A 59,464-nucleotide genomic window follows, 5' to 3' on the forward strand; every position below is an offset into this window, starting at 1 on the left:
AGTAACCAGTTTCCAGTGCGCATCCTCTACTCCGCATGATATGACTGCCACCTCTCACCAAACACTTCTCTACCTCCGTTTTTTACATCCATTCACACACACAAAGACAAATAAAGAATTTTTGTTTTGCATATATCTTATATTAAATATCTAAATAAACCATAATAAATTATATATTACTTTATATTTTTGATGGAGAAAAAGATAAGTTAATTAAGTATATGGCAACTGAGATATCTTAATTTGAGGGGGGCAGGAATCCAGGACGGTCATGGAATCAGTAGAATCACTAGTGCATACGTCGTCGTGGAGGGAAGATATACGTATCTACGTCTCCGCGTTTCCACCATTGTAAAAACACAAAAGTAATCCTTAAAACAATAATACAACTTCAAATCTGACTTAAGTGTCGAACAAAAGCTTCTGAAGGTGTGAAATTTCATGTGACGTGATAACTGTTGGTGAACATTATACTAACTACAAATGCTGTTATCGTTCGCAAATTAACACAGCATTATGCCTTTTAATATTAGACGAAACTCCACTGAACATTTTCTCGTCGGGCCTAATAACCTGTTAAGTGAGGTGGAATTTTGTCCCAACTTCTATGTATATAATACCTGTACTAATTATATATAATTATCTCTATATAATTACTCGAGAAATAATTAACTTCAAGACATATGTTAGTATACAGTATAAACACACACACACACTTATACACACGTATATATTTCCACATATATTCACCTTACAGAGACAGTATAAACACACACATGTGTAGGCTATATACATAGGCATGCACTTACACTTGTCCTCAGCACACATACACAATACTGTATACACATGTATACATACACAAGTATATGTACGGTACACACGCATACTCTCAACACGCAGACACAATATACAATATACATTATCAAATTGGACATTGATTAAACGTCTCATGTGTGTATTAAGATGAGTCACAACGAGGGTGTAGAAATTCCTCCATGTACACGTGTCATCGTTTGAAGCACCATGGTGTTATTTTGTGTACGTACATGTGTATGTAATAGTTTAGTATATTCACACACACACATGTAAATGATAACGATCAGTAATTGCTCATTAGTCTTGAATAATGAATAATGTGCTCGGATAACAGGTGATGTGCGTGACCAAGTGAAGCGTTGCTCTCTCTCTCTCTCTCTCTCTCTCTCTCTCTCTCTCTCTCTCTCTCTCTCGTCAGAATTCTTAACTTAGAGCATTTTTATCTATTTACAGTGCTTGTCGCTCTATCTAAACCTTCAAAAGAGAGTTTAATATCCTAAGACAACACTGAACAAACAGTATTTTTCTAAATTATTTTATATTTTTGACAAGAACATAGAAAAACGCATCTATAAATGAAGAAACATTATGGGAGGAAATAGTAGTAATGAATATAGAAAAAATGAAAACAACGGAGAAACAAAAGAGACAGTGAGTAAAGACAATTAAAGAAAATCTGGAAGAGGTATGGCTACAATTGATAGAAAACGAAAATGAGATTAGTGACAGAAAATAAAAAACAAAGAATGACAGACTAATGTATTATTAACTTGTTCCTGTGCGTAATGTCGATAGAGAGAGAGTCTGACAGATATAGGCACAGTGAAGGTTATCGTCGATGGAAATGGTAGAAGTCAGAGGGAACAAAACGAGTAATACAAAACCGCCATAACAGCAGCAGATAGAAAACAGCAGCTGTAGCAAATGCAGTAAACAAGCAGCAACAGAAACGAAGACACAGGAAACAAATAATAACGACAGACTAATGTATTATTAACTTGTTCCTGTGCGTAATGTCGATAGAGAGAGAGTCTGACAGATATAGGCACAGTGAAGGTTATCGTCGATGGAAATGGTAGAAGTCAGAGGGAACAAAACGAGTAATACAAAACCGCCATAACAGCAGCAGATAGAAAACAGCAGCTGTAGCAAATGCAGTAAACAAGCAGCAACAGAAACGAAGACACAGGAAACAAATAATAACGAAATCTTCACTAGCTAACAGCAGTAATCGGAACGCCAAACCTACACTACACATCAGCAGAAACAGCAGTAATCGGAACGCCAAACCTACACTACACATCAGCAGAAACAGCAGTAATAAAAACCAACAGCAACAAAACCTCACAGCCATTAACAGCAAAAAAGACACAAGAGAAAATTAGATGCTGCAACGGTACTGGCATTAACAGCAGTATTAAGCAGTAATTAGGAACCACAAGCAAGTGAGGCAGTAAAGCATCATTAGGGCCTCAAACAGCGTGGTGGAGGAGGAGGTGAGGTGAGGTGAGCATGGGGTGTGGGGTGAGCGTGCCTGAGTCCACCACCCCAGAAGTACCACAGGATGGGTACTTCAAGGAATCTCTCAATGGCGCTGGTCTTATGCCCCCAGTAAGTATAAATATTTGTATTGTAAACCGTAAATACTTTTAATATACCCCTAAAACACCTATATTATACGATCATTACCAGTAACACACTCTCAGCACCCCTGTTACTATGTCTAACACACACACACACACACACACACACACACACACACACACACATACATACACCTGTAATACACAAATATACAAGCTTTCTTCCTTCGGGGTATGGCTGGGTGCGGAGTCACCTTGTTATTGCACCAGATTCTATACTAATCAAAATGGCGACGAAAATACGCTTAGACTCCACCCTTTGTGTGTTTGTGTGTGTGTGTGTGTGTGTGTGTGCGTGTGCTAGAATAATTCCTAAGTTATATCAAGTATCGTTGAGTGTTGACATATACAGTCTACCTGACTATATCATCAACTCTCTACTTATTTCCTTTCCCTTCTTATCTTTGCATGCCATCACTGTTTACCATCTTCCTTGTTATCGCTCAAATATCATCCTTGTCTCCCTTGCTATTTTCTTACTTAATACCATAATTTAGCGCCATAACTACCATTGCTACCATGCCCCCTCTACCATGACCTGTCCGTGGGTGTTGCAGCAGGTATGTGACGGCCGCAGTACCATAATTCTTACTTCCGAGGATACCATTACCGTCGTCACCTCCCCAACAGTAGTCCGAGCAGCGCGGCTTGTGTATACCCAGGTACTGTGACGCCTTCCCTCCTACTCTCCCTTACTCCTTCCCTCCCTTATACCCACCCTTAAACGTTCCCTTTCTCCTCTTCATTCCCCCTTCTTCCCTCCCTACCTCCATCCCTTCTTTCCTCTCTCTCTCTCTCCATCCTTACTCACTTTTTTCTTCCCTCCTTCCTTCCCTCCCCTAATTCCTCCCTCTTTCCCACCCTTTCACGCACGTTTCGGCCACTTGGTAGGGGCCGAAATGTATTTGACTAAATCGTCCCGCAGAATGTGTGTCACTATGCCTCGCACACCCTTACCCCGCAAGTCGCGTAGCAACACCAAAACAACCGCACGATAGTATGCTCTGTTACGTCCGGATTCATGTACAGTACAAATCAAATCCGGATTTCATTTACAAGTAGACGAACGCTTGAAGACTAGTTGACGTCAAATGTTTATTGTATGTTGTTGTGAATATATTACGTATATCGTCATCAAATACCAACGTACACAATATTTGTAAACAGTAAGTTGAAAATACATCATTATTTACGTAGATAGAACTCAACACTTCACCTTATTGTAGATGTTGGAGTAGTAAATAAACACAAACATAAAGTCGTGTTCACTAGAGCTTAGAGTCATACGTACAGGTTTATGTACACGATAATACTATAGTCCTTAGAGTCAACTGTCCATTTGAAGGTCGACTGGTCTAGATGAATTGTTTAAGACAAGGCAGTGGACGCAGCACATACCAGGCCAGAACACAATGAGTACCTACACCTGTGTTACCTGTAAGACACCTGTGTTATCGTCTGGACGCCTGCTGTTATCTTCTGAACACCTGTTGTTAGTCCTCTCTCTCTCTCTCTCTCTCTCTCTCTCTCTCGTCTAAGGCAGACTCAGTTAACCTTTCTATCCGTGTTGCTGACGTCAATGTTCTGCTCTCTATGAGAGATAACTTTTGCACTGACATTTTACCTCTCTCTCTCTCCCTCTCTCTCTCTCTCTCTCTCTCTCTCTCTCTCTCATTTATCATGTTACCTTAAAATACGACATTCGCTATATTAGGATCACTGCTAAGGGTGTCGTAGATAGACTGGTAGACTGGCATGGTAAATAGACTGGTAGACTGGTATGGTATATAGACTGGTAGACTGGTATGGTTGATAGACTGGTAGACTGGTATGGTAGATAGGGTGGGAGACTGGTATGGTTGATAGACTGGTAGACTGGTATGGTATATAGACTGGTAGACTGGTATGGTAGATAGACTGGTAGACTGGTATGGTTGATAGACTGGTAGACTGGTATGGTTGAGACTAGAGTAGATTGGTAGGTAGATAGACTGGTAACTGGTAGAGATAAAGACTGGTACTGGTAGCCATAACTGACTCCTGTGATCTTGGGTTACTGGTAGACTGAGTAGACTGGTAGACTGGTATGGTATCTGGTAATATGGTGACTGGTAGACCTGGTAACTGACACACACACACACACACACCGGGAGGAAGAACGGAAGGAATAGAGAGAAGGAGGGAAGAAGGAGAGAGGAAGCGAGAGAGGGAGGGAGAAAAAGATGAAGGGAAGAAAGAATGAAAGGAAGGAGGGGATGAAGAAGAATGGCGCGGTTAAGGGAGTACTACTGTTTTGTTCTGTGTGTGTGTGTGTGCTGTGTATAATTACTGTATGTATGTATGTATACAGTATGAGGTCGATTTTGTGAGTATATGAGGTAAATATTGCGAGCAGATTCCACAGTGAACTTTGCCTTCAGAAGGTCTTATGAATAATTGACTTTAGACGTCACACTACCACGGTTGACTTGTGTGTGTGTGTGTGTGTGTGTGTGTGTGTGTGTGTGTGTGTGTGTGTGTGTGTGTGTGTGTGTGTGTTAAAGGAATCCAGAGGTAGACAAACACACAAACAAAAAGAGAAGCAAAAACTGACAAGGTGACAATTGAAGACGTAGATGTATAATGAATAAGAGAGAGAGAGAGAGAGAGAGAGAGAGAGAGAGTCACGACCACATCATCCAATTATCCTCACCTTTGTTGTCTGTGATTTAAAGTAGCAAATTATTTTCTTATATTCTTCCTGTGCTTCTTGCTTTATCTGTTATGCCGTGTTCTTCACCCTCAAAAGATCACCTCTAATATCAAAGTCATGTATAGAGACAATATAGTCAGTTGTATACTTGTGATAGGCAGATATATAGTTAATAAAGACAGGTATACTAGACAGGTGGAACAGCTTAGGGGGGGTTTCACTATTGCTTAATTAATAGGTATGCTATAATTATTTCTCCTTTAGTCTTAATTATTTTCTAAGTTGAGTATTTCTGTGTTTGTTGACATGTATATACTGTATATATATAAATAAATAAACACACACACACACACACACACACACACACACACACACACACACACACACACACACACACACACACACACACACACACACACACACACACACACACACACACACACACACACACACACACACACACACACACACACACACACACACACACACACACACACACACACACACACACACACACACACACACACCCATACTAATTTCCCATTGGTGTCCATCGGTGCCGGAGGAGGTGTTGGTGACGGTGACGGAAGAAGCGGTGGATAAACCCAAGACAGGGGAGGAGGGCGCCTTCGAGCTGCCGGAGTCTGAGTTCGAGGATGGTCGTCTGGGTGTCATTGTAAGTTTTGTAAGATCATTCGTTCCCTGCTGTGCCGCACACTTTACACACCCGCCACCAAGGTAAGGTAGGAAGGTATTGTACGTCTGGCACCTTCTTTAGGGCTCGTTGGAGAATTGTGTTTAATGTTTTTCCAATATATAAATAACTAGGTAAACAGAGACCGAAGGATTGAGGTAATGATTGAGATATAAAAAAGGTAAACTAAGAGAGAGAGAGAGAGAGAGAGAGAGAGGGAATTAATACCTTGACGTGACTGTCTCTCCAGAAGGAACCGTTCTGGTAGCATTAAACGAACGAATATCAGGTATGTATAGAATTTATTATTTATTTATCAAGAGTCATTCCTTCACGAGCTCGACCCACCAGCTGGCTTATCACCACGACTCCTCTAGCTATCCTTCATAACCTCCATGTTTATAAGGATATCTAGGTCTCCTATTAATTCCTCCAGGCCCAGGCAGATCCTCCAGGAGGGTGACTCACTACCCCTCGCCATCAATGGGTCGATATTAAAAAAAAAATTGCTCTTTGATTTGAGGGATGATATATGTGTGAAGGAACTATCACGATGTAAACAAACAATAGAGGGAGCTGGAGTATAATATACTAGCCTCGTGTATCGTTTATCATGCTCGCATAGTCCAGTAGACGCCTGGTGGGGTGAGTAATGAACATTCATCAGTATTACAACACTACGCTTCTCCATTATTTACTGAGAAACTCCGGCAGTGACCTGGAAATAGAATAAGTCATGGTAGTAATGGCGGAACTTTTATAGTCCTGCATCGATTACCGCCATAACATGTCGCGTATACTGCTGGTGGTAAATGACGATAAATAGAGTGTATATCTTTGCGTGTGTGTGTGTGTGTTCCTGTAGCAGACGATAACAAGGACGTGTATATTTCGCCACAGGAGGCAGAGGCGATAGAGAACCTGTCGGTACTTGACCGTCGAGGAACACTACTGTGATGACGAGTTCCCAGCACACTACTCCTCCCTCTTCTTCTCCTCCAGGATCGAGGTCGACGTACAGTGGAAAAGACCCTTTGTGAGTTTTATCTCTCTCTCTCTCTCTCTCTCTCTCTCTCTCTCTCTCTCTCTCTCTCTCTCTCTCTACATTGTCACCATCTTTCTGTTTACTTTAAGCTAAACCAAGCAGTGTCCATTTCTTCCTTATCTTCATCTTCTCACTTTCTATGACATAACTTTGTTTACCTTTTCTAATGCTCTCTCCACCATTTTCTATGTCATCATCACCATTTTCCCGTTTTCCTTGGACTACAATAAATCACCTAAGCTGTAAACGTTGTAAGTTAACATTCGTTTTTCTATAGGAGCTTCAGGAGGAGCCTCATCTGTTCGTGGACGGTGCGAGCAGGAGGGACGTGGTTCAGGGCGAGCTTAGTGACTGCTGGTTCCTCTCCTCCTGTGCCGCCGTCGCCAGGACCCCCAAGTTATTAGAGAGAGTTAGTGTTTATATATTACGTCATCATCCTTCAGGTGTGAAAAAAATATTCGAAACTAATTTGTCTTTTTTTCTGTTTATAAGATTATTGTCTTAACTTAACCCATGATTCAGGTGATCTCGTGGGCACTAACCTATAACCCATATCCATGACCCAAAACCTATCATAATCCATGCCCGCAGGTGGTACCCCCGGATCAGTCGCTGAAGGGGGAGGGATACACTGGGCTGGTGGTATGTAGGTTCTGGAGGTTTGGGGAGTGGGTGTTGGTCTGTGTGGACGACCGCCTCCCCACTAAGGACGGTCACCTCATCTTCGCTCGCAGCTCTGATCCCACCGAGTTCTGGGTGGCTCTGCTGGAGAAGGCATATGCTAAGTGAGTTATGACGAGACCTTTAGGATGGAGAGAGATAAAGTGAGAGAGTGAGAGAGAGACAGAGATGTGGAGATAGAGTGTATGAGCGAGTGTGTGTGTGTGTGTGTGTGTGTGTGTGTATGCGTGTGTGTGTGTGCGTGTGCCTGTGTGTGTGTGTGTGTGTAGAGTAAATGATGAAACGAATTGACACTCAGATCTGATTATCTGTCAATCATTTGCTTTTAATTTCTCCATCAAACTATCTATCAATTATTTATCTACCCATCTCTCCCGCCCTCCCTTCCTCTCTGACGATGACCTCTCCGACAGGCTCCACGGGTCGTACGAGGCCCTGGAGGGCGGACAGAGTATGGACGCTATGGTTGACTTGACGGGAGGCTTGGCTGAGAGGTTAGAAATAGCGGAAATGCCTGACAAGATGAAACTCTACAAACTCCTCAACAAAGCCTCCAAGAACGGCGCCTTCATCACCGCCTCCAGGAAGGTAATGGGTTCATGGGCAGGTGCTATGAGTTGAGCAGGTGTTATAGGGAGGGCAGGTGTAATGGGTTCATGGGCAGGTGTATGGGGAGGGTAGATGCTATGGGTAGGACAGGTGCTATGGGTAGGGTAGGTGTTGTGGGGAGGGGAAGTGTAGTGGGTTCATGGGCAGGTGTTATGGGTAGGTCAGGAATAATAAGCTTATGGGCAGACAATGTAAACAATAAACAACACATAGAAAAACATAATGCAAACAATAGATAAGAAGATATAATAAACAATAAACAATGTATAAAAAAACAAATAATAAATCCTGTACTTTTGTTTACTGTTTAAGTAACTTTATAAGAGGGAACAATATTTTATTAGGTTAGGTTAGGTTAGGTTAGGTTAGGTTAGGTTAGGTTAGGTTAGAGAGATCTCTGTACTTTTCTCTTTGTGTCTTTAGTTTTAATAAAGTTTTTTGTATCATTCAAGGTTGTTTTTACAGGAGTACTGCAGCAGTGTGAGAGACGAGAGTGTCCTACGAGCCTCTTGTTGTTAGTTGAGGTTTACTGTTGTGTTATGTTGAGCTTTTTACAGTATATATATGATCCATCTGTGTTGACATCTGATAAATGATCACGGTTTGTTTTGGTTCAGGTTAGAGTTATCTCTCTCTCTCTCTCTCTCTCTCTCTCTCTCTCTCTCTCTCTCTCTCTCTCTCTCTCTCTCTCTCTCTCTCTCATGCAGTAATCGCCAGCTTCGTGTCCCCCCTTTACAGAAAGATCAACCTCGACGTCTGCTGTTTCTTGAAGACGTAAGATTTACCATTAATGTGTCCCTCCACTCACCCCACGTCTCCTTCCACTCACCCATCTCCCTTTGCCACCCATCTCCTCCTCCACCTACCTTTCTTCCACGCACCCACCCATCCACCCCTCCTCCAACCACCCATCCCCTTCTAACCAGTTATTTCCCTTCCACCCACCCACTCACCAATCCCTCCTCCACCCATCCATCTCCTCCTTCTAACCACTTACTTCCTCTCCACCCACCTCCTCCACCCACTCGCCCTCACACTCACTAAGTAGATAACCTTGTACAACTGTTAATAAGCACAATAATCCTTCCTCATCTTTACGTCCCCGTCATTTATCATTCTTCGTGCTTCCTACATTCTTCCGTCCGGCCGTCCGTTTGACTCGTTTTGGAACTCAGTTTGACCCAGATGTATTGGCGGGAACGTAGATGATTTTCTGAGATTAATTGTTTATTTACTCTGTCCTCAATTCTTCGTCTTATTCCGTTATCTCTCTCTTCCTCTCTTTTGTCGGTAGCTGTGATGTTTATTCTCTCTCTCTCTCTCTCTCTCTCTCTCTCTCTCTCTCTCTCTTTCGGATAAACGATAAACAACTAATCAACCATTAATCTCACTTCTCCTTCATCATATTCTCTCTATTCATTGTTCAATTTGTTCATGTAAGTACTTCACGTTTTGTTCACATAGTTCCCCTTCTGTATTAATGTGTAGCTTAGTATCAATGTTCAATGTACAACTCTTTCCATTTTGTTCCAAGTAATAAATAGTTCATAGTTGTTGTTGATGTTCTTTCTAAATATTCTGTACCATTTTGTTCCATGTAGTTAGTGGGAGTTTAGCTGTACTTTAGTTCATTGTTGCTGTTCCGTTGAAATATTTGTTATCACTTTATTCCAATTTAGTTTTAGTTACTCGGTGTTTGATGTCAAGTAATGTGTTCCATGTGAATTGTTTCATTGTTGTGCCACTATTATAATCCTGATATTTCTTGTAATTCATTAGGGTAGTTCCACACACACACACACACACACACACACACACACACACACACACACACACACACACACACATTGTTCATTACTGCACCACGCTAAGTTTTGTTCCACGCCATCCCAGAACAAAACTTGAAGATATCCGCCAACGCTTTTAGTTCAAAGTCAACACTTGAAGACCTTTAGAAACACTTGGCGACCCATGACAGCACACTTGGAGACCTCTGCCAACAGTTAAATCTCTGACAACACTTGGATACCTCTGCTAACAATCTGCTCGAAGCAGAACCTTGTGATAACACTACCCTTGCTTGTAGTAAATGTCTCTGACCACCTTGGTGCTGGCCGTGATATTGACAGGGCGACTGGAAGATGTCCTACAAGACGGATGAACACGGACTAGTCGATGGCCACGCCTACACCGTGTCAGGTGTGGCCACTGTGTCTCACCAGGACATGGGACACGTCCATCTGGTGCGCGTTAGGAACCCTTGGGCCAACGGTGCTGAGTGGAACGGTGAATGGGCTGACAGGTACGTGTAAGAGACATTGCCGACCAGCTTATCGGTGAATGTTTAAGTCTATGGTTTATTCTTATTAAAGAAAACGAGTTTATATAATTTTCAATTAATTTTTATGGCTAACTATACTACAATATCGGATATCATTAATAACTGATAATAATTGATAATATGAGAAGAAATGTGTAATGAATAATAATAGTAATAACATATAATAAATAATAATAATTAATGTGAACTCTAGTGTAATATTATGATTGAAATATAACTTATAATGTTCTTGAAGTGGAAACTTATTAATCTTAAAATTACTCCTTTGCAACTCCCTTTCCTTTCTTCCTTCTCTTCCTTTTTCTCATAATTCCTCCCTTACTTCCCTCCGTGTTTTCTTCCTTCTTTTCCTTCCTTCGTTATTCTTTCCCTTCATTCCTCTCTTTCCATTCTTCCTTCATTCCTTCCCTCACCCCCCTTTCCTTCCTTCCCTCTCTCTTTCTCCCTTTCCTCTTTCCCTCCTCCCTTCCTTCCCTCCTTTTCTCCTTCTTTCCTTCCTTCCTTCCTTCCCTCAGTGACGACAAATGGAAGGGAGTGTCGGATTACCAGATGAAGAAACTCGGGAGAACCAACATTGAGGATGGAGAGTTTTGGATGAGTTATAAAGATTTTTGTGACCAGTTTGAGGAGGTGTCCGTGTGTACCATTGGACCTGATTTCGACAAAGATGGAACTGTCGATCACGTGGAGCAGGTAAGCTGATTGTTGAGGTTGTGGTTGTGACGGTGATTGTAGTGCTGTTAAATGTTTGGTTGAAGTTGGTGGTGGTGGTGGTGGCGGTGGTGATGGTGGTGATGGTGGTGGTGATGATGATGTTGACGATGATGATGATGGTTGTGGTTGTGGTTAGTAGGAGTGATGAAGCAAAGTTGAAAGAGAGAAAGAGAAAGAGAATAAGAAACAGAGAAAGATAAAGTGAGAGAGAGAGAGAGAGAGCAAAAAGAAACAGAGAGAGAGAGAGAGATACAGTGAAACAGAGAGACAGATAGAAAATAGAAAAGAGGAAAGAAGAGAAAAGAAACAGAGAGAGAGAGCAAAAAGAAACAGAGAGAGAGAGAGAGAGAGATACAGTGAAACAGAGGAAGAAAGAAAGAAAGAGAGTGAGAGAGAGAGAGAGAGAGAATCAATCTATCTTTCATCCAGGCTTTCTCCCTCGCTACAGGTGAAGGCCATCAAGGGAGAGTGGGTCAAGGGGGTGAGTGCTGGAGGAAGCAGAAACGACTTCGAGAAATTCGCCACCAATCCCCAGTACCTCCTGACAGTGACTGAACCTGGTGAGATAGATAGATAGATAGATAGATAGATAGATAGATAGATAGATAGGTAGATAGATCCAATATGGTTTAGCATCATTATTATTTTGCAGGAATTATCATTGATTACCCTAGAATAACAGGTTTTACTCTCTCTCTCTCTCTCTCTCTCTCTCTCTCTCTCTCTCTCTCTCTCTCTCTCTCTCTCTCTCTCTCTCTCTCACACAGACACAAAAGACGACAATGTCTGCAGTGTGTTGGTGGGGGTGATGCAGGAGCACAGAAGGTCACACCGTCACCTTGGAGTCAAGATGCAACAGATTGGCGTCGTTCTCTACCGGGTAAGTTAGTAGGAACTCTATAGGGGTAATGGGGTTCCTATAGGGTGTCTATAGGGTCCCTGGGGGTGCCTATAGGGGTGTTTAGGGTGTCTATAGGGTCCCTGGGGGTGCCTATAGGGGTGTTTAGGGTGTTTATAGGGTCCCTGGGGGTGTCTATAGGGGTGTGGGGGTGCCTATAGGGGTGTTTAGGGTGTCTATAGGGTCCCTGGGGGTGCCTATAGGGGTGTTTAGGGTGTCTATAGGGTCCCTGGGGGTGTCTATAGGGTCCCTGGGGGTGTCTATAGGGTCTCTGAGGTGTCTAAAGTAACTGATAAGTTTTTTTTTTAACATGTATATATGTTTGTGTTCCAACCTACAGACAGAGGACCCCGAGCATCGCCTACCAGCCACTCACTTCTTCTACAACTACGAGGAAGGAACCTCCGGGGTCTACATTAACTTCCGAGAGGTGTTGTGCCGGGTAGAGTTGAATCCCGGACATTATGTCATCATTCCTGCCACCTTCTTGCCAGATTCTCCTGGACACTTTATGGTCAGGGTCTACTCCCCCAAGTCCTTCGATCTCAAGATGCTGCCGAATGAACTCTCTCTTAAATAATAGTTTTGTTGTTGATGTCAGCTCTTGAAGGATGCTATTGATGCCAGTTCTTGGAAGATACTATTGCTGTCAGCTCTTGGAGGATAATTAGTGACGTCAGCTTTTGCAAGATGCTATTGATGTCAGTTCTTGGAAGATACTATTGACGTCAGCTCTTGGAGGATAATTAGTGACGTCAGCTCTTGGAGTATGTTATTGACGTCAGTTCTTGGAGGATACTAAAAAGTCAGCTCTTGAAGGATGCTATTGACGTCAGCTCTTGGAGGATATTAGTGACGTCAGCTCTTGGAGGATATTAGTGACGTCAGCTCTTGAAGGATACTATTGACGAAAATGATCTTACAATATTACGTTCACTGTTAATTGAAAAAAAAATAACACTACAGATTATTTAGGCAACGACTCTTGACGTTGTTAAGTGTCTAAGGTACAGTCTCAGTGTAATATTTACGTTATAGTTAGGTTACCTTTGTGTTTATTAGAGTGGAAGTAAGTCAGGCTTTGTTTACATTGGCTGTGGGTGGACAAAACAGCCAAGCAAACAAACACAACACTCAAACAATTACAAACAATGAGGATAATGTGGTAATGATCGTCCTTCATTCCTTCCTATCTTAATCTCCTTACTATAAAAATAATAACTTCGCCAGCACGAGCAATCATTATCGTTTAGCGTTCACGTGATTCGTCCTCTTCTCCCCCCTTACTTCTGCATGGCGGGCGAAAGTTCACTCGTCATCTTCTCGTGCTGGCGCTGGTGTTGATGGTAAGAGGCTGAGATATGTGTACATGAGGTCGCCTTTTAATGTATCTGTGATAACTAGTCCGTCCTGGGTTTGTATTGTACTATTACACTTCTGAAGTCACCTGAAGATTAGCCCCCCAGTTTAACCACCATAACCTAACTTACCATAACGCTAGTCTAACCCAACCTAACCTAAGTGTTTGAATCCGTAGCTTAAGAAGGGAGAATGTGTCTGAACTAAGTTATTTAGTCCCCAAATTAAAGTCAAAATTGTACGCTGATGGCTGTATGGTATCTAGATACATTTTCTCTTTGCCATTTGCGTAAGAACCTTTAAGAACTCAAAGTGAGATAGAAACATTGCTTGAGAACTTGAGTGATAGTTATACTACACGATAAACTACTTGTGATATAATGTGACCTGTAATTTACGTGTGTTTGACCATTTTTATGTCAATAAAGATATTAATTCTGCTTAACTTAACCTTGCCTAACCTAGGAAAATCTGACTAATAAAATCAAGGTTGTCAAATTTAAACTAACTTAACCTATATACAGTATTTATCTCTCTCTATTTATCTTTGTGCCTGTCTGTCTATGTCTATTTAAATTTACGTTTGACAATAGATTATATTTGTAAACAAAACTCGTATGTCGTTGTTACTATATCAAATAAATAAATAAATTTATTGTTTGATAACTAGAAAAAAAATCCGGATTCAGGATTGGTCGACCAAGGTGAACCTCGGGTGTAAACAAAGGCTCACTATAGCCTCCAGGTTTATGAATATAGATCAAATAACATAAGAAGGAGGATAATATACCGGTAAGTCTTTATAAAATCGCTTGTAGGAAATAAAATGTGTGTAAATATTGATTTAGAATGAAATTTAACCTTTAAATCAGGTAGGTAACTTGACCTGGCTGAGTGTGACTGAGTTCAGCCGGGGCTTATCTTAAAGTAATTCAGTAATTTGGATCTCTAATTCAGTAGTAGTAGTAGTAGATAGTTGGCAGCTACCAAACAGGGAGGTACTACTGCCTGGGAAGATATTGGTAGCATAATTTGTTTTCTAATTGTAGACCCTGCAGCCATTTGGCATCACGAAAATTGTGGCCAAGTCCCAGGCTGTTGATCTAACTTTGTGCCTCATTTGCACACAATTGCAGGGTCTTAATTATTTCTCTTACTTTGACAAACAACATACATATATTGTTTCTCACTCTTGATCTTTTTTTTCTCAATTCTGTATGTTTTTATTATTATTATTATTATTATTATTATTATTATTACCATTATTATTTATTTTTTTATTTAAATATGAATTATTATTATTATTATTATTATTATTATTATTATTATTATTATTATTATTATTATTACTGGTATTACATTTTCGTCCCCCAGGCTCCGATGTGGGTCAGTGACCTGTGCCCGGGTGGGCTAATCCCAGTAAAAATAAATAAATAAATAAAAAATTTGGGTTTATAGCATTATAAATATGTAATTTTTGGCTTATATCAAAATTTGACTCAATATCAACCATTTTTATTAGGTAGTGGATAAATTACCAGTCACAGCAAAGTACCCCAACAGGCTCTTTGGGCTATTTTACCGGTCTATTGTTTATGTAATATAAATGATATAATACAGCCCGTATTCTATGCAAGTGAAGGTACTGGTTGGTTAATAGGTTTGGCTGGTATGAAGCGCTGTTTGGGTACTAAATGCAGTAAAGGTGGAGAGCACCAGAATTAACTTACAGAGTTAAACCACAATTTCTGAAGATACTACTATTTGCATGATGCTGAACACGAAAGTGGAACTGAGAATTCACAGATCCTATTTGAACCTGACCTAAACTACCTAACCTTACCTAACTTCCCAACCTGTGCATTGTCATTTCGATTTTCTTACTATATTCCAAAGAACATCCCTAGAAAAAATTAACGAATTCAATAAAATATACTGTAAATGATGACAAACATGCCCGATGAGATCGTCATCGGTTTCTTGACATGTAAACAAAGACTGCTGATGCTGCCGCTTAACAGACGACATGAACCAAAACATGGTCACCACAGGAGATCCGACGGCGCCATAATTACGGTAAATAATTTATTTCTTCGCCTACAAAGGACACGAGACATGAAATTGCTGTCATATGATCAGTGGTCGCAGTGTTTTTACCTCATTATTTCCCTCTTCTTTCATGCCCTACCCACTAATAAGTAATTTGTTATCGAAGGACTAGATAAAATTATAAAACAATACAATGTTACCTCCTCAGTATCATCCAAACAACTTCTGAACATTTGGTGTAATTCCATAGAGTCCTTCAGGTGCTAACGGCCTCCTCCACCTTTACCCAAGATGATGTTTATATGAAAATCGCCAAACTAACAGTATAATAATTACAAGTCCTTGTTGTTTGTTGGTACAGTACTGTATGAATTTATAATCATTTACATAAAAATTTTCTAAAGTTGCCAGCTTTTCATGTATGCTCAGGTGTATGCTGTACCTGTTTGTGTGTGTTTTCTCAGATGTATACTTTACTTGTTTGTGTGTGTGTGCTTGAATGTATACTGTATGTTTGTGTGTGTGTGTGCTCAGGTGTATACTATACTTGTTTGTGTGTGTGTGTTCAGATGTATACTGTACAAGTTTGTGTGTGTGTGCTCACAGATGTGACTTTTTCTCCCACTTACAGTACTGTACAATAGTTCAGATCTTAAGCATTATGTTCTTATGATTACTTGTTATCATATGTGTGGTAGCTACTGTATGTTTTTGTAATTGATTTCAAGTGATTTATTTTTTCCATTTACATTAAATTATTAGTTGAAGTGAAACAAACCCAACAGTATTTTCACTGTTCAGAATGGAGTACTATACAGTATCTAATTCTGTACAGTACAGTACAGTAATATCTCCGTTAGCCGGATTCCATCAAACCCGGTTCTCTTCGATAGTCGATATTGAAATTTTATCGGAAAATCGTTCCCAAAGCCGGAATTTTCCGGAAAATTCCGGCTTTGGTAACGATTTTCCGAGGAGCACAATTTCCGGAAAATTACGAGAAAATTTTCCCGATACAGGGGTACCCAGAAAATTCCGGGGATGAAGGATTTTTTACGGCTTTGAGAGAGTCGTCTCGTTACCCGGAAATCTCTCATTCCCGGAAGTGCTCTACACCAAATGTTCCGACTAACGGAGATATCACTGTACAGTACGTATATCAAAATGTTACAAAATAATTGCAAAATTTCACCTAATTCACGATCCTCCTTAATTCAGAAGGGTTGAGCATCTGTGGCGAAGGGTCTACTATGTGCTTTATACAGTATTTATGAGTGTGTAATTTTTGCAGTTACTTTGTGGACGAGGAGTGTTGACTGTCCCTAAAGGAAGATGTGGCCCATTATGATGACTTTCCTGAGGACATATGCTCCCTATGTCACTCTCCCAGCTGCAGCAGTTATTGGATTTATTGGGTGAGAACTTTCTTCCTCAGAATCTTAGTGAAAGATGACCAATTATCTTCTTTATCAATGCAGTCAAAGTACCACTAGCTTTATGTGCAGCTTCTGCTCCCATGGGTGTTGTGTAAAGTTTAGACTTAAGATGCAGAAACAAATAGCTGTTTACTTTTATTCTGTAGGACTGTAGTCACTAAAAACAAATGGAGAAAATTGAAAACCATGGAAATAATGTAGCCAACCGGCCTATTGCAGACTCCTTATTTTCTTATGTTCTTATGTTAAGTGGTAAGATATGACTGGGTGAGAAGGCTGCTATCTGCATTAACTTTGCCCACATAGGTATAGTATTTCCCACCTGAGAAATTCAAGGCCATTTAAAAGGACTCAAGTTCCGGCAGAGGATTTTATACAGTCACCCACAATAGTCTTGTCGCCTCTCCTCCTGAACCACAAACCCCAAGATTCAGACTCATGAATCCGAAGCATTTATGAACAGAATAATACATCAATGTCTACTGCTTTGGGTACATAAGTCTGATTCTCAGGGCTCACAATTCAGGAGAGGCGACAAGAATTATGTAAGTGACTGTGCCTATGTGAATCTTCCAAATCATGTATTTATTTCTTCTCACCAGTCATAGAGTCAGATTTTATGAATTAATCCTTCATTTATGCACAGCAAAATAAAAACTTATATACCTCAGGGTAATACTTACTTATTAACACAGTCTTAAGATAAAAGATTAAACACATGATCAAAGCTATAGTGTAGGTTTAGTGTTGCAAAGGAGGAAAGTGGACGATTTTCTAACTTTCTAACAGACAGTAAAGTTGGAAAGTATCAGGAGGAATGCTAATATATATGGGATATTGATAATAAATAATTGGGCCCCTTTGTCTTATTCCTGGATCTGCCACTGTCATGTTTGTCTTTCTGTCTGTCTGTGAGAGTGAGTGTAAACCTGTATATAAAATACCATTACCCCTTATATTAAATTTAAATAATAAATGTTCTTTTAATATTCTTCTCGTACAGGTACAACATAGAGAAACAGTTCCGCACAACTCCCCCGAGTCGTCCATCTGTTGAAGAGAAACGTAACGAAAGACTCTTGAAGGAGATAATGGAGTCTGAACAAATGACTCCAGCTCCCCTTAGTGAAAAGACCTTTGTTCCTAAGACAATATTTGAGAAAAATGTGTCTCCAACCTTGGTGAAGGACTGACTGGCATGGACTGTAGGCTTTTTTATGTATATATACATGTATGTACTGTACTTACATGTTAGTGATCAGGGATGTTATGTTTTAAAATTATATAAATATTTCAGGGATATTTTACATTATAAATTTGGTACTGTACATGAAGACTTGTACATTGATTTAATGGTGCTGTTCATAGGACTAAAAACGTTTTCTCTGAACCAGTTAAACAGACGGGTTAGAAATAAGAAATACAGTATAGGGCAGGGTACAGTACTACAGGAAAGTCTGTATGAATTAACCTTTGACAGCTTTCAAACCTGTTGTTTATCTCCGTATATACCAGCAGCTTTAATTTAGCTCTCTGTGCATCTCCGATTTTAGAATAACCATAGAAGGTACAGTATTGAGAGAGGTGACCATCTTGTTGAGATACCTTGTGTAAAGCTGTATCTGTGGACGTCACTTACCGTACTCTTATAATTGTTCTCTACAAGTTTGAATAATGGATTGTCGTTTTTCTGTCTGGTCATGTGATAGAGAGATTCATCTATTACTTATATTAATAGCAAAAGATAAACAAAATTTTATTTTAAAGTGTCTTCATTGTAGTTATCCACACAGATGTGATCCCATTATTCAAGTTGTCACTGTTCTCTCCATCTAATTGTGTGTATCTCCAGTTTGTTGTTTGTTCATTGAAAATGTTAAGTGGCTCAAGGGTTCATACATTATACTGTATATAATTGTTTATATCTTCAACCAAATGCATGGAAATATGTGCAGCAGCAAGAGAGAGATGGAGACTTCAGTAAATCTGTTTATCCAGCGGTTAGTAAAGTCCCGGTCTAACCTAACCCAACCTAACTTAACCATTGTGATGAGGTCAAGTTGTTATGGGCCACACTGTGTTTGTGTAGAATTAGCTGCCCATTTGACCTTAAAAAATCTTGTTCTCAATTCATTTTTTTATATACTGTATAATCTTTTTTAATCAAATACAGCACTGTACAGGTTTTGTATTACTGTACTTATTAATGATGAGGTAAGTGATAGGTATTGAGGCATCGTATTGACATTTGAGAACTATTGTGACAAAGTACAGTAAAAGGTGATTGTCCTCATGAGTGCTGGCTGTACAGTATAGACTGAAAATACATTTTGTATTTTAATTCATATGTTGGAAATATAACACATCTGTTATTATCACAATAAAGTTTTAAAATGCTTTACCATGTTTTATGACATACCTGTCTATTTGTATACCAACTGTTTAAAGATAATTTTATATTATGATCATAAACTGCAAACACTACTGTACTGCCCACTTGAAGTAGGAGTTTCCACAGTTGGATGTGTCTGATCGGGAGGCAGCTCTAACAGAAACAAGTGTTCATCCATACGTTTTGGGAGAAGCCTTCATCAGAGCCTCGCATATCTTATAGTATTTCCATGGTAACTGGCTATATACAGTACTGTACCCTTAAGGAGTAACACTTCCTAAACCCTGTAATTCTCCACCACCATACTGTACCCTGTTTAGGATCATAAGTGTTCAAATAAAGAAAGGTCTTAAGTTGTTTCTTTAAGGCCTCTCCAGAAGTCATCTTGTGAGGGGCAGATGAAGGGACACAAGTACCCAAGAAAGGTGAGATGCAGAGGAGCAAAACAAAATAATAATAACAAAAGTAGGATTATGAAGGTTCCCACTGACTTACTACTGTACTGCTAATAATTATAACAACAGTAATAATGATGTCACAATAATAATAATAATAAGTGATTTTGTGAATGTCATCTGAGAGAGAGAGAGAGAGAGAGAGAGAGAGAGAGAGACTTCCCCAGTGAACCCGTTGCCTTGAACACATCCTCCCAGCAGCAGAGGCATTCAAATTGAGAGAAGGGGGAAGGGGTGGGGGAGGCGTCATAAAAAGAACAATAATCTAGCCAGAAAAAAAAGATTATTGCATGTGTGTGTGTGTATATGTGTGTATGTGTATATGTGTGTGTGTGTATGTGTGTGGGTGTGTATGTGTGTAGGTGTGTGTGTATGCAGGTCCATTATCATCAAGTACACACGGGGAAAATCCAAGGGAAATTCCCCTTGCACAGTGGGACAGAAACACTTCTTTTTTTCCTAGTATAACAATAATGAGCAAGATGGAACACACCTGCATACACCTCAAGGTCACCTTCACCTTGGCTCCCCAGTGTCTAGCTAATGCTTCACAACCATGAGGCCAACACAGGGTAGGTACAGCAGGTGCTAGCTCATACCATTAGTTGTGCTAGCTTATACTACTAGTAGAGTTAGTGCTAGTAAGTAGTGGTGGCCAGTAGTATTGTTAGTTTGTACTACTAGTAGTGGTAGTGCTGATTTATAATACTGGTAGTGGCAAGTGGTAGTAGTTAGAAGTGGCTAGTCGTATTGTTGGTTTATGTTACTAGTAGTGGCCAATGGTAGTGTGGCGAGTGATAGTTCAAACTACTAGGAGTAGTAGCTAGTGATTGTGTGATTGGTTCCAGGATGTTATAATAACGCCATCATCAGCACCCAATTGCAACACCCAGTCGTCGTGGCCAATGAGAGGCCGTATTAAGATATAAAGGATTTTTATTGGCTACTGGAATGACGACACCCGTAACTCCGCCCTCCCTCTCCTGTGCAGATATATAAGCTACCGGGAAACAGCATTGGTGGGTAACAAGAGCACCTGACACACAGCAACATGAAGGTTCTCCTAACGCTGACGGTGTTGCTGGCCCCAATCTTCCTCCTCGGCCTCTCCTTGTCCAGGCGGGTCTAGATCTTCCCAAGACCGCTCCTGTTGGTACCTAAATTCTACTACAACTTGTGCCTACGACTCTGCGTTATGAGCCTCTCCATTGACGAGACCCACGCATCACTGGACCGAGAGAGGCGAGTGGGAGGGAGCAGCGATATGTTGAGTGATCTGTGCTGGTGATGACCTGGGAGCGTGAGACGGAGGTCAACGTCTACAGGTGTGAGACAGATCAAGGTCAACAAGTACAACACAACACAACCTGGTCAATAGCTGATGGTCTTCCTGGTTTCATTAGTTGGTGAATATTGTTGCTTTGTCAGACGTTCAATGTTGGTGTACATGTTCATTGTTGGTGTAAATGTTCAGTGTTGGTGTACATCATATGCTCAATAATCATTATATCAGTATTACAAGAACCTCACACAATAATATGTTATAATAATTAAATACATTTACTGTCACAGCTTACCTGGTAAAATATTATATATAAACCGACACATATGTTGTTTTGAACTCCTGTAATAAGCTAAGTTTTTCCAGGTGTAAGTAGAGCCTCCCACGGGCGTTCTAGTGCTGCATTAACTTCTGACTGTTCTTATTTACTCTTAAGTCTACAAGTGTACATAATAATAATAATAATAATAATAATAATAATAATAATAATAATAATAGTAATAATGTTAACTGGTTTGACATGTGTATAAACAATGCAGGTATACAGTATAGGCTACCTAGTTCGCGAAGGAATGTGACGGTACACAAGTAAAGGTAAACAGTAAGGCTATTGCATCAAGGACAGCCGACAAAACCATCAACCACGTGTTTCCAGTATCTACTCTAGTATGAATACAACCTAAACCTAAACATTATTATTTTTGCCACACGAGAACCTTAAATACTGAAGAAGAAGAAGAAGAAGAGATAAACAAAGCACCTGGAACCAGTATAGAAGGGAGAACAATGAGTAAACATGTTTCTTCCTTAGGTGGCTCAGTCTGGTTCTGGTGAGCGCCGAGGTAACAGCAAAATGAAGGTGTTTCCGTTCTCCCTCATGTTCCTGCTGCACCTTCTTGCCTCCTCCATCGTTCAGAGTTTCCCTGTGGGGAAACAGAGTTCCTGTGGGGGCGGTATTATCCGCATTAAACTGTTGACCTCCACTGGTTTGGTCCAAGACTGTGTGACTGGTCTGGTTATAAGAAACTTTGGAGGCCTTATACCGCAGCACCGTTTAACCATCCCAACCGGAGGACACTGGAGTAGATACTCTCCCCTACAATGGCCACTGCCGTTAGTCGCTGATCGGCCGATCCCGCGACGAAGTTTCTCTGACAAGACTAGCCGTCTAGACTTTCGGGGGAGGGAGGGATCGACACCGGCGACACTTACCTCCAGTTTTACTTCCGGTGGACGTGTATATAAGCTCACAGCCTCGCCGTGAAGTCCACATTCTACCTAGAGCCCTGCAACACACAACACCTCCTCTAAAGAAGCTCCTGCACAGCAACTCCTCTACCACACAGCAACTCCTCTACCACACAGCAACTTCCCAGCACCACTGTTTTGTATATAATATATTTATATATAAGAAAACGCCATAGCTGAGTTTCCCTTCTCACGTCCATCCTATGTGCGAAACCCCACAATACCACTACTACCTGAAGGACACCATCACTACCTGAGGACACCATCACCACCTGAGGACACCATCACTACCTGAGGACACCATCACTACCTGAGGACACCATCACCACCTGGGGACACCACCACTACCTGAGGACACCATCACTACCTGGGGACACCACCACTATCTGAGGACACCACCACTACCTAAGGACACTATCACTACCTAAGGACACCATCACTACCTAAGGACACCAACCTGACTATATTGAGCTTGTAACCTAAAGGTAATGAAAGTATAATGTATTGTCTAATGGTAGACCCTGCTGCCATATGGCATCACGAAAATTGTGACCAAGTCCCAGGTTGCTCATCTGATTTTCTGCCTCATTTACACACAATTACAGGGTCTTAATTGTTTCTCCTACTATTGATAACACAACATACATATATTTTTTCTCACTTTTGATCTTTTTTTCATTTTTGTATTTCTTTATTATTATTATCATCAATATCAATATAATATTTTATTTGCATTTTTTATTATATATTTTATTTACTACGAATTATTATTGTTCTTATTATTACTGTTATTATTATTTTTATTATTATTATTATTATTGTTATTATTATTGTTATTATTATTAATATTATTATTTTTTTTTATTGGGCACTCCCCTACATCCTTGTGTAAGGTGAAGCGCAGAAGCGTTTACAGCGCCCAACAGGGAAGCATGCTAAGTTCATGCTTACCTTTATGTCTCATGAGTTAAGGGCGTAGAAGCCTGAAGAGTCAAGGGCATAGAAGCCTGAAGAGTCAGTGGTTTATGTCATCAAGTTATTGGAAGCTCCAACAACTCCCTGAATACGAATTCGCAACTTTCGACTTACAATAGGTACCTACTTTACTGCTAGGTGAACAGGGACTAATGGGGGATATGAAGTAAGTCCAAACAACTTCCTATTATTATTATTATTATTACATTTTCGTCCCCCAGGCCCCGATGTGGGTCAGTGACCTGTGCCCGGGTGGGCCAATCCCCGTAACACACACACACACACCATAAAAAATCTCTTGAGCTATTCTCGGTTTTGTTATATAGTTTTCCATTGTTTGTATACCTGCTCCGTCTATGTACCCTTTTTGTATGCCTACACGATCTATTATTTGTATACCTACACTCCCTATGTATATTGGGGCATTGTGTTTATATCTGCAATGTTTATATACATTGTTTGTAAACCTGTACTGTCTATGTGAATTTTTGTAACATTTACTACCTATGTCCATTGTTTGTATACCTGAATATATGTTTATCTGTCTACCTTTCTGTTTAATTAACCCAAGTGAACCTAGAGACTATCTGGTAGGTTAGGTTAGGTTATTGTTCATTGGTTCTGTCTCGTGTCCAAAATATCAACATTGATAAACGCGAAAACACTCGTTGACGGAGGAAGGAATTTATCTAGGTATGTGTTCAATCAAAGACAAAAGTCGTGTCGCGGTTTTGTCCCAACATTAAATATAACTCGTGAAGCATTATGAGAGCCACAAGGCAGAGCGGCCCAAAAGTTTAGCTCTGCGGCGTATGTTTTCACCAAATTTCACGACACGACTTTTGTCTTTCATTGTACATTGTTTGGATATCTGTACCAACAATGTTTATTGTATTCCTGTATAGTTTATTTGCAGGTTAAATCAATATATACTTAAGACGATTTTGCTGAATAAATACAGTTTTATAAGGTTTTGGGGGTGTTATGCTGAGACGTAGTTTGGTAATGTAGTTTTCTGTGAACTGGGCGTTTGGTTGTTTTCTGCTCAAGGCGGCAAGTGTTTTGGCAAGTTCTGGGAGGTTTCTTGTATATATTGATTTATTACTTATGTAAGAATTTTCTCGTATGTATTATATCATTTTGTTATGATTTACTCCTTACTCGGCTGTTGAGGAGAGGTATAAGTAGCACCAGCGAGGCGTCTGGGATAGTAGTCGACAGTTCTTGTTCAGAGTGTTAAATACAAGCCTTGTGGCAGCTGAAAAGAATTGGTGTTCAAGTGTTGTGGAATTGTTGTGAGCGATATAAAGCAAAAACAAACTAAGGAATTGTACACTGGTAGTGTGCTGACTGTATATGAACTTAGTAAGAAGCTCAGTTGTAAAGATATAATGATTATTAAAGAAGGCTACAGTTCACACGTGTGTTTCTTTGATCTGTTGAAAATCTACCTGCCTGTTGTTTGTCTGTACACTGTTACCGATCGTCGGGAAATTACCGGAGACTGGCGGGACAGCTAGTGGTAATTCGACGACACGTGATATATTGCATCTACTGCTTCTGCATATACGACCTGGCCGATGGTAACCAGCGATGGACGCTCTGGTAAGCGGCGAAATGGTTTGTAACGTGGATTATTTTACTTTTTTTTACTTTTATCCTCTTCGCCACTGATCGGCTTGTTAGCCGCTTGGGCGATCGGTCACGACTCTTTTCCTTTATATTCTTCACCAAAAGGTCGGCTCGCTAGCCGCCCGGGCGATCGGTCACGTCTCTGTCACGCACTGTTGGCAAATACTGGGCATGCACCGGCTCCTGAATGTACCTGAACCCGCTCCAGTGTTGGTCAAGTCTTCTCTTGAAAGAGCTCACACTCGGTGCCGTCACAACACTTTCTGGTAGATTGTTCCAAGAGTTTACAACCCTCACTCCGAAAAAGTTTGCCCTCACGGTTTTCCGGACTTGCGGCTTCTTCAATCTTGAGCTATGACCCCTTGTGGGGCGAGCGTCCGCCAGCTCCAAGTAAGGACACTCAACTGAGTAGTGCCCCTGATTATGGTTCGGTAGAGCTCATGCACGGAACTCTTTATTAATTGTAATAAAGGGAGATAGAGCATCAACAAAAATAAGAATGCGTAACGCTTCATTATAGCGTTTTCGTCGGAAATATGTAATTTTAGTTATTTTTTTTAAGTTTTTAAATTTATTTTTGACCTCTTAATCACCTGATCACCCATTCACCCTCTGCCAATCAGCGTAATTCACGTAATTTCTGTGCATGATCTGTAATAAATCTTTCTTGTATAAAATTTGAATATTTTCTTGCATAGTTTGTTATATAATGTGAGTGTTGTGTGCAAACTAGTGAAGAAAAGTAGAAATATTAATTAATGTAGTTATACACAAAAAGTTTACGTTTTCTTAAGTTAAATTTTCTCTAACATTTATGGGGTAACTCTTGCCATCATAAACACTGACGGATAAACAATACACTTATTACAGTTAACGAAATGCATATTACTTTATCGTCTTCGCCACTGGTCAGCCTGTCAGACTCTGTTACGCACTATTAAAGACAAAATAATGGAGGAAACTGCAGCGGTCCATACTTGGTAGCCCTGTTTACACTCGACCCAAATCACTCGTATATCTCCCCAACCTTTATTTGAAGCTTTGCAGCGTGTTCGAGTTAGTGATGGTGTTCGGTAACTTGTTCCACTCACCCACTATAGTTATAAATCAATGTTTACATAACCCACGCCCATGTCAAAAATTTTTTAATTTAAAACCATTGCTACGTGTTTGCTTCTGGTTAGTTTAAATACCATAATTATATCACCTCAATCATATCGCCCCTCACTCCACGTCTCTCGAGGGAGAGCAGATTTAGGTGTTTTAATCTGTCTGACTGTCTCCATATTCAAGTTCCAAATGCCCGTTATTAGTTGTGTCCGTCATCAACTGATTTGAATGCTATTCACTCCTAACAATTACTGACATCCTTTTTCAATATTTCCTGTAAGTAGAATAAGTTAAATAACTATATTTATAATTATCACGGGTGCACAGGGACCTTTCTAACACCCAGTATAAGGTATATGGCGCCTCTTACAGCGGGACTGTCGAGTCATCATCAGGTTGATCAAAAGAAACAGTTACAATGTTTCTGGTTTTTATTTATTTAATTTAGTATATAATGACCCACAACTTTAGTGGCTGTAACACATCACGGACGATAGGTGTGAGGGCTCCCTGTGGTGTTGAGGGCCCCCTAGGGTGAGAAGGGCCCCACGGGGTGTTGAGGGCCCCGCGGGGTGTGGAGGGCCTCCTGGAGTGTGGGGGGTCCTCTGGGGTGTGAAGGGCCCCTGGAGTGTGAAGGGCACTGTAGTGTGCGGGCCACTTGGGGTGTGAGGGGCCACTTGGGTATGATGGCCCCTTGGGTGTGAGGAGCTCCTGGGTGTGAAGGACCCCTAGGGTGTGGGGGACCTTTGGGGTGTGAGGAGCCCCTAGGGTGTGAAGGGCCCCACGGGGTTTGAGGGAGACCCTGGGTTGTGACGGGCCCCCTGGGGTTAAAAAGGCCCTCTGGAGTATGAGGGGGCCCTTGATGTGTGGATGGGCCCTTGGGGTGTGAGGGGCCATGGACCATACCTGTGCTGTCAAGGACCATACCTGTGTTGTCATGAATCTGTGTTATAAGCCTATCTGAACTTTACTTAACCCAGTTTATTTGACCTTAAGATTAACCCTCCTAACCCAACCTAACCTAAAGTAGCCTAACCTAACGCTAACCTAATATAACATAACCTATCCTAACCCAACATAACATAACATACCATAACATGTGGCATAACAAAATAACAACATATAATCTAACTTAACCCCATCTAACTTAATCTAACCTACCCCCCCCCCAAGTAGCGTTAGGGTGCTTAATCCTCAGGTGAAATAAGGAAGAGGGCCTAATCTTCAAATGATCCATTTTATTTGTCTTCAGTACAGCACAATACAACACTCCAGCTCACCTGTACAGTAGCGCCACTTGTCTCGTCTGACTAACCCGACTTAAGTCATGAAAATATAAATTAATTGAAAAAGTAAATTTTAATTGGTCCACTTACATGGCACTTAGCTCTCAGCACTGGCACTGTCACCCTCCTTCAAAGATGACGTCACTATTGACCAAGAGCATCACAAGTGATGCTTACCTCCCATCTTCCTCCTCCTGTCTCCCACCTCCCTCCCTCCCTCCCTCCTTTTTGTTTCTCTCTCTCTCTCCCTACAGTACGTCCCTCTCTCCTTCCTTTTCTCCTCTGCCTCTCCTTCACCCTCCCTCTTCCCTCTCTCTCTATCTACCTCCTCACCCTCCCTCCCTCCCTCCTTTCCCGCCACAAAGACGAACACTTTATAATACATTTTTCTTCATATAATAAACACTTATAATACTTTATATGGTGACCGTGTGTGTGTGTGTGTGTGTGTGTGTGTGTGTGTGTGTGTGTGTGTGTGTTAAGTGGTATACTAAATCTTAAAGAAGTTAATCACAATTTCTTGTTTCTGTCTTTGTTTACGAGAACCAGTGGGTGTTGTTACTCAGGTGTTTACATAAGGTACATAATATTTCACAGATAACAACACAACTATTCTGAGACATAGAGAGTGAGGTAATGAGGAAGGTAGGAAGGAAGGAAGGAAGGAAGGAAGGAAGGAAGGAAGGAAGGAAGGACGGAAGGAAAAAAGGAAGGCATGCTAGTAGGTGTGGAAGTCAGGTGTGTCGCCTCTTTGTACCTGGGCTGGAATACACTCAGGCATTATTTTTACAACGTTCACTTAATAAGTTAGTAGTTACGTCTGTGTACTTGGGGTTTTAAAGGTTCAATATATTGCCCAAAATACCTGTACCTGTATATAAACCTGTACTTATATATGTACCTTCTTTACATGTAGGCTACATGTACAGTACCTGTATATGTAAGGTACCTGTGTACTTGTACTTTACGTGGCTAAATATTTACTTGTACGGCTATTTCATGGATAATCTTTCTGTATATTCATCTAAAAAATAATCTTGGGATGTTTTTTCGGATATTTATAATTTTATGTCAACTCTTAGTATATATATCTAAAGAAAGTTCAAAGTTGACGTAGAGAATCTGTACTACAGTATAGACTTCAGCTGCCCATCATCTACAAAATATAAATTGCTGAACAGTGAACACTAGAATTACAATGTATCAAACAGGACATTTTGTTCCGGTCAGCTATTGATCTGTTCACTGACCTCACCTCTCCTCCTCCTCCTCCAAGCTTGGGACATCACTCGCAACTGTACCCATCCACAGTAACTGATGGATTGATGGTTAGGTTAGGTTTAGGTTAGGGTACGTTAGGTTACGTTAGGTTTAGGTTTCGTTAGGTTTAGGTTACGTTAGGTTACGTTAGGTTTAGGTTTCGTTAGGTTACGTTAGGTTTAGGTTTCGTTAGGTTACGTTAGGTTACGTTAGGTTTAGGTTAGGTTTAGGTTTCGTTAGGTTACGTTAGGTTTGGTTATCCATTAAGCCAATCTATCACCATAAAGCCAAATTCACTGACTAACTTTGTTGTTATTTCATTAACAAAATCGATTTTAATTACTCACTTAAAAAAACAACGATTATATGATAACTAAAGATTGGAAATAAAATAAAAATATCAATGAAAAGTGGAGATTTGACTCACCTAACCTAACCTGACCTGACCTAACCTAACCTGACCTGACCTGACCTAACCTAACCTGACCTGACCAGCAAAGAATCAATTAGTGGGGAGAATGTAACGGTTGCTGAGGACGCCACAACTTATCCTATCCTAACCGTCTTAAGGGTAAACCGTCTTAAGGGTAAACCGTCTTAAGGGTAAACCATCTTAAGGGTAAACCGTCTTAAGGGTAAACCGTCTTAAGGGTAAACCGTCTTAAGGGTAAACCATCTTAAGGGTAAACCGTCTTAAGGGTAAACCATCTTAAGGGTAAACCGTCTTAAGGGTAAACCGTCTTAAGGTAACTGGAGTATGTGGGAAGACTTCGGGTATGAAGAGTGGAAACTTGGAGAGTAAAACTGGGTGTTTATTGGGCAACAAGAGGGTGTAGGTGACTCAGCAGGTGTAGGTGAGGGTGTAGGTGACTCAGCAGGTGTGAGGGTGAGTGCAGGTGGTGGCAGGTGGCAGGTGTAGGTGAGGGTGTCAGTAACTCAGCAGGTGTAGGTGTAGGTGTGTAGTCAGCAGGTGTAGGTGAGGGTGTAGGTGGGTGTAGGTGACAGTCAGCAGGTGTAGGTGAGGTGAGTGACTCAGCAGGTGTAGGTGGGTGACTCAGCAGGTGTAGGTGAGGGTGTCAGTAACTCAGCATGTGTAGGTGAGGGTGTAGGTGACCAGCAGGTGTAGGTGAGGGTGTCAGCAGGTGCAGGTGAGGTGAGGGCAGGTAGGTGAAGGTGAGCAGGTGTAAGTGAGGTGTCAGCAGGTGTAGGGTGTAGTGTGTAGGTGTAGTGACTCAGCAGGTGTAGGTGAGGGTGTTGCAGGTGTAGGTGAGGTGTAGTGACTCAACAGGTGTAGGTGAGGGTGTAGGTGACTCAACAGGTGTAGGTGAGGGTGACTCAGCTGAGGTGTCAGTAACTCAGCAGGTGTAAGTGAGGGTGTAGGTGACTCAGCAGGTGTAGGTGAGGGTAGGTGACTCAACAGGTGTAGGTGAGGTGTAGGTGACTCCAGCAGGTGTGTGGGTGTCAGCAACAGGTGTGTAGGTGACTCAACAGGTGTAGGTGAGGTAACTCAGCAGGTGGTGAGGGCAGTCAGCAGGTGTAGGTGAGGGTGTAGGTGACTCAACAGGTGTAAGGTGACTCAGGTGTAGGTGAGGGTGTAGGTGACTCATCAGGTGTAGGTGAGGTGTAGGTGACTCAGCAGGTGCTGAGGTGTAGGGACTCCAGCAGGTGTAGGTGAGGTGTAGGTGAGGTGTGTAGGTGACTCAACAGGTGTAGGTGACTCAACAGGGTAGGTCAACAGGTGTAGGTGAGGGTGTAGGTGACTCAGTAGGTGTAGGTGAAGGTGACTCAGCAGGTGTGGTGAGGTGAGGTGACTCAACAGGTGTAGGTGAAGGTGTAGGTGACTCAGCAGGTGTAGGTGAGGGTGTAGGTGACTCAGGAGGGACAAGTGATGATGAAGGACCTCTGAGAATTACAAATTTATACTGAGTCAGCAAGCAATGTTGTCAACTAAACAGCTTAACAGGGTGATGCCAGGGTGGAGGTGATGGCTGATGGCCTGGAAGTGTCTCTGGGCAGCATGGGGGGCAGGGGCGGGGGGGCATCGGGGTCCTTGGTGGCCGTGTACTCGTAGGTGAAGGCGGCCAGCAGACCTCCTAACACGGGACCCACCCAGAACACCTGTAATTAACGCGGTACATAAGACTGTGTTAGAGAGAGAGAGAGAGAGAGAGAGAGAGAGAGAGAGAGAGAGAGAGAGTATATTTCTACCTCTCCATCTGTCATCATGTCAATATATAAACAGACAAACAAACACTCCAAATAATACACAAAAAAGGTTGTTTACATACCCAGTGGGAGGTCCAAGCTCCAGTGACCGCGGCAACAGCCAATGAGCGGGCAGGATTGAGGCCAATCCCGGTGAACTCGGCCTGTGGGTACACTACTGTTAACAACACAAATAATCACCAGTCACATATTGACCTGAAGATTAATCACCACAGCTTATTTCACCTAACCTAGCCTTACCTAATCTAACCTTAGCTTACCTAAACTAATTTAACCTAACATAACCTAATTCTTACAGATATCATTAGAATGATTAATCATCAGGTGAACAAGCTGCCGGGGTGTCTAATCCTCAGGTGATCACTCGGTTAGCAATCCATATACTAAGCTTTCAACACCTTGAGTACACCCTAAGCACACACCCACCCTACCCCACCCTACCCCACCCTAAACAAAACTTCAACACCACCCACACTGAAGAGGGCGGCAGCGATGTGGGCGGCGATAACGGGGACGGCAGCGTTGGAGGAGAACATAGGCGTGGTGTGGTGGGAGTGGGCGTCCTTGGTGTAGCGGGAGGGGGCGTGGGTGGCCTCGTATGCAGAGAGAGAGATGAGAGTCACTACCAAAGTCGCCAGAAATTCAGCTCCCCAACCCTGACGACACGACACAAAACGTGAAATAAGGGAAGTGTGTATAAAAAAGGGTAAATAATAAACAGGAAAACATAGATTTACACATAAATTATCACTTGACATAATACTGCGAAGAAACATTGTTATTATTAGAAGGAATTAATAGTAGATTAATGCAAAGAAAATATCGCAATAATGCAAAGAAAACAAGAGGCTGACACTCAAAGGAACAGGTGTCGTATAATGTGTACCTGTTTAGTTATACTGGGAACAAGTGTCGTACAATGTGTCCCTGTTTAGTGGTACCGTACCTGGACGGCTGTGAGGTGTGGTGCCAGCTGTGGTGGTCGTGGTGGTCGTGGTAGAAGACCCAGGAGAACAGGTGCTGCCAGTAACGCCCCACACACTTGGGCTAACATGTGTAAACAAGCTCGAAGCAGTGACACCTGTAAAGATTTATAATGAGATGTCGTATTTAGAAGGTTTTAATTATGTTTACTGAAGACAGCAGCAACCACTGAAAGGTTAAAATATTATTTACGTTATCGTCTCAAAAGTTTAAAAGTATCGTACTCAAAGGTTAAACGTATCGTATGGATTCGAAAGTAGCCATACTCTCTCTCTCGCTGACTTACCCTCCTAGTTACTAGTAGAGCGATGGTGGTGGGTGGAGATAAGTGAGCGCCTCTGACGGCCCAGCTGAGCGCGCCCATCACTAGGCCGTGACCCACCGCCCACCTCACAGCCGAACCCCACCCAGTGTCCGACACCCCGTCCACCAACCCGCCCACTACACCCACCGCCACACCCAGAGAGAGAAGTTACGATTAGGTACATTGACGTCTCTAATGAGGGATATAACTTAGCCTGAATTAACTTAGCCTAAGTTACACCTAAAAAACATAACAAAACGTAAAGAAAACACCCTAACTTCACCTAATCTAACCAAACTTACCCTAATTTGACTTCAGTTCTCCTATTTAACTTAATCTAACCAAACGATCTAATCTAAACCATCCTAACTTAAACTAATCTAATTTAACTTCATCTCATCTAATCACTCAACCAATCTTAAACTTCAAAACTTAGAAAGTCGACTTAAAGGGTTAAAGGGTTCAGGAAATACATCTTGGTGTCGTAACTTAAATGAATCACCTTGATAAGTTTTCACATTTGCACTTTGGGTTATAATATGTGGGAGAGAGGGTGGTGCCTGGGAGAGTGGGTGGTGCCTGGGAGAGTGGGTGGTGCCTGGGAGAGTGGGTGGTGCCTGGGAGAGTGGGTGGTGCCTGGGAGAGAAAGGGGTGGTGCCTGGGAGAGGGGGAGTGGGTGGTGCCTGGGAGGGTGGTGGTGCCTGGGAGAGTGTGGGTGGTGCCTGGGAGAGTGGTGGTGCCTGCGAGTGGGTGGTGCCTGGGGAGGTGGGTGGTGCCTGGAGGTGGGTGGTGCCTGGGAGGTGGGTGGTGCCTGGGGGTGCCTGGGAGGTGGGGTGGTGCCTGGGAGAGTGGGTGAGTGCCTGGGAAGTGGGTGGTGCCTGGGAGAGTGGGTGGTGCCTGGGAGATGCCTGGGAGAAGTGGGTGGTGCCTGGGAGAGTGGGTGGTGCCTGGGAGGGGTGGGTGGTGTGCCTGGGAGAGGTGGTGGTGCCTGGGAGGTGGGTGGTGCCTGGGGAGAGTGGGTGTGGTGCCTGGGAGGTGGGTGGTGCCTGGGGAGGAGGTGGGTGGTGCCTGGGGAGGTGGGTGCCTGGGGAGGTGGGTGTGGTGCCTGGGGAGGTGGGTGAGTGGGTGGTGTTACCTTGCTGGGAGGTGGGTGGTGCCTGGGGAGGTGGGTGGTGCCTGGGAGGTGGGTGGTGCCTGGGAGACCTGGGAAAGTGGGTAGTGCCTGGGGAGAGTAGGTAGTGCCTGGGGAGAGTGGGTGATGCCTGGGAGAGTACCTGAGAAGTGGGTGGTGCCTGGGGAGAAGTGGGTGGTGCCTGGGGAGAGTGGGTGGTGCCTGGGAGAGTGGGTGGTGCCTGGGGAGGGGTGGTGGTGCCTGGGGAGAGTGGGTGGTGCCTGGGAGAGTGGGTGGTGCCTGGGAGGTGGGTGGTGCCTGGGAGGTGGGTGGTGCCTGGGTGGTGGGTGGGATGCCTGGGAGGTGGGTGGTGCCTGGGGAGGTGGGGTGGTGCCTGGGAGGTGGGTGGTGCCTGGAGAGAGGGTGGTGCCTGGGAGGTGGGTGGTGCCTGGGAGGGGAGGTGTGGGTGGTGCCTGAGAGAAGTAGGTAGTGCCTGGGGAGAGTGGGTAGTGCCTGGGAGAGTGGGTGGTGCCTGAGAGAAGTGGGTGGTGCCTGAGAGAAGTGGGTGGTGCCTGGGGGAGAAGTGGGTGGTGCCTGGGGAGAGTGGGTGGTGCCTGGTGCCTGGGAGGTGGTGGTGCCTGGGGGAGAGTGGTGGTGCCTGGGGAGAGTGGGTGGTGCCTGGGAGAGTGGGTGGTGCCACCGGGAGGTGGGTGGTGCCTGGGAGAGTGGGTGGTGCCTGGGAGAGTGGGTGGTGCCTGGGAGGTGGGTGGTGCCTGGGGAGAGTGGTGGTGCTGCCTGGGGGAGGTGGGTGGTGCCTGGGAGAGTGGGTGGTGCCTGGGAGAGTGGAGTGGTGCCTGGGAGAGTGGGTGGTGCCTGGGAGAGTGGGTGGTGCCTGGGAGAGTGGGTGGTGCCTGGGAGAGTGGGTGGTGCCTGCCTGGGAGGTGGGTGGTGCCTGGGAGAGAGGGGTGGTGCCTGGGAGGTGGGTGGTGCCCTGGGAGAGTGGGTGGTGCCTGGGAGTGGGTGGGTGGTGCCTGGGAGGTGGGTGGTGCCTGGGAGGTGGGTGGTGCCTGGGGAGAGTGGGTGGTGCCTGGGAGGTGGGTGGTGCCTGGGAGGTGGGAGAGTGGGGAGGTGGGTGCCTGGGAGGTGGGTGGTGCTGCCTGGGGAGGTGGGTGGTGCCTGGGGAGGTGGGTGGTGCCTGGGAGGTGGGTGGTGCCTGGGAGAGTGGGTGGTGCCTGGGAGGGAGGAGGGTGGTGCCTGGGAGAGTGGGTGGTGCCTGGGAGGTGGGTGGTGCCTGGGAGAGTGGGTGATGCCTGGGGAGTGGGTGGTGCCTGGGGAGAAGTGGGTGGTGCCTGGGAGGTGGGGTGGTGCCTGGGAGGTGGGTGGTGCCTGGGAGAGTGGATGCCTGGGGAGGTGGGTGCCTGGGAGAGGTGGGTGGTGCCTGGAGGTGCCTGGGAGAGTGGGTGGTGCTGGGAGCCTGGGGTGGTGCCTGGGGAGAGTGGGTGGTGGGAGAGGTGCCTGAAGTGGGTGTGCCTGGGAGAGGGTGGTGCCTGGGAGAGTGGGTGGTGCCTGGGAGAGTGGGTGGTGCCTGGGAGGGTGGGTGGTGCCTGGGAGGTGGTGGTGCCTGGAGAGTGCCTGGGGAGGTGGGTGATGCCTGGGAGAGTGGGTGGTGCCTGGGAGAGTGGGTGATGCCTGGGAGAGTGGGTGGTGCCTGGGAGAGTGGGTGGTGCCTGGGAGAGTGGGTGGTGGTGTGATGCCTGGGAGAGTGGGGTGCCTGGGAGAGTGGGTGATGCCTGGGAGAGTGGGTGGTGCCTGGGAGGTGGGTGGGGTGCCTGGGAGAGTGGGTGATGCCTGGGAGAGTGGGTGATGCCTGGGAGAGTGGGTGATGCCTGGGAGAGTGGGTGGTGCCTGGGAGAGTGGGTGGTGCCTGGGAGAGTGGTGGTGCCTGGGAGAGTGGGTGGAACACTAAGGCAGCACTTAGCACGTTGGCACAAAGGTTCTGGTTGAATTCACTTAAATAACTCACCTTTAAGTAAGAATTTCTCCCTTAAGTGTTCACCACCCTCACACTCCATCCCTGAACATCTGAACACTCCACATCTGAACTTTGAACATCTAAGAAACTGAACGCAAAACTGAACGCTCGAACACTAATTTTGGAATAAGTGAATATTAGAATGCTAGGATGGTAGACTGGCCACATGGGGCTGGGATGGAGGATTGGACACAGTACCTGGCTGGGCACAAGGGGCCATAATTGAGGGCCGAGGGGGCTGGAGGACGGTGCTAGTAGTGACGATGGTCATGAGGAACGTGGCTATGACCTCTCCTCGCACACACCTCCACACAGCGCTACTCGCTACCTGGGAGACGAACGAACCTGGTTAATTAACACCCTCTCAACCCTCCATGATGACTGCTTTCTCTCATAGACTTTCACCCTAATACACAAACCCAGTCTACCATTCACCCTCCATTCCCTCTCATCCTACAAGCCCGCTCAAAACTCTCTACTAATCTTATCCTCTCCCTTCCTCCTTCCTTCTCTCCTACATTCCCTACCTCTTTCCTTCCTTTCATACCATTCTCCTCCCTCCCTCCATCTCACCTCCTTGCGTGGAGACGGGTGCTGGGGCATGGAGTCGAGGTACCTCCTGATGGCAGCTACGGGGGCGTCTGTAGGCGGATGTGTGGGCGTGGGGGCGGGTGTCGGAACAGCCAGGGAGAGACCATCACTGGCGACGGAGGTGTGAGGGTGGGCGGCCGGCTCCTCCTCCACCACCTCCCCGCCCATCACCTCCCTCATCATCAGTAGGAGGAGGAGGAGGAAGAAGAAGGGGAAGAGGAGGAGGGAAGAATTGGAGGGTGTTTTTATCCTTTTGCCTCTCGAATTCCGCGAAGAAGGAGTTACAGAAAAGATAGGAGGAGTAGGAGGAACAAGGAAGATGTAGTGGAGGAGGAGGAGGAGGCTCTTCCTCAGCTGGTCCTCGAATTCTGTAAAGAAGAAAGAAGAGTGTCAGCCCTGGAGGGGGGTGTTAACAGTGTCAGCCCTGGAGGGGGGTGTTAACAATGTCAGCCTGGAGGGGGTGTTAACAGTGTCAGCCCTGGAGGGAGATGTTAATGTCAGCCCCTGAGAGAGTGTGTCAGCCTGGAGGGTGTCAGTGGCCTGGAGGGAGGTGTTAGTGTCAGTGTGGTAACAGCCTGGAGGGGGTGGCAACAGTGTCAGCCTGGAGGGGTGGAGCAGTGTCAGCCCTGGAGGGAGGTGTTATGTTAACAGTGTCAGTCTCAGATAAAGCTTGTCTCCTCTCTTCTTCAGCCCTCACTCGACCTCCTCTCCCCCCCGTGCGTCACTAACACGGTGTTCAGTGTAATAACACCACATTTAAAGGTCATTATTCTTCTGTTATATTTGCAGTGTAAAGCACCACAACACCTGGGTCATCTCCCCTCCCCCGTTGTCATGCGTGATGGAGAGAGAGAGAGAGAGAGAGAGAGAGAGAGAGAGTGAAGGAAGAAAATGGAGTGAGGTGAGAGGATGAGAACAGGAGAGGAGAGTGGCGAGGAGAGAAAAGTGGCGAGGAGAGGAGAGTGGCGAGGAAAGAGTAAGACTGGGATTATATTCGTCTACACAAACACACACACACACACACATACATACATGCATACATACACACACACATAAGGTCTCCTCAGAAACGTTCGCTATCTACACGTACACACTCCGAGATGTACACACCCGAGTGATATACATACTTCGAAATGTACACACTCTGATTTGTACACAGGGCCGAGACGTACTCGATGCAGACAGACAGACAGACAGACAGACAGACAGACAGGAGGAAAACATAAAACCAGTAGATAGTAAACAAGGGAACACGAGATAATGAATGATCAGCTTAATTAAACGCAGGAGTGAGAGTGTTACGATGCTAGGGACTCGTAAATGCTCGCTGAGTGGCTCGTAAATCATGCTCGCTGAGTGGCCAGTGAATCAAGCTCTCTGAGTAGCTGGTAAGCCATGCTCGCTGAGTGGCGAGTAAGTCATGCTCACTGAGTGGCTGGTAAGTCATGCTCGCTGAGTGGCTAGTAAGTCATGCTCACTGAGTGGCTGGTAAGTCATGCTCGCTGAGTGGCTAGTAAGTCATGCTCGCTGAGTGGCTAGTAAGTCATGCTCGCTGAGTGGCTGGTAAGTCATGCTCGCTGAGTGGCTAGTAAGTCATGCTCGCTGAGTGGCTAGTAAATCATGCTCGCTGAGTGGCTAGTAAGTGGCAGTGTCATGCTCGCTGAGTGGCTAGTAATGTGCTCGCTGAGTGGCTGGTAAGTCATGCTCGCTGAGTGGCTAGTAAGTCATGCTCGCTGAGTGGCTAGTAAATCATGCTCGCTGAGTGGCTAGTAAGTCATGCTCGCTGAGTGGCTAGTAAGCCATGCTCGCTGAGTGGCTGGTAAGTCATGCTCGCTGAGTGGCTGGTAAGTCATGCTCGCTGAGTGGCTGGTAAGTCATGCTCGCTGAGTGGCTGGTAAGTCATGCTCGCTGAGTGGCTAGTAAGTCATGCTCACTGAGTGGCTAGTAAGCCATGCTCGCTGAGTGGCTGGTAAGCCATGCTCGCTGAGTGGCTGGTAAGTCATGCTCTCTGAACGACCAATACATTAAACTCCCTGAGTGGCCACTGAGTTGAGCTTTCTGAGTGGCCTGTGAATAAAGCTCACTGAGTGGCCTATGAATCAAGCTCTCTGAGTGGCCAGTGAATCAAGCTCTCTGAGTGGCCAGTGAATCAAGCTCTCTGAGTGGCCAGTGAATCAAGCTCTCTGAGTGGCCAGTGAATCAAGCTCTCTGAGTGGCCAGTGAACCAAATGGTGGCCAGTGAATCAAGCTCTCTGAGTGGCCAGTGAAACTCTCTGAGTGAATCAAGCTCTCTGAGTGGCCAGTGAATCAAGCTCTCTGAGTGGCCAGTAGACCAAACTCTCTGAGTGGCCGGTGAATCAAGCTCTCTGAGTGAATCAAGCTCTCTGAGTGGCCAGTGAATCAAGCTCTCTGAGTGGCCAGTGAACCAAACTCTCTGAGTGGCCAGTGAATCAAGCTCTCTGAGTGGCCAGTGAATCAAGCTCTCTGAGTGGCAGGTGGTGTATAAGTTTGAGGCGAAGTGAAGTGTCGTCAATGCCTGATAAGACACGGTCACCTACCACCTGCGTGTCTTATGTGTATGTGTCATCTGTACGTGTGTTCTGTGTGTGTGTCCTCCATGTATGTGTCTTCTGTGTACGTGCCCAACCAATACGTTTCCTCCATGTACAGTGCGTGTCTTTACTTGGCAGGGAGGGAGTGTATGCTTAAATTACTGTTGGCTAGATTAACATTAGGTTTGGTTAGGTTAGGTGAGCATTGGGTTAGATTAAGTTAGGTTAGATTACATTAAATTTCGTTAGATTACCGTTACGTTAAGTTGGGTTTAGTCAGGATAGGGTAAAGTGTTTTGTCCTTCCAACACAAGACAGTGTATGGGAGGGTGAGTTCCAACACCTGCCCCTATGATCGTGTCACTCGCCTCAGTGGTCACCTGGTTGGGGGTGATGATGGTCTCTCTGCCACTGTTATATACTCCTAACCTAACCTAACCCAACACAACACAACCCAACCCAACCCAACCCAACACAACACAACACAACCCAACCCAACACAACACAACCCAACCCAACCCAACCCAACCCAACCCAATAACCCAAACCCAACCCAACCCAACCCAACCTCGCAGCTAAATAGATACATAAATAAACATGACATTGTAAAGAGAAAAAGGTTGAACGCGGAGATAAAGAGAGATAGACTAGGAAGGTGTAGACAGACGAGATAAAAATGTTAATGGAAGGAAGGGAGAGGGGAGAGGAAGGGATGAGGGGAGGAAGGGATAGGGGAGGAGAGGAAGGGGGGTAGGGGAGAGAAAGGGAGGGGAGGGGAGGGGGAGGAAGGGAGGGAGGGATAGGGGAGAGGAAGGGGTAGGGGAGAGGAAGAGATAGGGGGGAGGGGGTGGGGGGAAAGGGGTAGGGGGGAGAGGAAGGGATAGGGGAGAGGAAGGGGTAGGGAGAGAGATAGGAGGGAAGGAAGGATAGGGGGAGGGAAGAGATAGGGGGAAAGGGGTAGGGGAGAGGAAGGGAGAAAGAGAGAGTGAGAGTAAAAATGAAGAGGGTCAGTTTATCAGAGAAATTTATTCAAGTTATGAGAGTCTAGGAGAGTATAGGTAGGGAGATGAGGAGGGAAGGAAGAGGATGCAGGGAGAAGAAAGGGAGGGTAATTAGAGTGTGGCAGGGAGGCGAAGGTGGGAGAGATGGGGTAGAGGGAGAGAGGGAGCGAGGTGGAGGTGGCAAAGAGGGAGAGGGAGAAGAAGCGGAAGAGAGAGAGAGAGAGGAGAGAGAGGAAAGGGAGAGCGAGGGACAGCAAAGAATAATTAATGTTCGCCTCAGATGACCTGACCTGTGTGGAATTTTTTTTTTCTCATAATTTTCTATGACATTACGAAATGTTTACCCCTTCTGTACGGTCCCAGCACCTAATGTACGATAATTTAGCCCTTCAGCACGATATCAACCTATTCAGTACGATAGCAACCCATTTTGCCTGATAACAACTCCTTTAGTACGATACCAACCCCTTCAGAAGCGATACCAAGCCCTTCGAGTACGATAACAACTACTTTAAAGAGGAAACGACGTAAACCAAAAACGACAATTTTAACCCAATTTTACGACAATCATCTTCATCACTCTTCAGCTCAAGGTGCCTTAGGTGTGAGATTCATCCCCCGTATACGATAATTATGGTGTAGGTGGAGGAGGTAAGTTAAGTACGAGGGCTGTTACCTGTATAGATGTTCAAGACGAGGGTTGACCAACACCATTAGAACATCAAAGGTGAGGAGGACGCTAGGAGGACGGTAGGAGATCTCCCTTTCTCCACTACCTCCTCCTCGTCGTCCTCCTACCGCCTCTTCTCTCCCGTCCCTCCTTCCCTGCCTCTCCTACTACTACCTCCTCCCCTCCAAGGGCCTCTCTCACTGCCCTCCACGCCTCCTATGCACAGTGCTATCCCACACCCGAGCCGTAGGACCCTCAATCCTATACTAATAGGACACAACGCCCGACCGTATCCCACCCCTGGCGCTCTTGTACCTCTAGCTTCGGCGTCTGCCTGGTATTGATTTTGCACCCAGAGCCAACAACGTTTTCGAATGCGGTCCAGTTTTTGTCCCGGACCAGATTGATGTGAGTGAGACGTTTGTTGATGTTATGGTTGTGCATATTAGTGAGTCCTTTAACGGAGGTCATGGTTGATATGTACTAAGTTAAGCGATATCTTGTGGTTAGGGAGGACAGGTTAGTCAGGTAGCGTATGCTTTAACACCCTGGTCAGTTTAGGTCCAGGTCCTGTTGTTTAAGTCACACGAGTTGTTGATGTGTCAAATGCGTATAACTGAAGCTTTAAGCTTTTGTCAAATGCGTATAACTGAAACCATTAAACTGTTGTCTAATGCGTATAACTGAAGCCATTAAACTGTTGTGATCGATAATGACTAAAAAAAACTGGATATTTCTTTTTCATACAGTGTGTCAGTAACTAGGATACTTAACTGTTAATATTAGCTCCATTAATTAACATGTTAGTTCATGAATATTGGAAATAATATTGACATTAGGGAGATTAATTTAACCTTATACTTCCCTTAACGTTCAGTCGCCTGCAATTATACTGCGACAGTGAATGGAACATTTTGTGAGATGTGGCACCACTGTGGAATGCTTATCTAGTCTGGCTACTATTGCAAAGTTCCTTAGAGCCATTCCAGGAGTTTTAATATGATGTAAACAAACACAGTTCTGCCACATCTCACAAAAAGCACCAGACACTGTAGTAGGTATAATTGCAGGTGACTGGACATATTTAACTCAAGATTAATACGGTTATATTTCAAAATGGCCATAAAAGATAAAACATTCAATAAACACTTAAAGAAAAAGGTTTAAATTAGACCAGTCAATACCTTACATTGCTTCAGGTTATTAGGAACTGCACAAGATGTTAATGTTTAGCAAACAGTACACGAACTTGTTCCTTTGTCAATATATGAACACTGTGGATGGAAAACGTTGTTATTGTGACGTCATCTGAGGTGTATCACTGTAAAATAGTTCGGTCGTTCTCCAGGACTTTCACACACACACACACACACACATACACAGATATACACACACACACACACACACACACATACACAGATATACACATACACACACACACACACACATACACAGATATATACACACACACACACACATACACACACACACACACAGATATACACACACACACACACACATACACAGATATACACACACACACACACACACACACAGATATACACACACACACACACACACACACATACACAGATATACACATACACACACACACACACACATACACAGATATATACACACACACACACACATACACAGTAGGTCAACCTGCCATGTACTGACACGTCTCGACATGTTCAGGCGAGCCCAAACACGTCTACACACGTTCCAACATGTACCTTACCAGCAGCACCTCAACCTGACATGAAGATGACCTCTGACGTAACCTGAGTCGACCTGAAGATGACTGAACCCTGACATGACCTGAAGATGACTGACCCCTGACATTACCTGAGGTGACCTGAAGATGACTGACCTCTGACATGACCTGAGGTGACCTGAAGATGACTTAAATATAACCTATAGCACGCCCTGACCTTAAACAAGCTTACTATACCTGACGTGACCTAACCTGACCTGAAGATGAAACTGAGGCTTGACCTCTGTTGACCTTTTATACTCGAGGGTGGGGGGGGGTGGGGTCGAACCTGGTCCCTAGAGGTGTGAAACACAGAAACGATCCCGACACTTCTGAATATTTCACTGTTTTAAAGAGACTGACGGACCACTAGCGCCTCAGTCTACGCTTGTGTGTGTGTGTGTGTGTGTGGTAATGGAGGTGTGTGTACTTGGTTGTAGGTGTACATGTTGTAGGTAGGTAACATTTGGAAATAGCCCAGCACACACACACACACACACACACACACACACACACACACACACACACACACACACACACACACACACACACACACACACACACACACACACACACAGTCAGACCTGCGTAACACGAGGCATCTCCTTATGTTATTATTGCCCCTAATACAATTATCTATATAAACTCAATAAAATCTTTATTTATCCTTCATTCATATCATAAATAAAATAATATACATAATTTTCTATTTACTTTACATGTGTCATATAGATTTAGACGTTACAATAAAGAGTCAAGATGAAAAAGACAAAATTATTAGAGGTAAAATTGTCAGTGGCAACCCAGTGTGTGGATGAGTTGCCAAATACTACATTTAGGATAAACAAGTGACGCGCGAAGAGGTTACGAGAATTATCATATGATGCTACCACTATTACCACAACTACCACCATTACCAATACTATTTCCACCATTATCACCACTATTACCACAACTATCAACACTATTATTATTACCATCACAGTTACCAGTATCACCACTATTATCATTACTATTACCACCGTGATTATTATTGCTACCACTATTGCCACTATCACCACTACTACCATCACCACTACTACCACCATCGCTACTACCACCACACCCATCAACAAGAAAATAGGATCCCAATATTCAAGGTTGATGTTTGAGGAGAGTGAGGGAGTCAGGGAGTCAGGGAGTCAGGGAGTCAGGGGGCGAGGGAGTGAGGGGCGAGGGGGCGAGGGAGGAGGGGGCGAGGGGGCGAGGAGTCAGGGGCGAGGGAGTCAGGGGCGAGGCAGTGAGGGGCGAGGGAGCCAGGGGCGAGGCAGTGAGGGGCGAGGGAGTCAGGGGGCGAGGAGCAGGGCGAGGGAGTCAGGAGCCCGAGGGAGTCAGAGAGTGAGGGAGCCAGGGGCGAGAGTGGGGAAAGAGAGAGTGTGTAACCGAGCCACCCCCTTTCAGCCCTCTTACCCCTTACCCGTCAAGCACCTCACCCCTTTTCTCTCCCTCCCTTTCCCTCGCCTCTCTCCCGCTGTTCCCTCAACCCTCTCCCCTTAACCCATACACCTACACCGTCTCATCTTTCTCACCTCTCCTCCCTCGTCACTCATTCCCCTCACCCTTCCCTCTCTCACCCCTCCACCCCCTTACCTTCCTCCCTCCCTTTACTCTTCCAGCCTCTCACTTAACCCCTCACCCCCCCTCACCCCTTCCCGTCCCCCACTCGATGTAAAGTTACAAATCATCACACGGAAACTAGGCTTATTATAGACTTACTAACAACAGTGACCTTGACCTTTGACCTAGTACCCCGAAAATTAATAGATATCTTCCTTAAGTAATAACAAATAATTTAGTCAAGTTTGGTGAAGATCGCACGATTAGAACAGAAGATATCACACGGACAAGCTAGTCTAACAACACGGACAGACAGACGAACGGACACACGTACAGCAAATAATCGCTACTATGGTTTAACTGATCATATGTATATTCTTTACTATTAAAGTTAAAAAGAAAGAATATAAAAAAAATATTAGTTGGAGAATTTATGAGATATTTTCACAAGCCATGACAGAGCAACACTACTAACAAAAGTTTCTGAATATTATTAAACAATACATTAATTCCCAACATTCACACGATTGTAGGTGATTACGGGTGGCCACAGGTAGGTGTAGGTGGGTAAAAGAGGGTGTAGGTGGGTAAAAGTAGGTGTAGTGGGTAAAAGTTGGTGTAGGTGGGTAAAAGTGGGTGTAGGTGGGTAAAAGTGGGTGTAGTGGGTAAAAGTTGGTGTAGGTGGGTAAAAGTGGGTGTAGGTGGGTAAAAGTGGGTGTAGTGGGTAAAAGTTGGTGTAGGTGGGTACAAGTGGGTGTACTGTAGGTGGGTAAAAGTGGGTGTAGTGGGTAAAAGTGGGTGTAGTGGGTAAAAGTGGGTGTAGTGGGTAAAAGTTGGTGTAGGTGGGTACAAGTGGGTGTAGTGGGTATATCACTCAGTCATCGTCACACAAGTACAGGAGCGTGACCCAAGAATACGTGTAAGATGGAAGTGTAATGACCTGACCACGAGAGAGAGAAGGAGTGAGAGACAGAGAGAGATACCGGGTAATGAGAGATATACTGGGAGGTCATGTGGTGGGGGGTGGGTAGGTCATGTGGTGGGGGGTGGGGAGGTCATGTGGAGGGTGGGGAGGTCATGTGGTGGGAGGGGGAGGTCATGGTGGGGGGGGAGGTCATGTGGTGGGGAGGGGGAGGTCTGTGGTGGGGAGTCGGGAGGTCATGGTGGTGGAGGGTGGGGAGGTCATGGTGGGGGGGGGAGGTCATGTGGTGGGGGGGAGGTCATGTGGTGGGGGATGGGGAGGTCATGTGGTGGGGGGTGGGGAGGTCATAAGTGTAGTGTATTTGGTCTTGTCACAAACATGTTTATACCCTGTGAGAGGAGGTGTGGGAGAGTGACTGAGAGGGACAGGTAGAGAATGAGAGGTATATTGGTAATATGAGTGATATATGTTCAGTTAATAATTTACTCAATGGATATGTACGCGTTTAATAATGTACTCAATGGATATGTACTCAGTTAATAATGTACTCAATGGATATGTACTCAGTTAATAATGTACTCAATGGATATGTACTCAGTTAATAATGTACTCAATGGATACGTACTCGGTTAATAATGTACTCAACCCATAGATACAACTATAAGCCCAACCGATGTACATAACATTGGATGGGTTAAGTACTGTACAATTCTGGATGAACTACGGCACAAATAGTACATATACAAGTGTACATAAATCACCTGTCCCACCGAGATATATACAACACTGGAATATGTAAGTTAAGTACATAAAGGGCGATGATCTATATGAAGAAACGTACATAATTGAGACCAAGAAAACACATATCTCCTTTGTTTATATAATTATAAGCTTAGGTTAGGTTAGTCTAGGCTAGACTAGGTTAGTCTAGGCTAGGTTAGGTTAGGTTAAACTAGGATAAACTAGGTTAAATTAATTAAGATTTGTGTCATTAGGTTAAGATTATTTTCATTGGTTAAATGGCTTCACTATTTTAATTAATAATCTTATTATATACGACTGTGAACTTTATAGATAAGAAGCCTTCCTATTACTGGACCATGTGTGTGTACCTGTGTGTGTGTGTGTATGCTAGTGTCTATCTGCGTGTACGTGTATATATATATATATATATATATATATATATATATATATATATATATATATATATATATATATATATATATATATATATATATATATATATATATATATATATATATATATATATATATATATATATATATATATATATATGTGTGTGTGTGTGTGTGTCTGTGTATGTGTTCACGTGCATGAATTGTTATGCATGTGTGTACGTGTAGGTGTGTACGTGTAGGTGTGTACGTTGGTTATCTCGTTTTCTTTCGAGTTTCAATGACGTCATTCTAATACGAGGCTGCTATTGGCTAATGTGGCACACAGGAAAATTTTTATTCCTTTAAAATATTGAGAAGAACAATTGGCTGATGTTGTCCTGACTTGGGGGAAACATAACCAGTTACAGTTGAACAACCGACAGTCAGTTATACCTCGATATAAAACTGATAGTCACAGTATATGATAGACAGTTACACACAGTCATAGAGACGACAATTGATATCAAAGGATGGATGTCTCAACGAGCATGTACAGTACAAGATGACACAGAATGATTTATACACACCGGGACAGTGAGGTGGGGAGGCCGGCTGTGGTAGCTCCTAGGGGTTGAGACACAAGCGGTGATAATAGATTGTGTTGGTGTCAAAAGCAGCGATAACCTCACCCTCCTGCGTCTACCAGCACACTGACGCGCTCCTAACATAGAGAGAGACTCCTCCTGCCCCGCCACCCTCCACCTATCACCACCACTACCACTACCACCACTACCACTACCACCACTACCACTACCACCACAATCACCATGGCCACCCACCCACCACCGCCACCATCACAACCACCCTCCACCCTAGCTACCCTACATCTCCCTACGCCGTCCACCACCCAGGCCACCCAGGCCACCCACCACCCAGGCCACCCACCACCCAGGCCACCTCACATTTCCCTTCACACTTTCACAAGATCACCCTTAGAGGCGTTCGTAATAATATCCAGTTCGGAGATCATTGTACGCGCGTAAGAACCTTTGAGAATCCAGTTCCTACGCTAGATTTATCAGAAACTTGTGCGTATGATTCATTTTACACTTAACTGGCGACGTAAGAAAGTATTTAACTGCCTGACTTAAACTGCGACACAATGACAACGCTAACAATAGCGTCGATATTGTTGGGAATTTACCCACACACTCTGTCACCGGCTTGTTTTGTTTATTTACAGGGTCGGCAGCGTAAAATCCGGATTCTCAGAAACGCAAGTTGAATGTTTTTTGTTTCTTGATTGCATTAAAATTTAAATCGTAATTTCGAGAGAGAAGTAAAGAGAAAAGATTATGAGAGAGAGAGAGAGAGAGAGAGAGAGAGAGAGAGAGAGAGAGATTTAAAAAGATTGAGTCAAACAGAGAGCGTAATAAATAATTCAGAGAGAGAGAGAAACTTAGAAAGAAAATTCAAGAGATATAGCTAGAGATAGAGAGAGAGTGAGAGAGAAAGAGAGATGGAGATGATGTAAACACACACACACACACACACACACACACACACACAGGACCCAGCAAACGTGACAACTTCTAGGACTTGACTTTTAAATTGCTGCGTCAACAACCAAGTCTCAGCAACACCACCGTCTCTCTCAGCTCCTTATCTTCTCCCGTAACCTAACGTAACCAAACTTAATCTAACATAACCTATTCAAACCTTTCCTAACCTAGCCTAACTTAACCTATTCAAACCTAACCTAGTGGTGGTGGTGGTAGATGTGAGGGTGGTGGTGGTGGTGGTGGTGGTAGTAGTGGTAGATGTGAGGGTAGTGGTGGTGGTGGTAGATGTGAGGGTGGTGGTGGTGGTGGTGGTGGTGGTAGTAGTGGTAGATGAGGGGTAGTGGTGGGTGGTGGTGGTGGTGGTGGTGGTGGTGGTAGATGTGAGGGTAGTGGTGGTGGTGGTAGTAGTGGTGGTAGTGGTGGACGTGGTGGTAGTGGTGGTGCTGACAGAACGTAAGAGAGAGGCGACAACGTGACTGGTAAAGCTGGAAAGCGAACGAGAACATGATGACAGTGGTGGCAGAAGAATGCAGAAGGTGGCAAGAGGTGGCAGCAAATGGCAAGATACGTCCAGAGATAACAAGAGGGTCACTAGCGATAGCACATCATGGCAGAAGAGTCGCAGAATATGGCATCAAATAACAGAAAATGGCAGGAGATGGCAACAAGGTCCTTAAGGGAAAAAAAATAGAACGATTATGGCATCATCCTACACGTCAACACGGTACAAGCTTTAGGCAATGTATACGATCAGAAGCCGAGAGACAACTGAGAGAAGGGGACGCCGTTCTCAGACCTCCCCACCCCTCCCCCCGCCCCCACACACTTAGTCTCTCGTGCATATTTACTCAAGGATCACCTGTAGATAGTGGTGAAGGTCTTGTGCTGCATCTCAGTGTTGTTGGTGTATGTTTGTGAGTCTCTGTACTGTTGGTGATGTTTCGTCAGGTAAAGGTTATTTGGAAGGACGATCTGTATGTGGTGGTGGAGACTTGATGTAGGTGTTGGTTTTGGCGTTGGAATGTGTGTTTGTGTATGTGTAGGTTGGTGAGTGTGTGTGTAGGGGAAGGGTGAGGTGTGTTGGCGATATTTGACCTGTAAAAATATTAAGAGAACAAGATTATAGGAAGAAAATAGAGATAACTTTAATATTTAGGATCTCATAAAGTTATTACCTGAATATATAATAAATTTTGATGGATTGATGAAGAGCTTACAGTACAACTTGTCTATAATGATTTCCTTAACGAACAATAAAAAAGAACTTGTTGAGAAATTCCTCCTTCACAAAGACCGTCTTAGAGGGAACAATAACGAGTAAGAGGTACACAGTCGAGGTTCCAATAAGCTTCTTATCCCAACAATCCGTGAGCACACAGGGGCCGGGGGGTATATAAGCCGGTGGTGGGCCAGTAGGAGCCTCAGACCAGTGCCGACCACCGTAGTCACAACACCACCAGTCCTCCTCCAAACATCGGTTCCATGCGCTGTTTCCTCGCCTTACTTGTGAGTATATAAGCCATTCTAACTATATAACATAAGATGCGGTATAACACTATAACAATCTCTATATGATATAGGTGACAGGGTAGACGTGCAGTCGAGTATATCGTTAACATGATATAGAGATCAGTCATATAAAACACGTAAATACAATATTTTATCAAGTAGTATAGCTGTGTTTAAAGTGACGGTGTTTAGAGATATAACTTATATTATAATCATATTCCTCAATGCTGTTATATGATGAGCATATCGTCTTTCAGTATACTAATCTAACAAGTTTTATACGACGTGAGAGATGGTGGAGTGATTATATAACATAGTTATATATATATCAATCAGTATATCGTGTGTATGACAGTTGGTACAGGGCAGTATACCATTGCGTCTGACAGATGGCTGGGCTGGCCGGGGTAGTGATGGCTCGCTACGCCCCCACACGAGACCATAACCAGGACTGGCTCTCTCTCATCTCCGGTAAACAGCAACTTAAGGACGCTCGCATCATCTACACTCTCCTGAAGAATGATCCAGATTTCTATCTGGACAAAAGAGGTTAGCTTCTTCTGTTCCTACTTCCCCTTCTTTTGTTTCTCCTTCTTTTACCGCTTTTCTTCTTTTTCTTCTCCTCCTCCTTCTCCTGCTTCTCCTCTCTCTCCTCCTTCTCTCCATCCACCTTTTCCTACTTTTCCTCTTTCTCCTCGTCCTTCACACTCCTAGATGTCCTTCTTGTTCCCCTTGTCCTGCGCCGCCTCACTACACTTTTGCTTAATTATTCGACTGCTAAGTGGTAAGTAGCTCATATAAGTATCATAAACGATTTGTAAGTGAGTTATGTACAGCGCGGGTGTATGTGTTGTGGTTTGTGTCCATACTGAGCTTTAGAGATTATTAAATATGCTAAGACTGTTTTGTTTTGTTGTTATACAGTAGTTTTCTCTTTTGGTGACGATTTTCTCATCTAGATGTGATTTGTTTAGCGAAGAAACGGCAATTTTTCCTCAAATGGTTCTCACTCTCTCTGCCAGACATCCAAGGCTTTGACAGCAGTGAGAAGGACTTCCAAGGATTCCAGCATCCCTTCTACTACCACCAGAGACAGCAACAAGGACCCTCTCGAGAGCCCTTCGTCTTCAGTAGGTTGGGAAGTGTAGGACCCATGGGCACACAGAGGGCCGTAGTGGTGGACATCCCCTTCAGGCACGGACGGATGGAGGAGGAAGGCGGTCTCGTCGATCAAGCTCCTTCACATCCTCGTAAAGACAACACCATACCAGGCACAATGTAAAGTGACAGCCAGACGTAAAGTATAAACACAGCACAGAGGATCACTGACGGTCTATATCCCATCACTCGTACACAGCAGCAGCAACTTTGCCACTCAGAATCCTTACGTTTAATTGTCGTATTGATGAAACCTTTGTATTTTTGAGCATCACCAGGCGTCGTTGATGTAATGAAGGGTCGTGTGTGTGTGTGTGTTTATCCCACCTGCACCTCCTCAAGTGTAATCTTCAGAAACAATAAACATTTGCAGTTCTGGGAATAAGTTATCATCTTTATCTTGGCCTCAGCAGCAAGTTGTCGCTCCTTGAACTTGTGTGTCTTCCTCTTAACTTAACCACTCAGACGTCATCCATGGAACTCAAGAGAACACAATTGATTCTCCTCATTAATAAGACTTGTCCTCGTCTAACGTCTACCCATCAACACATCCGTACATCTTGGAGAAGGATTGGAGGCTTAGCTCTCCATCTTCAACACGTGAACCACATCTTCTGGCCATCGTGCATAAGGCTTCATTTACCTCCGTTTACGAAACCATATTGACCTGAGTCTCATCTACAAGTGGCAATTACTTGGTCTTTCATATGTCGCGGGATGCAGAAGCCTGGTGAAGGTGGCTGTGATTGAGCTCTCTCTCTCTCTCTCTCTCTCTCTCTCTCTCTCTCTCTCTCTCTCTCTCTCTCTCTCTCGTTAACGTCACCAAGGCCCTCAACATAACACCTCTCATAAACGCAGATGTTAAGTCCTTGCAGCAACAAATGACACCACAGCTCTTGACGCCGCGAGGATCCAGAACTGAGCTGTGAGACAAACAAAGATACAGTCACAAACACTCGTGGCTGGAGTAGAAAATAAAACCATGGTGTTTCTTCCCCTCTCCGGGTCCCCAGCTCCGCCATAGTCTTTTATTGTTGATCATTATGTAATAGTTCGTTCACTTATACAGTTCTCTTAGTTATCGTTTATTTACTTATTCACTTGTTTATATCTTCCAATAACGTGATAAAGAATGTAATTGGCATAATAAGGAGTAATGTGTATAGTAGATAAGAGATAGTGAATAATAGGTAGATGAAAATATGTCATGTTGTGGTCCAGAGTGTGTAAATGGAAGAGGAAATACAATAGAAAAAGAAGGTTGAGGTATATGATAATAAGCATAAAAAGAATAATAAGAAGGTTAAATAACACAAACATGAGCGGGGTACGTCATTATAGGCTGTATCATTTCTATATTTTAAAAGGTAATAAACTGCTATATATCATAACTCGTATAATATATATTCCTATATTATTGATATATTAAATATGAAGCAGCGCAACTTGATATCAATGGTAAAATAGATATAAGAAACATTGTCATCGTTGTGTCTATCATTTAGTCTCGTTGTGTTTATCCGAGATGGCGGTACAGTACTAACTTTAAAAGTCTGGAAGTACTTCATAATAAGTTGTGAATTGTGAACTCTGTTACACTTTGAGATTTATATTAGATAATTAATAAAAGAACACAAAAAGGTAAAGAAGACATTGATTTTATAACAGATTAAGAATTATGTTACCTTGCTTCACTGTCAGACGTAAGAGGGAAAGAAAACGTAATACACATTTATAATAATACAATAATCATCTATAACAGTTATACGGTATACAAACTTTTTACAGTACCTCTGTTACTATTCACCAGGATCAGTCTGTTGTAACAGTCTGTGTGAAGGATACAGTCACTGTTATACACTCGCTACGCAATATACACAGATCAATAAAACAACAGTTAATAAAACAGTCAGTTATGTTCTCGTAACTGTACCAGTCTTGTGAAATACAGTCAATAATTGACAACCAACACACTGCTCTACTCTAGATGAAAGCCCGAGATTATAACACTTTACCATTTTCCTCAAACAAGCAGCAAAACCATAATTAAAATCAACATTTATTGAGTGTAACCCAAGATAATAATTAGCTTAATGACATCTACACTAAACATCACTGACCAATCACAGCTCACCAACACTAGACCATCATTATATCACCCTAGAATCACTAAAAGCAACGTATGAAAAGAAAAGCCCCAGATATCCCTGATAAACTCTACGGACTTTGTTACCCGCGTTTCACTATCTCGTCACTTTATTCACCTAACGACCTTTTCACTTATGAAACTCTAGTAATTAGGTTACAAAAATAAAATTAGCTGTCATAGTTATTTAATTAATGAACCTGGGAGATGGAATTACTTATTAATATTAGTTTGAGGTTAACTAGAAGATGTCGTTCAGGTAATGTTTGCCTTACCGTGAGCAAACTACATTACAATTACCACTAAACAACTCATACGGGTACTAATGACACTAATACGGGTACTAGTAACACTCACACAGTTACTAGTGTCACTCATACGGGTACTAGTGTCACTCATACAGTTACTAGTGTCACTCATACGGGTACTAGTGTCACTCGTACAGTTAATAGTGTCACTCATACGGGTACTAGTGTCACTCATACAGTTACTAGTGTCACTCATACGGGTACTAGTGTCACTCACAGTTAATAGTGTCACTCATACGGGTACTAGTGTCACTCATACAGTTACTAGTGTCACTCATACGGGTACTAGTGTCACTCACACAGTTACTAGTGTCACTCATACGGGTACTAGTGTCACTCATACAGTTACTAGTGTCACTCATACGGGTACTAGTGTCACTCATACAGTTACTAGTGTCACTCATACGGGTACTAGTGTCACTCATACAGTTACTAGTGTCACTCATACGGGTACTAGTGTCACTCATACAGTTAATAGTGTCACTCATACGGGTACTAGTGTCACTCGTACAGTTAATAGTGTCACTCATACGGGTACTAGTGTCACTCATACAGTTACTAGTGTCACTCATACGGGTACTAGTGTCACTCACACAGTTACTAGTGTCACTCATACGGGTACTAGTGTCACTCATACAGTTAATAGTGTCACTCATACGGGTACTAGCTATGAGGTTAACTCCAAGTGTACCGTGATCTAACTCCTTGTGTACAGAGTTATGAGGTTAAGTAACAGGAGCTACGAGGTTAAGTAGCAGGAGCTTTAAGGTTAAGTAACAGGAACTATGAGGTTAAGGAACAGAAGCTATGAGGTTAAGTAGCAGTAGCTTTAAGGTTAAGGAACAGGAGCTATGAGGTTAAGTAGCAGGCGCTTTAAAGTTAAATAACAGGAGCTATGAGGTTAAGTAACAGGAGCTATGAGGTTAAGTAACAGGAGTTATGAGGTTAAGTAGCAGGAGCTATGAGGTTAAGGAACAGAAGCTATGAGGTTAAGTAGCAGTAGCTTTAAGGTTAAGGAACAGGAGCTATGAGGTTAAGTAGCAGGCGCTTTAAAGTTAAATAACAGGAGCTATGAGGTTAAGTAACAGGAGCTATGAGGTTAAGTAACAGGAGTTATGAGGTTAAGTAGCAGGAGCTATGAGGTTAAGTAGCAGGAGCTTTAAGGTTAAATAACATGAGCTATAAGGTTAAGTAACAGGAGCTATGAGGTTAAGTGTCAGGAGCTATGAGGTTAAGTAGCAGGAGCTTTAAGGTTAAATAACATGAGCTATGAGGCTAAGTAACACTACCCAACAACAATGTCTGACACAGAATGAACCTCCACCAGCAGATGCACCAAGAGACACGTCACCACCAGGCAAGTGAACCCCGATACGTTAACAGCGGCCCCTGGGCTAGGATCCGGGGCGTCGGAAGCGAGGTAGAACTTGACCTCAGCCTTGAAACCCTTTGAGTATGAGGTGGTGGTGTGGAGGTAGACATACATGGTCCTCGAGGTACTGACGAAGCTCTGGTTAGTCTTGATGCCTCGGCCACAAAACCTGAGGGTGCAGGAGTGGTTTTAGACAGGTGGTGTGAAGGTTAGATTAGACTAGGCTAAGTTAGATTCGATTATATTATGTTAAGTTGGGTTAAGTTATGTTAGGTTCGGTTAAACTTGAATAGATAAGATTATATTAGATTAGCTTAGGTTACAGCGCCATGGAAGCTGATATACTTTTGTACAATCTTACGAAATAGAGACAAACAGACAGAAAGACAGACAGAGAATTTTGTACTGTATACTCACACGTTGCCGTTGTACATATCATGGTCTCTGACTTGCAGGTAATCGGCGTAACATTTGTACACCCCGCTGGGTTTGTTCAAGATCATTTCAAAACTTAAGAAGGTCACCTCTACCACGTGATCGACTGGTGCTTCCACCGTGTACACACACCATGTACCTACAAATAGGAGCTCAGGTTAGTGTAAACATTATCAAGTATCTACCAATGGAATCTCTCTCTCTCTCTCTCTCTCTCTCACCCTCGGGTATGTTCCTGGGGTAGGCCGGGGAGGAAAAGGTTCTCTCCTCTGTGATCACCTGACTACAAGCTGGCATCATGTCACCTGTAAGCAATAACAAATCACAGTACAGTATCTACACTCACAGAAAAACAACAACATTAAAATAGGTCATTAATCGCTATTTAAATATATCTATATACATAAGGGATGTTAGGCGCGAGTAGCAGTTTATATACTCTAATATTTATACATTATTGATAATAATGATCGTTTCAGTAGGTTTGGTTAGAGTAGGGTGTGTTAGTTTTAGTTAGATTAGATTAAATTAGGTTATGTTAGGTTAGGCTAGATTAGGTTAACTTAGGAGTATATGAACTAAAGAGTCATGACTTACCATAATACTCGCCCTGGGTGATCTCACATCGCTGACCCGAAGTTCCTGGAGGACACACACACGTACAGTCCTTCCCCAGGTATCCTTCGCCAAAGCAGTGGGTCTCGGGCAGGTCACACGCCTTCATCCACATGTCTGGCGGATGTGAATCATGTTGGTGTTATGCCAATGTTCTTCCAGGAGGTGCAAGAACAGCAGTTGTAGGAACAGGACAACAACAAAGAACAGCAGGAGAACATCTATCAGGTGAAAGAACAGCAGAAGAACATCAAAGAACATCAGGAGAACATCTAGCAGATGTTGGTGCAGCAGGAGGACGCCTGTGAAACGGTACACGACACAAGAGGACTTACCTACACAGCCGTACATAAGGTTGACGATATGTTTGTCACGATGGGAGAGTTCCTGCCGCCTCGATAATAGACCCTGGTACTTGGGGTCCTTGGTAGATAGCGTCGGTAGTCCGTTCTTAGTGAAATCCTGCCGAGGGTCACAGTATACAAGTCCTTTCAGAGATCACATGAGGAATAGACACCTCAGGCTTATTTAATCTGAAGATTAACTACCCTAATGCTATCTAAGGTTAAATTAGGTTAGTGGTAGGTTAGGTTAGGTAAGGTTAGTACTCACATGACGGAGATATACCACTACCTACAGCAACCCAGTACAGTACAGTACAGTGCAGTACAGTACAGTATAACGAAAAGCATTTCACAACGTACCAATCCACCGTAGTGCATGACGGAGGTATAATCGTAGGCCACCCCTTGGTCATTCACTAAATCCGAGCTCATTATGGCAAACTGGCGATGCTGACCGTCTTGGATGTTGTTGTCATGAATTACCACATAGCGGTCACGGTCCGGTCGTGCTTGTTCGTGGAAGAGACCGATTGCATGACCGACCTCGTGGACTACCGTGCGAAGCTGGGGGTGAAGTGAAAAGAGGTGGTAGTTATGGTGTTATGATGGTGTTAGTGATGGTGTTATGGTGTTAGTGGCTCACTCTTTGACTACTTCACTCACCGTCTGCTTGACTCACCCACTACTTGACTCATAGACTACTTCACTCACCGACTGACATCCGTTGCCGATAGACACTGCCTGGGTCGGAAAGTCGATCATACCCACATATGACCAGCATCCTCCCTTGCTCACGTACATGATGGAGTGTGCGTCACTTCCTGTGTACACGTGAAACATTGGTATTATGTACACATCATCACATATACACACATAGAGAAGTACACTAACACATACACACACACACGATCATATACGCACACACAGTCACACACATATTTAAGGTTCAGTTAAGTTACGTTACGTTAAGTTTGGTTACATTATGTTAAGTTGGGTTAGGTCAGGTCCATTCTCTTTGCCGGAACTGAACATAGAAAACGGATATAAAAATTACCCAAATGTATCTCTCTCTTACCTGTTGTCTTCTTGAACTTAAGACAGGTGTGTGTCTCCCAATGGTTCATCCCAGCCTCTATCTCCCTCGTGAACTTGTTCGCTGTAAACACAACAACAGTCAAATCAGAACCCATATCATGCACCATAAGAAAGTCAAAATGAGAACCCATAAAAAGAAGCAAATAGACATAATTTATCTATTGTTTTCTGAAAATAGAACATAGATAGACAGACCAACCAACAAACACACACTAGGACTGAGCTAGGTAAGGTTAGGTTAGAGACACAGGAACTTACCTCCCACAGATATAAAATAAGGTATTGTAGGTATTCCATTTTCTCTAGGCCAGAGATATTTGTAAATTATGCCCTTCCTGGATGTGGCCGGGGCGGTGACCTGATCATATAGCTCCTGAGGCACCAACATATCCCCCACCACCACCATCAGGTCCTGGGGGGGTGGGGATGGTCCTCCTCTTCCTCCTTCAGGCACTATACCAGGTCGTGTCAACGCGCCTCCTACCACCACCATCCAGCAGACCTGAAGAAGTTGTAGGATGAAATGACGCGAAACAGAATCCCAGAAACGAGACCTAATCTAACCTAACCTAACCTTACCTAACCTAACCCAACCTAACCAAAGCAGATTAAGATAGTAAGATAAGATAAACAATGAAGCCCATGAAAATCCACAAGCTAATCTTTCCCTTAACTAGACATTACAACGGTGTGTGTGTGTGTGTGTGTGTGTGTGTGTGTGTGTGTGTGTGTGTGTGTGTAAAACTACTTATAAAATAATTGCTATATTACGCAACCATTATCAACAATAAAACGAAGGATTATCGCCTGACGTACATAACTGCCTCGCCTGACGTGCACCACTGCCTCGCCTTATCATTCCTCGTAATAAAACCTAATGATGTAATCTAAGCAATTTCCTGTACACGTGATCACAAGAGAATCGTTACGTCACTTCTTTGATCACATACGATAGCTTGGTATAGATGATGCAGGCCCTCAGGATTCACTCACGTAAACACAGCTGACTTACTTCTGACTCACGTAAATACAGCTGACTCCTGACTCACGTAACACACAGCTGACTCCTGACTCACGTAAACACAGCTGACTCACTTCTGACTCAAGTAAACACAAATGACTCACCTCTGACTCAACACAGCTGACTCACTTCTGACTCACGTAAACACATCTGACTCACTTTTGACTCACGTAAACACATGTGACTCACTTTTGACTCATGTAAGCAAATCTGACTCACTTTCGAGTCACGTAAACAAATCTGACTCACTTTTGACTCACGTAAACACAGATGACTCTCTCTCTCTCTCTCTCTCTCTCTCTCTCTCTCTCTCTCTCTCTATATATATATATATATATATATATATATATATATATATATATATATATATATATATATATATATATATATATATATATTTATATATATATTATCTATCTATCTAAACACAACATAACACTACCCACCTGCAACAGGACGGCCAACACCACACGCTCCATCATACAGCAGGAGGTTGGCCCAAGACTGAGTACGTGTCCTCACACCCAACCCTACCCTACCCTACCTAACTCTTATCACTGGTGCTATAAACTACTAGATTATCGTGTTATCATAATCTGTGGAGGTAATATCAGCGGCCCAGTAGAGGTTGTATTAAATGTTGTTGTTTTTAATTGGTGATAAAAGAACACAGAAGGATTAGAACGCTAGCTGTTGCCTTATTTATGCTAAAGACGGGAAAGGGATGAAGGTACTTGAACATGTATGACACCATTGTTGGTCAAATGGTCTTGACTGAGCTCACGCCATCACAACAATATCTGGCTGGTTATTCCACGAGTTCAGAACTTTTATTACAAAGAAGTTTGTTATCACAGTTTTCTGTACTTATAGGTTTTGAGGCTGTGTCCTCTAGGATTTTTTAAAGGGGGTACAAGAAAGCAAGACAAGACACGACATAACATATCAGTTAATTCAGAATTATGCTCAAGTATAATCGAGTTACTTTCGAGAACTGTATGATCAGCAATATAACTTATCAGTGTTATCATCAAATTATCAATCACTAAAATTATTACAGGATTGACTTTAAGCATTCAAAACTATTTAAAATAATTAATATGGATAATCCTGATAATCTGGGATGGCCAATGCTATCTGTCTATCATGCTCGTGACTTGCTGAGAACAATAGCCGCTTTCTTTCTAGCTAACACCTCCTGGTGAGTATACATAATCAAGAGAAACGTTTAGTTAACATTGTTGATCTAGGCCATGTCTTGGCACGTCTCAGTGTGCTCAATGACTGCTCTACATCACAGGTGGAGGCTAGAAGTGTCAAGGAGGTCAAGAGGGCTTCTCGATTGCCAGCAAACAAATCACATTGCTTCAGAAGATCCTTCAAAGACAGTGTGGCACCGGAATCAAATGCGATTTTCTTCTGGGAATGTTCGCGCTGTGTCCACATTTCAAACCAGGATTACGGCTCCTCAGCAAAATTATCAGTGTTTAATATATCATTTAGCTGTGCCATTTCCCCCCTCTATTCAGCAACCATTGGATCTCTTCTTGCATTTCCACCACAACTTGGTTTTGTTAGTGTCCTGCTTGGTATACATGAACTAACTCACTGTAGCAGATTTTTGAAGCAAGCTTATAACTCAATAATTTCCATGACTTGCGTAAATAAAAATACATATATATCACCAACGGAACTGAGCTCACAGTTTTCCTCTATAGTATTTGTTTTGCTTTTATGTGCGTTTATAAATAATATTATTAACGAATATTATATATTGTTTATAATTATGTGTCGTATTGCACCAGACAAATTGTACAGTTATACCCAAATATCATACTAGTTAACTTTGTCTTGAATTACTATATAATAATTATTCTACATATAGTTAATAATATTGTAATTATATTATTATTATTAGTAGTAGTAGTAATAGTAGTACCAACAACCGAATCTCGAAAATTTTATCGCTGCAATCAATAGTTCACACAATTCTAAGACACTTTTCTTCTATGACGTTTCCTCCTCAAACGACCTGTATTATTATAATTATTAGTATTAGTATTATTACAGTACTATTACTATTATTATTATTATTATTATCGTTATTATCGTTATTATCATTATTATCATTATTATCATTAACTGAATTTCGATAACTTTATCTTTTCAATCAACATTTCAGACAAATCTAAGTTACTTTCTTTTTTTATGTTTCCCGCGCAAATGACATATATTATTATTATTATTATTATTGTTATTGTTATTGTTCGCCATTTAATTAAATATACTCGATTGATTTATTTAATACAACGGTAATACCTTTAATCTCATTCAAAGTCATTTAATTTCAGCATTTAATCTCATTCAAAGTCATTTAATTTCAGCATTTAATCTCATTCAAAGTCTTTAATTCTAC

General features: G+C 43.4%; 4 protein-coding genes and 1 long non-coding RNA gene across 6 annotated transcripts; 3 read left to right on the plus strand and 2 right to left on the minus strand.

Moving 5' to 3' along the window:
* Positions 1–289: 289 nt before the first annotated feature.
* LOC121858613 lies at positions 290–1,432 on the plus strand. Its single transcript, XR_006087472.1, has 2 exons — positions 290–365; positions 1,270–1,432. It is a non-coding gene; the product is annotated as an uncharacterized LOC121858613 (long non-coding RNA).
* Positions 1,433–1,798: 366 nt separating this feature from the next.
* LOC121858612 (calpain-A-like) lies at positions 1,799–13,937 on the plus strand. The gene is given in 13 exon segments (XM_042355129.1): positions 1,799–2,427; positions 3,017–3,121; positions 5,720–5,827; positions 6,746–6,760; positions 6,762–6,881; positions 7,168–7,299; positions 7,482–7,675; positions 7,985–8,159; positions 10,310–10,482; positions 11,037–11,214; positions 11,684–11,795; positions 12,003–12,115; positions 12,474–13,937. Coding segments are annotated over 13 exon segments (1,764 nt in total). The 5' UTR covers positions 1,799–2,328; the 3' UTR covers positions 12,714–13,937.
* Positions 13,938–30,412: 16,475 nt separating this feature from the next.
* Positions 30,413–46,186, minus strand: LOC121858614 (lens fiber major intrinsic protein-like). Its single transcript, XM_042355130.1, has 8 exons — positions 46,071–46,186; positions 35,848–36,233; positions 35,473–35,602; positions 32,114–32,268; positions 31,790–31,924; positions 31,317–31,499; positions 30,906–30,986; positions 30,413–30,735 (listed from the first exon to the last, which is right to left on the minus strand). The coding sequence occupies exons 2-8, from the start codon at positions 36,046–36,048 to the stop codon at positions 30,574–30,576; spliced, it is 1,047 nt and encodes a 348-aa protein (XP_042211064.1). The 5' UTR covers positions 36,049–36,233; positions 46,071–46,186; the 3' UTR covers positions 30,413–30,573.
* Positions 46,187–48,453: 2,267 nt separating this feature from the next.
* LOC121858616 lies at positions 48,454–50,097 on the plus strand. Its single transcript, XM_042355133.1, has 3 exons — positions 48,454–48,551; positions 48,944–49,103; positions 49,577–50,097. The coding sequence occupies exons 1-3, from the start codon at positions 48,528–48,530 to the stop codon at positions 49,834–49,836; spliced, it is 444 nt and encodes a 147-aa protein (XP_042211067.1). The 5' UTR covers positions 48,454–48,527; the 3' UTR covers positions 49,837–50,097.
* A 936-nt stretch (positions 50,098–51,033) lies between these two features.
* Positions 51,034–57,577, minus strand: LOC121858615 (blastula protease 10-like). 2 transcript variants are annotated; one of them, XM_042355132.1, is made up of 11 exons: positions 57,495–57,577; positions 56,286–56,529; positions 56,008–56,088; positions 55,644–55,753; positions 55,293–55,496; positions 54,924–55,050; positions 54,571–54,705; positions 54,195–54,278; positions 53,956–54,112; positions 53,429–53,707; positions 51,034–53,340 (listed from the first exon to the last, which is right to left on the minus strand). In XM_042355132.1, exons 1-10 carry the CDS (start codon positions 57,528–57,530, stop codon positions 53,452–53,454), a joined length of 1,434 nt encoding a protein of 477 aa, XP_042211066.1. In that variant the 5' UTR covers positions 57,531–57,577; the 3' UTR covers positions 51,034–53,340; positions 53,429–53,451. The 2 variants fall into 2 exon arrangements, with proteins under 2 accessions (XP_042211066.1, XP_042211065.1); XM_042355131.1 differs by having other exon boundaries at positions 51,034–53,707.
* Positions 57,578–59,464: the final 1,887 nt, after the last annotated feature.

The sequence above is a fragment of the Homarus americanus genome, unplaced genomic scaffold (assembly GCF_018991925.1).
Source record: "Homarus americanus isolate GMGI-L3 unplaced genomic scaffold, GMGI_Hamer_2.0 scaffold74, whole genome shotgun sequence".
NCBI lineage: Eukaryota > Metazoa > Arthropoda > Malacostraca > Decapoda > Nephropidae > Homarus > Homarus americanus.

Coding starts and splice junctions, on each gene's coding strand:
- LOC121858615 (XM_042355132.1), bottom strand. CDS start 57,530: ATGATGGAGCGTGTGGTGTTGGCCGTCCTGTTGCAG. Junction 56,530..57,494: donor TGTTGGCCGTCCTGTTGCAG/GTGGGTAGTGTT, acceptor CAACTTCTTCAG/GTCTGCTGGATGGTGGTGGT. Junction 53,708..53,955: donor GATATGTACAACGGCAACGT/GTGAGTATACAG, acceptor CTGCACCCTCAG/GTTTTGTGGCCGAGGCATCA.
- LOC121858614 (XM_042355130.1), bottom strand. CDS start 36,048: ATGATGAGGGAGGTGATGGGCGGGGAGGTGGTGGAGGAGGAGCCGGCC. Junction 32,269..35,472: donor GGCCCCTTGTGCCCAGCCAG/GTACTGTGTCCA, acceptor CGGTGGGTGTAG/TGGGCGGGTTGGTGGACGGG. Junction 31,500..31,789: donor CACACCTCACAGCCGTCCAG/GTACGGTACCAC, acceptor TCGTGTCGTCAG/GGTTGGGGAGCTGAATTTCT.
- LOC121858616 (XM_042355133.1), top strand. CDS start 48,528: ATGCGCTGTTTCCTCGCCTTACTT. Junction 48,552..48,943: donor GCTGTTTCCTCGCCTTACTT/GTGAGTATATAA, acceptor TGCGTCTGACAG/ATGGCTGGGCTGGCCGGGGT. Junction 49,104..49,576: donor TTTCTATCTGGACAAAAGAG/GTTAGCTTCTTC, acceptor TCTCTCTGCCAG/ACATCCAAGGCTTTGACAGC.